Source organism: Bombina bombina, chromosome 11 (assembly GCF_027579735.1).
Source record: "Bombina bombina isolate aBomBom1 chromosome 11, aBomBom1.pri, whole genome shotgun sequence".
In the NCBI taxonomy this organism is placed as follows: Eukaryota; Metazoa; Chordata; class Amphibia; order Anura; family Bombinatoridae; genus Bombina; species Bombina bombina.
Window position 1 is genome coordinate 141,194,515 of NC_069509.1, and position 72,089 is coordinate 141,266,603.

Genomic DNA, 72,089 nt, shown 5'->3' on the forward strand with positions numbered 1-72,089 from the left:
CATTTAGACCAAATTCCTGCAGTCTACGCCAAACAATCTTTGCACTCAACTTCAGACTGCATTGCGCCATTTCATCTTGTATACACCCAGATGACTTTCTTCTGTCACGTAGACACAGTCTCTCAACTCTTCTATCATCACTGCCTTTACCAGTTTGGTTTTGTAGTGACTGAGTTTCCTTATAACACTTCAAAAATTTAGAAATGCCACCTTTGGTTAAGTTTCCACCAATATTTCTTCTAATTTCTTTATAAGTATAGCCTTGTTCACTTAATAGTACTATTTTGCATCGCTTTCTGGGTGACAAGTCAACTCTTTGTGCCATTTCTTTAATTTTATTACGTTTTACAAGCTCACTAAATGAAAGAACAGAAGAAAAAAACAACCAACTTGATAGCAATCACATAACACACTGTCAAAAATGTCCTCCTCTCAGCTCCAATACATGATATCAATAGCTGAATCCTACTGTGACCTTATTGACTCATTGCCAAAACACTATGACACCTGATTGGCTCTCTAAACACTCATGATACTTGGCTACATTCAAATGAAGGAAAGCTACTTCATATCAACATAAGCAAATGGTGCTTCCTTGTTCTGGTTATTTGGCTATAACTGTTCATATAATACAGATAATTGAACAAAATGATATATAATTTCATGGTATTACTAAAAAAAAAGTGGTGTTATGAGCCATCAAACCTCAAAAATACACTTTTTCCAAAATGTTTCCACAATTTTGGCCAAAATAAAAACAATTACAGCTAATCTAATAGCCCTATAAAAATAAAAAAACAAACAAATAAAAACACCCCCTAACCTACAATTAACTATAAATAGCCCTTAAAATGACCTTTTGTAGGGTATTGCCCTAAGTTAAACAGCTCTTTTACCTTGAAAAAAATACAAAGACCCCCCAACAGTAAAAACCCCCACCCAACCAACCCCCCAAAATAAAAAACCTTAGTCTAAAAAAACCTAAGCTTCCCATTGCCCCCAAATGGGCATTTGTATGAGCATTGCACTTAAAAGGGCATACAGCTCTTTTACAGTGCCTAAAGCCCTAATCTTAAAAAAAACACCCTAAAAAAAAACACCCTAAAAAACAAAACAAAACAACAACAAAAAACAAAAAAAACTAACACTAACCCCAGAATATCTACTCAGGGTCCCTGAAGTCCGGACATCCATCTCCATCCAGGCGGCGAGAAGTCTTTATCCAGGCGGCAACAATCTTCATCCATCGCGGGGGCGTCTTCTATTTTCATCCCGGGGGGTGGAGCAGAGCTATCCAGGACTGGTGATGACATCCTGCGCAGAGCGTCCTCTTCATTTGATCACACTGAATTTGAATGCAAGGTACCTATTTAAAAATGGCGTACCTTGCATTTCTATTGGCTGATTTGATTCTTCAAATTCAAGACAACCAATAGGATGAGAGCTTCTGAAATCCTATTGGCTGTTCAAATCATCCAATAGGATGAGAGCTTCTGAAATCTGCGTTACCGGCCACTCCATGCACGATGGCCACATTTTATATATTTATAAAGCCGTACAAATGAAGTAAAAAAAAAAAAAATTAATGAAAGTTAAAATCCTTCTAAAATGATGAATCATACATACTGCAATGCATTCTATTAAGTATAGCCCACTGCTTAGTGCTTTTTTGCTACAATAATGAATCTGATTGTTTTATTTCCCTTTAAACCATGGAACCACTTTTAAAAGTGACTAAGAAAAAAAACTAAATTTGAGGTATGAAAACATTGAAACAAATAAAAAATGAACCTTCAAAATCAGACTATCCAAATAGCATGCATACAATATGAAAAACTAATAATTATCCTAATCTTTGCATACTACTAATAATAATAATAATGATAATAATAATAAATTATCATAGTCATTTTTTTTAAACTTGCATTGTTTTGCAGTTTATTATCTAATCACCTCTGATGAGGTCAACAACAGACAAATATGGAACATGATTAGACTTGCAAAGTTTGCAGTGTGTATTTACAATTCTTATAATTGGAAAACCCACAATTATTAGAGTTAAAAACAGAGGAAAAATATATACTGCCATGCTTTGGGGATTTATTACACATAATACATTTTAAATAACAATCTTAAGATGTTTTATACCCCTTTAAAGATTTTGTCAGTATTATTTCCTGCCCAATCATGCATGCACATGTCACTATGAATGGGTATAAATAGAAAATGCATGACATCATAACCATGAGACAATGGGCTCAATGTGTATAGCAGCATATACTTCTTTTCTCTTACAGGGCAAGCTCACACATTTGAGTCTTTTTCCGCAAAAGAAAAAGCAGTGGTCACCAGATCACTGCTTCTTACCTTCTCCGCCATCTCTGTGTTGGTGGATATAAATCACCTCAAACCTATTAATTCAAGGGTGATTAAAGGGCCTTCTCCCTCGCAAATGGCCTGCAAGAAGGGGGCAGCATTACATTCTCAAGCAGATGTACGGTGTTGGCTGCCCATTCAACGCAAAGCCAGGCAGATAGGTTCCTAAGTCAGGAACCTTGTCTGTACCCAGATTAGTACATTGTGGTTAAACTGATTTTAACTCACACACTCCGCAAACATTTTCATATTCCTTTACTTCTAACTAGTTAAGGTATACTTTCAGAAGTGAAAAAAGAACAAATCCCTTTCTCGCAGTTTAGCAGTTAGCACTGTTTAATTCAATACTTAGCAACGCTTCATCAGTATATGAAATGCGGTGTATATGAAAAGATGTCCATTGTTCACTAAGGTTACAAGAGGCGTGATAACAGATACGCGCAAGTGATGTTGGGGTTTATCACAGCTGTTTGAGCATGTTGGAAGAAGCGCTCCTATTACAAGTTAAATGTAAATGTGAACACGTTAGCGCAATTACGATTTATGCTAGAAAGATTACAGCAACCTCAGAGCTCTAGCTAACTGTTTCACAAAACAAAAAAGTGTCACAAAACACATCAAAATTCATTACAAAGTACAGTTATACATCCTATGATCCTGCAAAATGCACAGCCCTGGGTGCTCAATAGCACTCTAGCTGAACAGCTGAACAACCTCCAGAGACCCAGACAGTTAACCCTAGACAAGTCTGGGGGCAAAGTCCATTGGGACTTGTTTTGTATGTGTCTAGGGAGATTACATAAAGGTGTGTGCACCCTTGTGTTGTTGCCAGTTTCTTTGATTGAGAGCATGCATTATTTGGCTGTGGATAGGTACCCAGGAGGGAAGAAACCTTGATGTGGTTCTTGGGCTTGAACCTTTTGGCCAGATGCGGTAACTAACTCTTCCATTTTTTGCTTTTAATCTTACCTGTTTACTTGCAAGTGCCCGGCTTTCTCTGTGTGTGGAGTTGATCAATTTGTTTTGTAACTTTCCCTATGGGCTTTGCACCCAGACTTGTCTGGGGTTAACTGCCTAGAACTCTGGAGGCTGTGCAGCTGGCTGGGAGTGCTATTGAGCACCCAGGGCAGTGCATTTTGCAGGTTCATAGGATGTGTACCTGGTCCAGTTTAAGAGTGCAGTACATTTCTGTGTTTTGTATGTGTATAGGGGGATTGCACAAGGCCTGTGCACATTTGTGTGGTTGCTAGTTTGTTTATTTGAAAACATGCATTGTTTGGCTGTGCATAGGAACCCAGGAGGGACGAGAATTTGATATGGATCCTGGGCTTGACCCTTTTGGCCCGATGCGGTAACTAACATTGCCTTTTTTTTTTACTTTTAATCTTAGCTGTGTTTGCAAGTGATTGCCAGACTTTATCTGTGTGTGGTATATATACTGTATATACAATATATATATACATATACACTCACCCACTGGCCACTTCATTAGGTACACCAGTTAAATTGCTTGGTAACACAAATTGCTAATCAGCCAATCACATGGCAGTAACTAAAGCATTTAGGCATCTATACGTGGTGAAGTCGAATTGCTGAAGTTCAAATCAAGCATCAGAATGGGGAAGAAAGGGGATTTAAATGACTTTGAAAGCAGCCTTGTTGTTGGTGCCAGACGGGATAGTCTGAGTATTTTAAAAACTGCTGATCAACTGAGATTTTCACTCACAATAATCTCTAGAGTTTACAGAGAATGGTATGAAAAAGAGAAAAAATTCAGAGAGCAGCAGTTGTGTGGATGAAAATGGGTTGTTGATGTCAGAGGTCAGAGGAGAATGACGAGACTGGTTCAAGATAATCTAAAGGCAACACTAACTCAAATAACCACTCATTACAACCAAGGTATGCAGAATACCATCTCTGAATGCACAACACATCAACATACAGCAGCAGAAGACTACACTGGGTGCCATTCAGCTAAGAACAGGAAACTGAGGCTACAATTCGCACAGGCTCACCAAAATTGGAAAAATGTTGCCTGGTCTTATGAGTCTCGATTTCAGCTGCAACATTCAGATGGTAAGCTCTGAATTTGGCATAAACAACATGAAAGCATGGATCCATCCTGCCTTGTATCAACAGTTCAGGGTGGTGGTGGTGTAATGGTGTGGGGGATATTTTATAGACACACTTTGGGCTGATTAGTACCAATTTAACATTGTTGAAAGCCCGTGGCCTACCTGAGTATTTTTGCTGACCATGTCTATCCCTTTATGACTACAGTGTACTCATCTTCTGATGGCTACTTCCAGCAGGATAATGCACCATGTCACAAAGCTCAAATCATCTCAAACTGGTTTCTTGAACATGACAATGAGTTCACTGTACTCCAATGGCCTCCACAGTCACCAGATCTAATAGAGCACCTCTGGGATGTGGTGGAATGGGAGATTAGCATCATGGATGTGCAGCCAACATATCTGCAGCAACTCCGTGATGCTATCATGTCAATATGGACCAAAATTTCTGAGGAATGTTTCCAACACCTTTTTGAATCTATGCCACAAAGAATTAAGGCAGTTCTGAAGGCAAAAGGGGTTTTATCCTGGTAATAGCAAGGTGTACCTAATAAAGTGGCCAGTGAGTATATATATATATATATATATATATATATATATATATATATATATATATATATATAGAGAGAGAGAGAGAGAGAGAGAGAGAGAGAAGTGCATTGACAGGAATGAACAACTGACTCAATACCATTGTTAGCCTGTTCTATGACGATTTACCACCTGGGTGCAGCTTTTTAGCCCAGTAATGCTTTTCACAGAGAAGAAATTCCCTATAGTATATCAGTCTGATCCCGCCTATTACGGTCAGTCCAGCCCCGAAATACCAGGCAATTCCTCTCTGAACACTAAGCATTGTTCATCATGCTTAGTGGAATATGGCTACACCTCACTGACGAGGCCCAATGAAGGCCGAAACGATCATCTGGGGTTGTTGTGTTCCTTGTTCAGAGAGGAATTGCCTGGTATTTCGGAGCTGGACTGACCGTAATAGGCGGGATCAGACTGATATACTACAGGAAAGTTCTTCTCTGTGAAAAGCATTGCTGGGCTAAAAGAAGCTGCACCCAGGTGGTAAATTGCCATAGAACAGGCTAACAATAGTATTGAGCCAGTTGTTCATTCCTGTAAGTGTGCTTCTCTCTGTGTGTATTTAGTCTCCCTATGGGAAAAAGGGGAAACCAGACGTGGACTCCTTGCTCAGTGTGCTTAGAGGAATTTGGCTATACCTCACTGACGAGGCCCAATGAAGGCCGAAACGATCATCTGGGGTTGCTGTGTTCCTTGTTCAGAGAGGATTGCCTGGTATGGCAAAAGGCGCCAAAGCAATTATATATATATATATATATATATATATATATATATATATATATATATATATATATATATATATATATGTTTGTGTGTGTGAGAGAGAGTTTCAATATGTGTTCATGTGTATTTATATGTGTATATATTTATTTACAGACATAATACAGATATAAACACATAAATACATATGTATACATATATAGAAACACACACACATATATCTATCTATCTATCTATCTATCTATCTATCTATCTATCTATCTATCTATCTATCTATCTATATATATATATATATATATATATATATATATATATATATATATATATATATATATAGATATATAAAATTGCTTTGGAGCCTTTTGCAGTCAAGTATATGAAAACATGTAAAAGCATATTTATGCAACATTCATATTCAATAAAGGGCCAGATTACGAGTGGAGCACATGCGATATAGGGTTTTCTGATAGATTTCGCACAGGTTAAATTGTCCTCTTATTGCTGAAAGTAAAGGCGAATGCATGAGCACAATCCTGATTTACGCAACAATGATTACCGTGACCTCAGAGCTCTAGTTAACTGTGTCATAAAACAAAAAAGTTTCAAAAACACTTAAAAAGTACATTACAAAAGACAGTTACACTCATAATAGCACTGTCTTATAAAAAATATTTGAAGAAAAAAATATTGCACACAAAAGTTATAAGGGCTCAAAGATGTAAGATTTAAGGTGTTAGAAAAAAATAAAGGCAGGCAAAGGGCTTTAACATAGACATACATACATTTACATATACATGTCTAAAGATGGATATATATGTAAATATATATATATATATATATATATATATATATATATATATATATATATATATATACACACACAGTATATATATATATATATATATATATATATATATATATATATATATATATACATATACAAACAAAGAGGTATCAGCGCACATCCATTTTCCAAAGCACAACATATTTTTTACTGCTGCAAAAAATTCCCTGCAAATACATCAAGAGCCAACTATTCTTTTTTAAATAATATTGGGAACTTAGTCACACAATATGGCCATATTCTGCTTAGCCAGTCACCACTTTCAAGGTGCCCTAATTTGACTGGTCCTACTCTACAGTCCTTTTTGCCACAGAGGGCTGAAACATTCCTGCTTTTACTCTTCATAATAGAATGAGACTCCCTGGCTTTTTATTCACAACTCTATAACACTGTTATGAGCACACCTGAACTTGGGTGGGGTGCTTAAACCAATGGGAGATGGTCAGTCTCCCTGGTAATTTTAAATACAAATACAACGGCTAGATTTGGAGTTTTGTCGGTAACGACCCGAAAAACTAACGCCGGCTTTTTTCTGGCCGCACCATAAAAATAACTCTGGTATTGAGAGTCCACATAAAGGCTGCGTTAGGCTCCAAAAAAGGAGCGTAGAGCATTTTTAACGCAGCTTCAACTCTCAATACCAGAGTTGCCTAACATTGCCGACACCTAACTTCAATTATTAACCCCTAATCTGCCGACCGGAGCTCACCGCTATTCTAATAAATGGATTAACCCCTAAAGCTAAGTCTAACCCTAACACTAACAACCCCCTAAATTAAATATAATTTTAATCTAACGAAATTAATTAACTCTTATTAAATAAATTATTCCTATTTAAAGCTAAATACTTACCTGTAAAATAAACCCTAATATAGCTACAATATAACAAATAATTACATTGTAGCTATTTTAGGATTAATATTTATTTTACAGGCAACTTTGTAATTATTTTAACCAGGTACAATAGCTATTAAATAGTTAAGAACTATTTAATAGTTACCTAGTTAAAATAATTACAAAATTACCTGTAAAATAAATCCTAACCTAAGTTACAATTAAACCTAACACTATACTATCATTAAATTAATTAAATAAAATACCTACAATTACCTACAATTAACCTAACACTACACTATCAATACATTAATTAAATACAATATCTACAAATAACTACAATGAAATAAACTAACTAAAGTACAAAAAATAAAAAAGAACTAAGTTACAAAAAATAAAAAATATCTACAAACATAAGAAAAATATTACAACAATTTTAAACTAATTACACCTACTCTAAGCCCCCTAATAAAACAACAAAGCCCCCCAAAATAAAAAATGCCCTACCCTATTCTAAATTGTTCCGATCAGCCAATAGAATGCAAGCTCAATCTGATTGGCTGATTGGATCAGCCAATCGGATTGAACTTGATTTTGATTGGCTGATTCCATCAGCCAATCAGAATATTCCTACCTTAATTCCGATTGGCTGATAGAATCCTATCAGCCAATGGGAATTCGAGGGATGCCATCTTGGATGACGTCCCTTAAAGGAACCGTCATTCTTCAGTTGGACGTCGCCGGAAGAAGATGGGTCCGCGGTGGAGGTCTTCAGGATGGAGCCGGTCGTCATTGGATGAAGATAGAAGATGCCGCTTGGATCAAGATGTTTGCCGGTCCGGATCGCCTCTTCTTCCCGGATAGGATGAAGAATTTGGAGCCTCTTCTGGACCTCTTCAGCCACCGGATGATGGATCGCCAACCCCCGCTTGGGTTGGATGAAGATTTTGGAGCCAGGATGGATCGGTGATACCTGGTGAGGTGAAGACAAGGTAGGATGATCTTCAGGGGCTTAGTGTTAGGTTTATTTAAGGGGAGTTTGGGTTAGATTAGGGGTATGTGGGTGGTGGGTTGTAATGTTGGGGGGGGGTATTGTATGTTTTTTTTTACAGGCAAAAGAGCTGAACTTCTTGGGGCATGCCCCGCAAAGGGCCCTGTTCAGGGCTGGTAAGGTAAAAGAGCTTTTAACTTTAGTATTTTAGAATAGGGTAGGGCATTTTTTATTTTGGGGGGCTTTGTTGTTTTATTAGGGGGCTTAAAGTAGGTGTAATTAGTTTAAAATTGTTGTAATATTTTTCTTATGTTTGTAAATATTTTTTTATTTTTTGTAACTTAGTTCTTTTTTATTTTTTGTACTTTAGTTAGTTTATTTCATTGTAGTTATTTGTAGGTATTGTATTTAATTAATTTATTGATAGTGTAGTGTTAGGTTTAATTGTAACTTAGGTTAGTATTTATTTTACAGGTAATTTTGTAATTATTTTAACTATTTTAGCTATTAAATAGTTCTTAACTATTTAATAGCTATTGTACCTGGTTAAAATAAATACAAAGTTACCTGTAAAATAAATATTAATCCTAAAATAGCTATAATATAATTATAATTTATATTGTAGCTATATTAGGATTTATTTTACAGGTAAGTATTTATCTTTAAATAGGAATAATTTATTTAATAAGAGTTAATTAATTTCGTTAGATGTAAATTATATTTAATTTAGGGGGGTGTTAGTGTTAGGGTTAGACTTAGCTTTAGGGGTTAATACATTTATTAGAGTAGCGGTGAGCTCCAGTCGGCAGATTAGGGGTTAATAATTGAAGTTAGGTGTGGGCGATGTTAGGGAGGGCAGATTAGGGGTTAATACTATTTATTATAGGGTTAGTGATGCGGATTAGGGGTTAATAACTTTATTATAGTAGCGCTCAGGTCCGCTCGGCAGATTAGGGGTTAATAAGTGTAGGCAGGTGGAGGCGACGTTGTGGGGGGCAGATTAGGGGTTAATAAATATAATATAGGGGTCGGCAGTGTTAGGGGCAGCAGATTAGGGGTACATAAGGATAACGTAGGTGGCGGCGCTTTGCGGTCGGCAGATTAGGGGTTAATAAGTGTAGGCAGATGGAGGCGACATTGAGGGGGGCAGATTAGGGGTTAATAAATATAATACAGGGGTCGGCGGTGTTAGAGGGAGCAGATTAGGGGTACATAAGGATAACATAGGTAGCGGTCGGCAGATTAGGGGTTAAAAAAAATTAATAGAGTGGTGGCGATGTGGGGGGACCTCGGTTTAGGGGTACATAGGTAGTTTATGGGTGTTAGTGTACTTTAGAGTACAGTAGTTAAGAGCTTTATAAACCGGCGTTAGCCCAGAAAGCTCTTAATCTGGTAATTTTAAATACAAATACAAAATTTGTTTTTTCAGCACACCTTACAAAAAGTTTAAATCCACATCTGGGAGTGCAGCCAATATGACCCAGTAGTCAGCACTCCCAGATGTGGATTTAAACTTTTTGTAAGGTGTGCTGAAAAAACAAATTTTGTATTTGTATTTAAAATTACCAGGGAGACTGACCATCTCCCATTGGTTTAAGCACCCCACCCAAGTTCAGGTGTGCTCATAACAGTGTTATAGAGTTGTGAAGAAAAAGCCAGGGAGTCTCATTCTATTATGAAGAGTAAAAGCAGGAATGTTTCAGCCCTCTGTGGCATAAAGGACTGTAGAGTAGGACCAGTCGAATTGGGGCACCTTGAAAGTGGTAACTGGCTAAGCAGAATATGGCCATATTGTGTGACTAAGTTCCCAATATTATTTAAAAAAGAATAGTTGTCTCTTGATGTATTTGCAGGCAATTTTTTGCAGCAGTAAAAAATATGTTGTGCTTTGGAAAATGGATGTGCGCTGATACCTCTTTGTTTGTGTAACTACTGGGTCATATTGGCAGCACTCCCAGATGTGGATTTAAACTTTTTGTAAGGTGTGCTAAAAAAAGAAATTTTGTATTTATATATATATATATATATATATATATATATATATATATATATATATATATATATATATATATATATATATATATATATATATATGTACATATGTATTTATATGTGTATATATGTATTTACAGACATATAAACACATGAATACACATGTACAGAAATATAGACATGCATTATATACAAAAGCATTGGAGCCGTTTGCAGTTAAGTAGATGAAAACCTGAAAAATAATATTTATGCAATATTCATATTTAATAACGTTTTATACTGAGTTTTTTTCTGTAAATATTTGACATTCCAATGTTTGGCACATAGCAGAATATGTTTTAAGTATTTTTATACAGCTATTCCTGTATCTGTATATATCTATAACTATTTAGTTAGCACACAAGCGGGAATGATAACTAATTATCAATCTACTCATATTCTGGCCCTAAGTGTGTAATGGGCAATAAGAAGTACTTAAAGTTTTAATACATCTAATCCATATGAAAAAAAAAAAAAACACTTTAATCCAGCCAGTGAAAAATCCATCACTTATCCATTAAGAAGCCATGTGATTGTGTAGGTATGTATGCTGTTACAATATTTCAAGTTATTTTATTTTGCTGAGCACAATGTTTGCTGTGCAGCATAATCTGCTCTATCCCATTCAGTCAGGTTCCTGAGACATGGATGACATCATAGTTTGGGATAGGCAAATGTGCTGAAAGTGTAATTTGTTTGGTAGAAGAAATAGTCCTGTGGACATTCATTTTGGACAATCGAATCTTGATAAGAATGAAAATCCAATAAAATTCTGTAATCAAATATTTTGGGTTTTCAAATGTTACTTAAGTTTTCAAATGTTCTTAATTAGATCTAATATCCATATTCAAAATTTCAAATGTAGCATTCGATTTAGTAAATACTATTCAGATATTCAAAATAGTTTATGTGGTAGAAAAATTAGTAAATTGATACATAATAGATACAGATTTATCAATTTGAATGTTTCTATTTCAAATATATCATAATTCAAATATTGCCTTTGAAGAGAACATTAGAAATACTATTACAAATATATAAATTCAAATTTGAATATTGCTGAATTCAAATTGAATTATTAAAAAAAATTGAATCAAATATTACATTTAAAGAAAACATTAGAATTACTATTACATTAAATAAATCCTTGAATGTTGTACAAACATTCAAAATTCAATAGGAACGGCAGAGCCGACTGCCGAGGAAGCTGGATGAGTTTCTCTGAAGCTCCAGGCTTTCAGATATAATTACTTGGTTTAATTTTCATATACAGAGCTCGAACTTCTTCATTATTACTTTGAAAAGCAAAACTCATCTATACTGTACTAAGAGATATTGACGATACCCAATTTTGAAAGCGCATCACTGCTATCCTCTTTTAAGCAATTCCTCGTGGGGACACCAGAAAGCACTCACTCCCAAACCGAACTGCCGACATGGAAGCTGTGGAAATCTGGGAACAACGGACCCAACAACTCCTGGAAAGGCACTATCGGAGTCTGAAAGAGGACCTAACATGGCTATTATCAGCCTTCACACCACAGCTGAACTCTATAGCCGAGAGCACTGACCCTATACAGCATGGCGGGAACTACGCTACACCCACAGGCAAGACTCAGGAAAACCCAGAGGTACCCTCCGACAGATACACATTGAACATGCAGTATTGCAAGTCGGAGCTAGCACCGGACTTCTGTTCCCTGCTGACTGCGGTGACACCGCGCTTAGCCACTTCGCACACTCATGACGACTCGTCATTTATGGCCTCACCTGTTAGCTATGATCCTCCAGCCCAGCTCCAAGCGGTCAACCCAGAATATGGGCACTACTCCTCAGAGATATTTATGCTGGACCCAGCTGAGTACCTGATTCCTGTGCGGAGCGGAGATCTGGAGTTGAAACAACCTCTAGTCGGAGAGACCCTGCTGTCCCAGGAACTGCGGGAACGCATCAAGAAGATCGGACTGACTGACACCTGCCTTCTCATCACAACCATCCGAACCTCCGCACCGTCAATTCCAGGAATATCTCCTCAGCAGACACTAAGACACAGCCTATTGCTCCCACAGAGAGCCAACATCGAGCGACAACTCTATTTAACCCCCATGATAACTGGAGCTACATCAAGTTACCCTGTGGCACTGCGATCTCTGGCCAGTATTTCCACCCATCGGAGGACACTGCTTCTCCGTATACAAAGAAAAGATCTCACATTTGTGCAGAACAGTTCAGGGATTGGCTAAGTCTGTACCTAAGGTATCGCTCTCCACTCAGGGTTAAGGCTAAGGTAACATTTTGGTAATGCCCTCCTACAGAACCTTTAGAACCGGCTCTTATCACTTAGTTTCCCTGAGACTCACCATTATATTGTTTCCTAGCTATTCGGAACTGAAAGGACATACATGTACTGTAAATCTGTCAGTGGAGCTAAGTTGTAGTTGAATGAGTTCATAATTAATCCCGCTGCCCAATGTTATGTATGGGCAGGTTGTTTCTAGTTTTATTACACCATTCCTGTTTTCTGCTTGGGAATATGGGACACCTTATATCCTATATGCATAGCGGACAACCTCTACCTTCCTGAAAGTATTGTAAGATGCAGGGTCATATATTACTTCTTAGGGGCTCATATCACTATATCTAATTTGGGGGTAAATTATTTTATTTTATTTTTGAGAATGCCTTTTACTGCCATAACTATCTGAGAATCAGCCTTTATCACTATCAATGAGCTCTCCACTATCATCTAATATATAGCATTGCTGTCTGCATTTAAGACGTGTGGAATAGTATCTATATTTAATTAGGGAGAGTTTTTGAGAAATGGTGGGTGTTATGCAATTGCAAAATGTCACTTAGTCTAATGAGTAACCCCTATCATATAAGCCTTCTAAAACTGCCAACTGTACCATGGTCCTAAGGCGACATGAGCACATCGATAGCCCTTCCCTTCCTAGCTATTGACCAGGTGTGTACATATGGTCCATTGCTCCTCAATTCTGTACTTGTCCAACTTGGAGTCATGCCATATAATACAAAGTAGGAACAAGTGTCCTCTATAAGTAGACGCCTAATTATACCATACACCCCAGTAGACCCAAGATACACAGGTTCTTGTATTCCTTATAATATGTAAGCTTTTAGTGTTCTGTGTAAATTTAGTTTCATGTTTCCCTATGGTAGTTGCTATGTATATGCTTTCAATCAGACGATATGACTAACACCCTCACCCTCTCTCTTTTATCTCATATGCTAGGTTCTAAAATCACGAGATATATAATTTATATTACTCAGCTATCTAGATTGATCTCGACCTAGGAAGACTTCTATGTAATATTTCTTGCAGTGGATATGTTATGTATATCAGTTTCTCCTCTTCTACATATAAGTGTATATGGAACCTCTCCTTCTTGCTTTATTCCCAACACACCTAATGAGCTAAAAGCCATCCCCTGTATTCACTTAAGTCTTAAAGTATTGCACACTCATACAAAGCTTGACATCTTTAGTTTAGAGGTGTGAACTTTACTACCCCGCGTTTACAAGAGGAAACGGAAGAAAGGGGGCTGAGATATCCTTTAGTGCTCCCTATGCCTGAGCTCAAAGGGTTAGTTAAATATGTTTTGCATTTAAAAATAGTAATGTGCCCATATCAGTTACACTAGATCTTATGGATGCCACTCTTTACACTTAAACCGTGAAGATAGCTACATGTTATATTCAGACAAAATACTAGTCCCCGTTGAGTCCCTCTCCTCCCTTTCCCGCCGGTACTTGTTGCCTGCGGGTCATACCCACTCTCCTTTTACCTACATCGCCTAGAGGTGGCACTTCCCCAGGAGAAGGGCTCATACGGTAGTCCCCTGCATTCTATATATACTGATCTTCTCCCCAGTACATAATCTTATTTGGAGCTATCCTTATTTATCACATCCTTTATAATAACCCCTATATGCATCAAAACTTACAGTAGCCTCCCCATTCAGATGTCGTTCATAATACCTCTTTATTTTATAAGCCGGAAGTCCAGGGTTCTTAGATAATTCCACCCCTAAATTGCTACATACTCTGTCAATTTACCGCCCCTTCCATCGCACAATCGCAGGATATACCTCTGTTTTCCCTCAGCATCTATCTAGTCCTCTATTATAGACAATACAAAGAATTAACTAATTCAACTCACAATTTAGAAACATAGTCCCCAAACAGACATTACCTATGCGTACGTGCATTCACTATGCTATTTAGAAGATACCATAAATCATATATATCACCATCATCAAATGTAACATTTCAGGTAACTTGTGTATACTATACAGTTATTTTAGAAGGCTCCGCCCCTCCCAATCATCCTCCCCCTTATACAGAGCGGCTTTTGCCCGCTGAATTTCCCTCCTACATACTTTGGCCCAATAGAGACCAGACAAAAAGCCAACTCCCTATGACATGCTCTTACTAGACTATAGAGTCTCTCTTCAAACCAGAGTAGGGATTATCAGCCACATTATATAAAAAAATGAGGTCTTCATGTCAGGTGTTTCAGTCACTCCTGTTTACCATAAACTGAGTTACACTTTGTGTCCATGATTCCTAAAGTTGTGTTATAACTCAGGGCAGTTGCTACTTTCTTTTCATGATTATAATAACCGCTTCAAGTGACACTGCCCTTGTTTGAATGTAGTGACAACAATTGTATTACAGGTACTCCAATGTGTCAACTTACATTTACTTTTTACATGAGAAATGTATAATTACTTTTACTGATTATGGTCCGTGCCTGGACACATTTTATGTTATGTGGTTATTATTCATTACCTCAATAAAAAAATTACTTCAAAATAAAAATTCAATACGAAAAAACGAATGTGTTAAAATTTGTTTCATTTTTCGAAAGTTGCAAAACATTCGCCCATCCCTAGTTTGGAGACGGAGCCACAACAAACTCTGTGCAACAAATACTTGAAACAATGTAAAGTTGAGACTTAACTTTTATTGTGAAATAAAGTAAGAACAATGCAATTGCAGTCACAACCAGCAGACCATTCCAAAAGAAGAAATGTGTTTCATGCCTAAATCAACAGCTTATTATCAGGAACCGAAAGCATAAGTTTCTTCTTTTGGAACAGTTTGTTGGCTGAGATCACATTAGCATTGTTTTTAATTTATTGTACAATATAACATTTAAAGTGAATGTAAATTTTGATGCTAAAGTGCCCGGTTTTTAAAAATTCGATTAAAAAAACAGGGGCACTTTAAGTCATCAAAATTTACATTTCACTCCTGTTGTGAAAAAATACTTACCTTTTAATCTTTACAGCTGCTCCAGATTCCTCCATCCATTGCAAAGCCTCTTCCTGGGTCTAAAATGAGGAATCCGGCTTCCTCAAATCCCAGCATTGAATCAGACACTGATTCCCCCGGGGGAGAAGCCGTGATTGGAGGATGACCTATCCATCATTTCTGACTTCAAAAATGGCTTGCGACGACTGGAGGAAGCTGGAGCTGCTGTCAAGTTTAAAAGGTAAGTATTTCTTCATAACACAAGTGAAATGTAAATTTTGATGAATTAAAGTGCCCCTGTTTTTAATGGAATTTTTAAAAACCTGGCACTTTAGCATCAAAATTTGCATTCACTTTAAGTATTTATTTAGCTCTAACAATTCCAACATTTTCATTTTCAAAATATTAATGGTATGAAAGTCATATCATTATTTAATATGAATTTGTAAAATTAATATTAGGAAGATCCAAAACAATTATGAAATAGTGTTTTGATCATCAAAAGCTTTAAAATCTGCAAATATTATTGGTATATAGCTACCCTCTTAACTTTATTTTATGATACAGAAAGAAACAGGATGTTTTGCCCAAGGTCAGAAAAAAAAGATGAATATCAAATCAAATAGCTTTTCCTGGAGCAGTGTCAGTGCGTTTTACTTCTATAGCTATTAATCTGTGAAGTTATAATGTTATTATTTGACTTGCTAAAATTTGATTGAAAAAATCCTACAAGGAGAAATGCAAGATCTGGCAGATGTTCCCGATATTAGAGATGTTATACAACTAAATAATTCAGCATCTTTTAACTTTAATTAAATTTAGCATAATATACCAGACAGGGTTCATCTTTATCGTACACTGTCCTTATTCAATCAGCAGTAAATGACAATACTTTACATTATGTTCATCTTAACTGATAAAGTGCTACTGCAAAACTATTCTGTTTAACAAGAAAACAAACAAAATACATAAACAAATAAAAAAATAAACACAAATGATAGGATAAATCAATCACCCTGGTATCCCCTTAGTCTTCTATCCAAAGTTTAGCATCTAATATATACAGTATATATATAGTCCAGAAATATGAATGCCTACACAGGCTAACTGTAAAAAACAAAGTTAAAATTATACTCAAACAACTGCATTATGGAGAACCATCAAGCAGATAGACCCTAAAAGGCAAACAGAATAATAGGGTTAGTCAACACATGGATAAACTGCAACAAGTCAAATCTGTGGCATCACTAGGGCGGTGCGGGGTGTGGGCCGCACCCAGGTGACACCCTCCAGGGGGTGACACCACCAGAAATTACTTTTTATTGAAATTCAAAGAAACTTTTTCTAACTTTGACCCCCAAAATCTGTTACACATCTACAACCACCAAAAAACAACCATGCTAAATAGTTTCTAAATTTTGTCCTGAGTTTAGAAATACCCAATGTTTACAAGTTCTTTGCTTTTTTTTGTAAGTTATAGGGCAATAAATACAAGTAGCAACCCAACAACCCAAAGTATTGATCTAGGCCCATTTTGGTATATTTCATGCCACTGTTTCACAGCGAAATGCGATCAAATAAAAAAAATCGTTAACTTTTTCACAATTTTAGGTTTCTCACTGAAATGATTTGCAGTCAGTGCAATCATGGAACAAATGGTTGCAAATGCTTTTCTGTAATCCCCTTTGTTCAGAAATAGCAGACATATATGACTCACCCTCCCCTCCCCCTCCCAGATCACTTAATAAAAATGTATTTCCCTCTATCTCCCACCCTCTCCCTCCCTCTACCACCATCTCCCATCATCTACCTCCCTCTCTCCGGACTCAATGGAGCATGCATTCACACACGTGTGTGTCCATGCCCTGCATACTCCCAATCACTTGCGCACATTCACACCAGACTTAATGAGCATGTTAATAATATAAAAACAGGCAACATGCTCACCAGAATTAATGAGCATGTTAATAATAATATAAAAACTGGTTTAAAAACATACAGTGTCCCTGAGCATTTTAGATAGTATCATGATTTAGATCCTAGAAGCTTGAGAATTAAAGTTATAGACTGGATACCCCCTAACATATACCCCAATAGACTATTGACTTTACGACATAGGGAGTCCTTCTAAATATATATCAAATAGATTCAATGCACCCTTTAGGACTAAATATAGAATTGGACTTACAAGCATTTATGTAAGGAATATTTTAGAATGCATTGTTTTTAGTATTCTCTTTTTTCAATATACTACATATGGCATATATTGCCTACATATATGTATTCCAACCTTAGAGAGTTTAGAATTTTAGAATCTTAGGAGGTACTGTATATATACACATATGCTGATGTATTTCAGCACACATTTTTAGTATACATTTTAATTGTATTTTTATCTATTCCTTATGAGCTCAAGTGCATTTTATTTCTATACAGCTTGTGATTTTATATAGAGTCGCTGTATACTTTGTATTTTATCATGTCATATTTTGTATTTTTTAAAATTTTGTATCTTTTACAAATGTTACATCCCACAGGTGTGTCCCCACACACCATTGGTAGTTGTAGCAAAGCATACTTTTCATTGGCTCTTCAAAAAGCCAGTTAGAATGAATTCACTCATGAAAAAGTCTGAGCGTTCTCAGATGAAACGCGTAGAGGTTCTTGTTCTATATGGCACATACTGTGATTGCCTGGATATATTCTTTGTGTCCAGCTCTGGACTTGGTTTTCATCTGGCTGAGATTGAGCAGACACGCGGGAGAGACTTCCATCCGTCACTTGGAACGTATGCCGTTTGTGAACCGCATTGTTTTTTAATTGCTTGTATTATTTTAAATCCTGTAAGTAGCTATTTGTCCTTGCACTCTTACGCCATATTAAATATAACTGCACTTAAGTCGGGCTGCGCCTGTTTGTCTTTTTTCTTTTAGCGCTCCAGGGACAGGATCCGGAAGTCTCTCCATCGATGGGCCACCCACCCACCTCCCAGCAGCAGCTCCCACCCACCAACGATCAGCACCATCGATGGCCGATGAAGAGAGGGCCACAGAGTGGCTCTCTCTGCATCAGATGCTTAAAAAAGGGAATTGCAGGATGCCTCAATGTCGAGGCATCACTGCAATACCCTGAGAGCTGCTGGAAGTGATCACAATCGCTTCCAGAACTCAATTAGACCGAGGACATACCAGGTACGTCCATTGTCACTAACTGACAATTTTTGCAGGATGTACCTGGTACTTCCTTGGTCGTTAATTGGTTAAACAAATGTAAATGTTCCTTTGGTATAGGTAAAAAAGTTCACCTGTAGCATAATATACTGTAATTACCTCTAGTACCCTGGAGAGCCGAGCTAATCCCGCAAGCCCTACAGAGCTAGAATGCTAAAGGTAAGTATTGTAACCTCTACAGGCAATTTAAAGAAAACAAATGAATACTGATGTATTTTGTCAGCATTTTCCTTAAATTTAGTTGGTGCATTAGTTCAGATATGTAGAATATGTGTTTATGAATAAATAGAACATATTCTGCTATGTGAAGAACATTGGATTGTGAAATATTAATATTTTCATGTCCGGTTAGTGCAATTGGGTTTGCATGATTAGGTTTTTATTTTCCACTTTCCTTTTTTTCATTGAATTCTATGGGGGAATTCGTTAACATGGTTGGGTTATTCTAACTTCGGCTTTTTTGTGCAAACCAGGTTAGCACCTGTGCAAAAATATTTTACTTTCAACTTGTAATACGCGCGCTACATGACGTGTGCAAAAATCTTACTTCTAGTAAATACCACTCCACTCATAATCTAGCCCACTGTCGTTAAAGTGGCTCTTCCAAAGGAACATTCTCTATAAAAATCTGGTCACAAAGGCATGATCTGGTTTAAAGGGATAGTAAACACCAAAAATGTTATTGTCTAAAAAAAGATAGGTAATCCCTTTATTTACCATTCCCCAGTTTTTCACAGCCAAAACTGTTATAGAAATATATTTTTTAGCGCTGTAATGACCTTGTATCTAAGCCTCTGCAGACTGCCTTCTTATCTCCAATCTTTTGACAGACTTGCATTTCAGGCTGACTCTTAAATAACTTTACATGCATGAGCACAGTGTTATCTATATGAAACACATGAACTAACACCCTCTAGCTATGAAAAACTGTCAAATGCATTCAGATTAGAGGTGGCCTTCAAAGGCTTAGAAATTAGCATATGAGCTTACCTAGTTTTAGCTTTCAACTAAGAATAACAAGAGAACAAACAAATTTGATGATAAAAGTAAATTAGAAAGTTCTTTAAAATTACTTGCCCTATCTCAATCATGAAAGTTTAATTTGGACTTTACTATCCCTTTAAACATCTTCTTTACAGATACAATATTGCAATTGAGCGGTTTCATGCTTTACAATTTCAGCACTGTTAAAATTCAGTATAAGAAGAAAATGTAAGTCTAGTCAGGTTCTTGTTTTCAGATGTAGATCATGCCAAATCTGAAATGGGGCTTTTACAGTCAATACATGTAAATATCGTAAAATACTTTTAACATATTCAAAATGACAATATAGTGATTGAGCAAACACCAATATGCCCATCATTTTTACTTACAATTGGTATTCAAATGATTTAGCAGTGGTGAAGAGGGAATTCCTTCTTAACTCACGATTACATAATCCTATTTTAATGGCTGGTTACGAAGATGCCAGTATTAATAGTGACAATAACCACCGTACAATTGTGACTTAGAAGCAAACATTAACATAAAGAGATTGTTCCATGTCATTTATAGCTAATAGGTCCCTGATCCCCTATGCTAATTGGTCCCTGATCCCCTATGCTGTACAGGATATTACGTACTCAACACATATATACATATATAAATTAACCTATACAAATATAAATGTGTGCTTTGGTCACTGCTAATGGACAATACAATAGCAATAATTAGAGCTTTAAACAATTAATACTACATATGCTAACACACCTGCAAAATGTCACCATTTCAGAGTGTCTTACACATGCTCAATATAATAAAATGTTTCCAAATAGTATTAGAATTTTTGCAAAGATGTCCAAAGGTTCTGGTTTTGTCATGTGCCTTAAGTGTTAAAGTTAAAAAGGCAAAACTGGTCTTGAAAAGGTGTTGAAAATCTCTTGAAAATGGATTGTGATAGCCAAGAATTATTTTGGCCCCATATAAAAAAAAAGGTTTTTAGCAGTGGGCCGTAAAATGTGATTGTGTGTGTGGGAAATAGCCAAAAACCAGTGAATAAGATCAGAAAAGGTCTCAACCAATGAATTGTTGTTGACTCCTATATTAGTTCATAATTGAGCATCTCTTAACTTGTTTTATAATACAGTGGGGTAGATTTATTAAGCAGCAGATGCTGCTTTCTACCCGCAAAGTTTAAGGTTTTTCTGAAACTTAAGTTAAAAGGACATAATACTCATATGCTAAATCACTTGAAACTGATGCAGTATAACTGTAAAAAGCTGACAGGAAAATATCACCTGGACATCTCTATGTAAAAAAGGAAGATATTTTACCTCACAATCTCCTCAGCTCAGCAGAGTAAGTGCTGTGTAAAAAGATATACTCAGCAGTTGCCCAGCTGCAGGTAAAAAAAAAAATATGAAGAAATGAACAGCAGCCAATCAGCATCAACAGTGCTGAGATCATGAACTCTTTTACTATGATCTCATGAGATTTGACTTAACTCTTATAAGATTTCATTGTAAACTTCCTTACACTGAATAGGGAAATAAGATGAGAGTGCACGTAAGCTCACTCCTTCCGCTGTCCCGGGACAGACATACTGATTTGCTGCTTAGAAGTCCTTTACAATGGGATGTGGCTACTGAGAACCTTTTGAGGTAAAATATCTTTCTTTTTTACATAGAGATGTTCAGGTGATATTTTCTAGTCAGCTTTTTACAGCTATACTGCATCCCTTTCAAGTGTTTAAACATTTGGGTATTATGGCCCTTTAAGAAGCAGCGGTCGTAAGACCGCTGCTCCTTAACTTGTCCACCACCTTTTAGGTGGCGGACTGCAATCATCCTGATCCGATACTATCTGGATGATTGACACCCTCTGCTAGTGACCGATGGGGCAGCATTGCACAAGCATTTCACTAGAAATGATTGTGCAATGTTAAATGCCGACAGCGAATCATGTCCGCCCAACATTTAATAAATTGACTCCAAGGTCTCTCTTTAATATAATAATATATATATATCTCTCTTTAATATAATAATATTTTTAAGATGATTTTTTTTTACTCTTACTTCTTTTGAAAAACAAAAAAATATATAATTATACATCACAAGTAATCAAAATGAAAGTATTAGAAACAAGGAAAATTGTGGTATCAGTGCCCAAAATGCAAAATGGATAAAATCGTAAATTTGTGAAACTATAATTATAATGCCAGTTCTTAAAATGAACAACAAATATATTGTGATTATGACACAGAAGTTATAGTTACATTTAATTACCCCTTCTTTTTTATGAGTATTTATCATATGCTCATACTTTTCTGATATTTTGTTCGCTAAATGTAATTTTTTTTATCTAAATCTATATTTTAATTGTTGTAATGTGGATTTTGCTATAATACGTCTCTTATTTTTTACAGTATATGGTGATTGGATTATAAATATGAATTGTTTTAATATGGAAATCATTTTTTACAAATCTGTAGGTTTATTTGAAATATAAAAAAACTAGTACATAATAAAAAAAATATATTTTGCTATCTTAAATCAAATTCCTAATAATGAAATTACACAGCTACACCCTCCTGCTCTTTCCCTGGGCCTCTTCCCCCATTTGCCGGGGAGGGGCATTTCCTGGGGGCAGCAAGGGGGTGAGGTTGCGCTGTGCCGCCAAGGCGGATGGGCTGATGACCTGCAGCCCAGCATTTAATAAAGGTTTGTTTCTCTTTATTCAGAATGCTACCTTCTCTTTCTATTTTTGCACTATATCATTGAGGGTGATTCTTAAGGTATAGCGCGTTAACTGTATTTTATATATCTGAAAGGAGATTCAGCTGGAGTACTGATTCTGCTTTTTTCTAAATGGAATTATGCTATTTCGGGGAAAAACATAATTTATGCTTATCTGATAAATTTCTTTCTTTCTGGATATGGTGAGTCCACAGAAGCATCAATTACTAGTGGGAATACCACTCCTGGCCAGCAGGAGGAGGCAAAGAGAACCACAGCAAAGCTGCTATATATGTCACTTCCCTTACCCATAACCCCCAGTCATTCAGCCGAAGGTAAATGGAAGAAGAAGATAACACAAAGGTATAAAGGTGCCTGAGGTTTTAGTAAAAATAACTGTCTTAAAATAAAGGGTGGGCTGTGGACTCATCATATCCGGAAATAAATACATTTATCAGGTAAGCATAAATTATGTTTTCTTTACTAAGAAATGGTGAGTCCACGGAATCATCAATTACTAGTTGGAACCAATACCCAAGCTAGAGGACACAGATGATTAGGGAGGGAAAAGACAGGTAACCTAAACAGAAGGCACCACTGCTTGAAGAACCTATATCCCAAAAGAAGCCTTAACCGCGACAATTTATCAAATTTGTAACATTTGCAGACTTGCAAATCTGTTCCACAGAAACTTCAGTTAGAAAGCCCAAAAAGAAGAGACAACCCTCGAATAATGAGCCATAACTCTCTCAGGAAACTGCAACACCACAGTTCTGAAAAACAAACAAGGTAAACTTCTCAACCAGAAAAAAGAGAAGTAGCAGAAGTTTTCTAATACAGAGAAAACAAACAAAAAACAGAAGCCTGCACAACATCCAAAATGTGCATACACGTACCTCAAAAAATAAGAATGAGGACACAGAGAGGAAACAACAATTCCCAAACAAAATTTCCACTTAGGATAAAAAAACACTTTATCCGAAAAGATAAAATGAATTACACTGCAAAGCCCAGAGTACCTGAACTCACCAAGCAGAGTACATAATAAAAAATGTATAAAATCTTATGGAATGCTAAGGCTCAAACTGAGCCTGTTGCAAAAACCTTTAAACTCCAAGAAGAGCAACAGACCTAAACAGGCCTGATACTAAACAGGTTCTAACAAAAGAATACACGTCTGGCACATCCGCCAGACACTAGTGAAAAACTATCCTCCAGACCGACCTAGAGAAGGGCAAAACCCCTAAGAATCCTAACCCTACTTTCAAGAGAAGTCCATGGATTCACACCAATCAGGAAAATAACCCATACCTTATGGTAAAAGAAACTTGCAAGTCTGAATCATGATCTCAATGACCTATTCAGAAAAACCCCACTTAGACATAACTAAGCATAAAGCTTCAGAGAAAAAGAAGTTGAATGAAAGAAAAGACCCTAAACTAGAAGGTCCTTCCACAGGAACAACCACCAAGATGGAAAAACACCTCTCCGCTAGGTCTGAAAAAAAGATCCTGCTACTATGCAGGAACTTATAACCATACTGATGCTCACTCCCATTTAATAGGAGCAAAGACTCGAAGAGGAGAGCCATCAGACTGAAATCCCAAGGAACCGCCAGGGTATTTAGCAGAGCAGCCTGCTAATCACTGACCCTAAACATAACCTGGAGACTTGGTGTACTGCTATCTCCAACTCCAGCACCCCCATGTGAAAGTTAACCTGGAGAACCCCTCCGAGAAAACCCACTCCCGGGATGAAAAAAACTAACAGCTCAGGAAGTCCACACCTAGTATACACTGAAATGTGAATAGTGGATAAACTAGAATGTGAGCGTCCTCCCACTGAACAATCCATGTCAATCATGGCAAAGGAACTTCAGGATCCTCCCAGGTAGTTAGTGTAAACCCCTGAGATGAAATAGTAACTATAACCTGAAAAACCGGAAAGGACAATGGAGGCCAAGTCGTCAGAGCATTTTAGATCGCTCTTCACTCCAAGATGGTGATGTAGAGAGTAAACTACTCCCAAGAACATAGTCACCAACCCAACAGGCTAGCGACCGTGACTATTTCTCAGAAAGGTCACAAAAATCAGATACAGAATCAAACTCTCAAGCTCCTGCTTGTAGACCACAGAGGTACATCATTAAATCAGCTGCAGCTGGATACAAACTCCCAACCCACTGTTAGCAAGGAGGCTAAGCTATCTAACTAGAGCTTGCGGAAGATGGCACCTCAAAAACCGATGCTCCTGAGAAACCCAAAAGACTCTGGAGAATGTGGGTAACAATCCAGCTACCTCTCCCAAACAAAGCGAGCGCTCTACCACAAATTCCCCTCTCTAAATCACAGGGAAGAATCTCATTTCGGCAGATCTAGCTGAATCCTGTAAGACAGAGCCACAAAAAGTGCCGAAAGAAGAAAGAAGAAAAAATCCTCTATGACCTGACCTCTAACAAAAATAACCTCAGAATGAAATAAACCAATCTGGTCCCAAAGACAATACCTCTGTACCAAGGGAACTTCACTACCAATCGAGGAATGAAAAAAGACAGCAATATCTCAGAATGCTTGTTGAACACATGGTGCCTGAACCATTATGACATCCAGGAATGGCACCACAACAACTCCCTGAAAACTGATTCCAGCCAAAACAGCCCCTCTGAGAACTATGGCAAGGCCAAAGGGAAGAACCACAAACTGAAAGTGTGTGACAGAAAGGCAAGCCTCAGGAACCTGCAATATATGCATCCTCCAGGACAATGGTAACTATGAATTGACCTTTCCCAATTAAAAAGGAAGAAAAGAACCACTGGTTTCCAATTGAAGATTGGTACCCTGAGACAACCTGTTGAGACACTTTAGGTCTACTATAGAACAAAAATTCTGACCTAATCATGAACCTCAAAGAGGAATGATAAAATCCTAGGCCCTGTTCTCTTACAGGAACAGAAACTATCCCTCACAGGGAAGAGAGGTCCCAAAGCACTCACCTTTGTCTGCCTGCAGATAAAACTAAAAGGTGGAACCTGCCTCAGACAGAGAAGGAAGGACTACTATGTAGAAACCCTGATGTACTATGTCCACAGACTAACTGGGACACCTCGTATCCAAGCTGAAGAGTGAATCAACCCCCCACTTGGACCAATCCTGGATTGGGGGCAAAACTCCTTTAATATCAGAACTACCCCTTACAGTTCAGGATCAAACAAGGTCTTATCCTTGTACGGATGTACCAGAAACTTGGACTCAGAGGAAAAATCCACTGTCCAAAACACCGCACAGGCTAGTACAGTGAAACCAGATATCTTGACTCCTGTCAGAAAATGCATGGAAGCATCAAAAATAAGGAATTGACTCTCTTAAGAGCCTTAATTCTGTACTGGATCTGCTCCAAAGGAGTCTCTACCAAAATGGAATTGTAAAAGGAATTGCACCCAAAAGATGCCACACTTGACATAGTGGCATACCAAACTTCCATTAATCCTGAAAAGAACAGCTATCCCCTCTAGGAATCGTATTTCTCATAGCCAGAGTAGAAATGCCCTACTACTTAAGGCACTGTGCGCCCTGATAATTAATGGAGGCAGCAACAGAAAACATCTTTATAATTACAGGAGATGCGGAAAAAAGGAAACTCTGACCTCTCCCATTCCTGTGAAAAATCTCCTAGCGCGGCCTGGAACAGGAACAACTTCCACAGAAGAATCTTAGTATCTATAAAGTTTACTAGATTCTTAGGGTTGACAAAGACATGCGTATCAGAGTCACCACAAATTAGTCAGAACCTCCTTACCATTCACGAAGGTGTTCAAGCTTAAATCTGAAGGAAACTCTTCAGCATTAAATGAAGGAATTATACTGTACGAATCTGATATATAATCATCAGAAGCTACTAGTTACTGCACTGCATCAGACTAATGAGGAAAACAATATTATATAGCAAAATTGAGCAGAAACCTACTCTCTGAATATATCAATATCCTCTTGCACTTTCCCTGAAGAAAAAAAAAGGCAGATAAAGCTTCAGATATTGCAAGAATACCTGAGCTGCAAAATCTGCAGGCAAATACACTCCTCCGGGAGATTGAGAGGAACCGCAGGGCACTGCATGTGACGTGATGAAGGCTTGGGACATTTAAGTTGTGGCATAGCCTGTCACTTTAAGAATTATATATTTATGAACAGAGCTCTGTTCTATACTGGCAAAGGAAAATTAAACCCAGATAATGAAAATAGAATTTCCTTAGGTGAAGGAAATCCAACATAAACAAATGCACATTGAAATTACAGAAACAGTAAATCCAAAATGAACGATGCACATATAGGACATGATGCAGGCAAGGATCTAAATAACGCGCTAATTCTAAGACAAGAAAATGCTTTTTATATTTTGGAAAAAAGACCGTAAAACAAGACACATGCTCTGATGTAATGTTCAATAAACTAACAGACAATAAATGACTTTGGGCACACATTTAAGAATGAAAATATCACAGTTTTAATAATAAAGTGACTTAACACTCTCTAGACTCCTTTGCTATAGGGCTTGCATCTGAGAAAGAAACTCTGAAAATACTATAAAATGGCGCCTCTCCGCTCTATATTGAGAAGAGAAGGCAGTGTCACGTGGACGGACCCAGAGGAAAATAAATGGCGCCGCTCCGCATTATACTGAAGAAAAAGGAGGAGACCTATATCAACAAGAATGGAGCGTGTTCTACGCTACATTCCAAAGTCGAAACCGGTACACAAAATAAAGAAATAAAAAATTTGTGTAGTCAATAACCCAGAGCAGACTATCTCGCTCTGCAAACTAGGCACCTGAATCACTATACAAAATCTTCCTACTCTGAGGACTTTATACAACATAGCAGTCCTAACATAAATAAGAAGCTAACAATACTAAACCCATAATAGAAGGTTTAACTCCTTCCTGCCCTGAAGGATAATAACCCCCAGTCTCCATAACACATGCATCAGTGCCCCGCTCTGCCGTAAAAACCCTTACCCCTGAGTCCCAAATTAAATAGCAGGGAGCCTTAACCCATTCAGTTCCAGCCTTCTAGCCCCAGAAGAACAAAAGGCACTTACCTGCATTCTAGCCGTCCGGCAGTCAGATGACTCACAAAGTTTGAGAGGATGCTGCTCCTCACAGAGACCTGTGTAAAAAGAAAGACAGAGTAAGTTTACTCAGGCTTTCTATACCAGGTCAGCAACATGTTAGAAAAACGCAGCAAAGCACACTTTACAAGTTCCTAACTGCTTTAAAGCCACCACAGCCCTGCTGAAGAGACTATCGTGGAGTACAGCTAGACCCAAATAGTGATGGAAGGCCAGAGCAATCTTGCCCAGACTTCAAAATAAAAAAATCTTGGTAGAAGAATCTTAATCAGGACACCTAATTACTTCACCTCCTCCATGCACTAGAGGCAAAGAGAATGACTGGGGGTTATGGGTAAGGGAAGTGACATATATAGCAGCTTTGCTGTGGTTCTCTTTGCCTCCTCCTGCTGGCCAAAAATAAAAAACGAAATTATCCAAAATAATAAAAATGACACCTTATCTAATAGCCCTATAAAAACAAAAAAGCCCCCCAATATAAAAAAACACCCCTAACAATAAACTATCAATATCCCTTAAAAAGGTCTTTTGCAGGGCATTGCCATAAGTTAAACAGCTCTTTTACCTAAAAAAAAAAATTAAAAAGTCCCCCCTAAAAGTAAAACCCCCTCTCAACCAACACCCCAAAATAAAAAACCTAAGCCTAAAAATATCCTAAATTACCCATTGCCCCTAAAGGGGCATTTGTATGGGCATTGCCATACAAGGGCATTCAGCTCTTTTACTGCGCTTCAAAGGGCATTCAGCTCTTTTACTACCCATCAAAACCCTAATCTAAAACACCCCAAATAATTTAAAAAACTAACACTAACCCCAGGAAATCTACTCACAGTTCCTGAAGTCCGGACATCTATCTTTATCCAGGCAGTGAGAAGTCTTCATTGAGGCAACAACATCTTGATCCATTGCAGGGGCATCACTTTCTTCCTCCAGGTGTCGCAGAGCTGTGGAGGCTCGGAGCTGTTGAGGTGCAGAGCATCTTTACCGGTGGTGCGGACATCCAGCATGGAGGATCCTCTTAATATGGTCACCGCCGTACACTGAAGCTTGAATGCAAGGTACCCTTTTAAATATGGGGTACCTTGCATTCCTATTGGTTGACCTTTTCAAATCAGCCAATAGGATGAGAGCTACTGGAATCCTATTGGCTGTTCAAATCAGCCAATAGGATTTCATTAGCTCTCATCCTATTGGCTGATTTGAGAATGTCATCCAATAGGAATGCAAGGTACCCCATATTTAAATGGTTACCTTGCATTCAAGCTTCAGTGTACATCGGTAACCATATGAAGAGGATCTACCATGCTGGATGTCTGCACCACCGGCAAAGATACTCCGCTCCTCCATAGCTCTGCGACACCAGATTGAAGAAAGAAGATGCCCCCGCAATGGATCGAGTTGTCGCCACCTTGAAGACTTCTCGCCGATTGGATGAAGATAGATATCCGGACTTCAGAAACCGTGAGTAGATTTTCTGGGGTTAGTGTTAGGTTTTTTTTTAATTTTTTGGGGTGGATTTTTTTTTAGATTAGGGCTTTGGGCAGTAAAATAACTGAATGCCCTTTTAAGGGCAATGCCCATACAAATGCCCCTTTATGGGCAATGGGTAGCTTAAGTTTTATTTAGACTTTTTTTATTTTGGAGGGTTGGTTGGGTGGGGGGTTTTACTGTTGGGGGACTTTATAATTTAAATTATTGAAGGTGAAAGAGCTGTTTAACTTAGGGCAACTCCCTACAAAATGCCCTTTTTAGGGCTATTGGTAGTTTATTGTTAGGTTAGGTTTTTTTTTATTTTGTGGGGGCTTTTTTATTTTTATAGGGCTATTAGTTTAGGTGTAAATTTTATTATTTTGGATAATTTTGTTTATTATTTTGTGTAATTATAGAGTTTTTTTTATTTTTTGTAATTTTAGTGTTTATTATTTTTTGTAGTTAGTTTTTTCTTTTATTAGTAGTGTTAGGTTTATTTAATATTGTAATGTTAGATTTTTTTTATCTTATTCGTAGTGTTAGGAGTATTTAACATTGTAATGTTAGGTTTTTTTATTTTTCGGTTATTTTATTTATTAAAAATAGTAATGTTAGTTTAAACTTAGTTTTTTTTTTATTTCACAGGTAAGTTTTTATTTATTTAAAGATTGTTATATTGTAAGTTTAATTTAAAGTTAGGGTGTGTTAGGTTTAGGGGTTAATATTTTAATTTAGTGTGTTGCGATGTGGGGGGCCAGCGGTTTACGGGTTAATTTGTTTAGTTTAGTATTTGTAATGTGGGGGCCGGTGTTTTAGGGGTTAATAGATTTAGTTTATTGGTACCGATGTGGGGGGCCGGCGCTTTAGGGGTTAATAATTTTATTTAGTGCCACGATGTTGGGGCGGCGGTTTAGGGGTTAATAGCTTTAATTAGTGTTGCGATGTCGGGGGCGGTGGTTTAGGGGTAAATAGCTTTATTTAGTGTCGGCGATGTCGAGGGCAGTGGATCAGGGTTGTCTAGACTAGGGGATTATGTAAGGGTGTTTAACATTACTTTTATTTTCCCCATAGACATCAATTGGGTTGCGTTACGGCGATCTCCATTCCTCAATAGCAGGTGTTAGTTTTTTTTCTAAAACTTTCTCCCCATTGATGTCTATGGGGGATGCATGCACAATCACGTAAGCTCTGCCCTTGGCTTTTGTGTGGTATTGAGCTTATCGCACCATAACGCACAGCACAAGGAGGTTTTTGTGTAACTTTGAATGGAATTGCTATGGAAAGTGTGATAACGTTAATTTTTGCGTTCTTTATGCACCTGGTTTAGCGCAACACTATTAATCTAGGTGACAGGATTGTAATTGGTTATTATTGAGCAATACTATTTTTACATATTTTTTTTATCTGAAGATTAGATTTATCTGAAACAGTATTAACCACACACAATAAACTCCTTAGAAATGCTTCTAAAAATTAACTTGATGCTGATTTTATTTTATATTCCTTACAAGGGGCATTATATTAAAACAACAAAACATTCAAACATCAATTCATATGAGAGAGCAATATTTTTTTTTTAAAAAATTTAATTACTTTTCTTATCTTAAAATAGGAAGTAAAACATTTTTAAATTAAAACAGAAGTTAAAGGGATATGTTAAACCTAAATGCTGAATCACATGAAAGGGATGCAGTATATCTGTAAAAATCTGCGCCCATGCGATAAGGGGTATATTGCGAATGTTTGCGCTCATTGGGCTTGCCGCTCGTATTACAAGTTGAAAGTAAACGCGATTGCGTGAACACAATCGCAATTTACACTAGAATAATTACTTAAGAGCTCTGGTTAACATTTTAGCAAAAACAAAACACATAAAAAATACATTATAAAGTACTGTTACACTCATAATAACACTTTCTATTCAAAAACAATATTGCTCACAAAAGTTATAAAAGCTTAAAGATTGAGATCTAAGTTGTTAGAGAAAAAAAAGGCAGGCAAAGGGCTTTAACATATACATAAATACATATACATATCTAAATATGCATATGCATTATGTGTGTATATATATATATATATATATATATATATATATATATATATATATATATATATATATATATATATATATATATATATATATATATATAAGCAAAAGAAGAGTGCACTTACCAGGACTTTTCAATGATTTATTTCCTAAGATGTAAGATATACTGTATATATATATATATATATATATATATATATATATCTGTACATATGTATTTACATGTTTATATATGTATTTACAGACATATATACACATATAAACAAATAGCTACATACAGTCATGGCCAAAAATATTGGCACCCCGGCATTTCTGTCAGATAATGCACCCCTTCACCCAGAACATTGTTGTATTCTCATGTTTATTTCTTTTGTTTTTATTGGTATGACACAACAAATGGAGAAAAAAAAGCCAAATCTGACACGTTCCATGCAAAACTCCAAAAATGGACTGGCAAAAATAATTGTCAACTTCTCAAAATTGTAAGAAATAATTGCATTCCAAGTTGGTGATGCTCCTGTAATTTGTAATTAAACTCACCTGTATCAATTAACAGGTGCTGACAATATAGAAATCACACCAGCAACCATTTGAAATGCTTAAAAATGTACTCAATCTTTCTGTTGTGTGTCTTTGTGTGCCACACTGAGCATGGAAAAGAGAAAGAGCAGCAAAGAATTGTCTGAGGATTTGAGAACAGAATTTGTGGAAAAGCATGGACAATCTAAATGTTACAAGTCCATCACCAGAGATCTTAATGTTCCTGTGTCCACTGTGCGCAACATTTTTAATAAGTTTACAGCCCATGGCACTGTAGCTTATCTCCCTGGACGTGGACGAAAGAGAAAAATAGATCAAAGATTGCAACAAAGGATTGTTTGAGTGGTGGATAAAGACCCTCAATCAGCTTCCAGACAAATTCAAGCTGACCTTCAGGCACAGGGTACAAATGTGCCAGCTCACATTATACGTCACCATCTGAATGAAAAGGGACAATATGGTAGGAGACCCAGGAGGACCCCACTGCTGACACAGAAACATAAAAAAAGCCAGATTGGAGTTTACCAAAACGTACTTGAGGAAGCCAAAATCCTTTTGGGAGAATGTGCTGTGGACAGACAAAACAAAATTACAGCTTTTTTATAAAACCCATCATAAAATTGTTTTTAGGAAATTTCAGGAAATTAGGCTTTTAAAGAAAATAATACAGTCCCTACAGTCAAACATGGTGGGGGTTCACTGATGTTTTGGGGTTGCTTTGCTGCTTCAGGCACTGGATGTCTTGACTGTGTGCATGGCATTATGAAATCTGAAGACTACCAAAGAATTCTGTGGTGCAATGTAGGGCTCAGTGTCAGAAAGTTGGGTCTCTATCAGAGGTCATGGGTCTTACAGCAGGACAATGACCCAAAGCACACATCAAAAACACCCAGAAATTGTTTAAGACAAAGCGCTGGAGAGTACTGAACTGGCCAGCAATGAGTCCAAATCTCAATCCCATTGAGCATCTGTTAAGAGATCTCAAAACAGCAGTTGGGAAAAGGAACCCTTCCAATCTGAGAGACCTGGAGTAGTTGGCGAAAGAAGAGTGGTCCAAAATTTTAGTAGAGAGATGTAAGAAACTCAATGATGGTTACAGGAAGTGATTGATTTCAGTTATTTTTTTCCAAGAGGTATGCTACTAAATATTAAAATGAGGGTGCCAATAATTTTGTCCAGTCCATTTTTGAATTTTTGCATGTAATGTGTCAGATTTGGAGCTTTTTTTCTCCACTTTTTGTGTCATACCAATACAAACACAATAAATAAACATGTGAATGCCTAAACATTTGTAATTGCAAAAATTTTCTGGGCAAAGTGGTGCATTATCTGACAAATGCAAGGGTGCCAATATTTTTGGCCATGATTGTATGGATACATATATAGACAATGCAATATTCTTATTTAATAAAGGCTTTAACAGTTTGCAATGTAAATATTTCCCATTCCAATGTTCTGCACATAGCAGAATATGTGTTATGTATATAAAGGGGTGCTTCCCAAATTGTAGTATAGAAGAAGGCTGAAGATATATAGACTGTATATATAAATATATATGTATATATCTATACCTATATATAATCATTTTTATATAAATAGGTATAGATATATATTATACCAAAAAAATCAGATATATGTAGAAACATTTATTTATGAATAAATAGAACATATTCTGTTATGAGAAGAACATTGGAATGTGAAATATTCATATTTTCATGTTGGGGTAGTGCAAATGTGAATTTGTGATTGTGTTTGTGTTAGTGGGGTGTTTTTTCCCCCTTTTTTCTCCACTGACTTCTATGGGGCAATACTTAAATGAGATCTCATCAGATAACTGCAAAAGTTAAAAAAGCAAAAATCGTACTTCGGGAGCAATACATGGTCAAGCTGGAGCAGACACTCATTTATTTCCCTTGTCTTTTTAAGGAAGTTTACTATGAAATGTTTCAAGATTGTGGTGATATCCCATAATATCATAGTAAAGGAAAGTATGAACTCAGCAATAATGATGCTGTTTGGCTTTGGACAAATTTATGCCAATTTGGGGATTCATCAGAATTATTTCACTCTGCGAGCCTTGAGGTGGATGAGAGGTTAAGTAGCAGCAGTCTTAAAGGGACATGAAACCCAAAACATATCTTTCATGATTACAACAGTACATACAATTAAAAAAAAAAAATCTAATTTACTTCTATTATCAAAATTGCTTTGTTCTTATTTTATTCTTTGTGGAAGAGTATACACAGTCGGCATTTAACATTACACAAGCAGTTCTGGTGAACTGCTTGTGCAATGCTACCCCTTGCAGATTCATGGCCAATTGACTGCTAGCAGGGGATGTCAATGAACCCGATCGTATTCGATTGGGCTGATTTCTGTCCGCCGCCTCAAAGCCTGAAGGCTCACGCAGAAACAGGGGCATTAGGGGCCATTCGGCCCTTAATAATATGGCCCCTTAGTGTCATTGATTTAATTAATTTTGTTTGCTGACAGAAAAAGGGTAAGGGAACTGAAAAAATGGGATGAAGCTGAGATAGATTGGCTAATCAGCTCATTCATTTACAGGGATGTTCAGGAGGTTTGATTGCTATTTATGAGTTCAACGTCTCCTGTCCAATCCAGGAGGTAGGAGACTAGGGATGCTGAAACATATTTGATTTTTTAATTCTTAGTCTAATCAACCAATAGAAAAAGCATTCATTCTATTGGTTGATTAGACTAAGAATTCAAAAACCAGCCAATAGTAATGCAAGGGAAACCCTATATAAGGAGGAACCTTGCATTCAATCTTCAGTGTGCTAGGACTCCATAAATTAGGTTCGGATGGAAGACAGAAGATGGAAGAAGATAGAAGATGGGAGATGGAAGAAGAGAGAAGAGGGCTGCCACCATGAAGAAAGAAGAGGAGCACTGCTGGAGTCAAGTTAGTGAGTAAAAGCATTGGGCTTTGGCGTTGGGATTTTTTTGGGGATGGGCTTTTCTATTTTTAGGGTTCAGGTTTTATTCCTTTTTAGTTTTTTTTTAGTTAGTTCCTAAAAGAGCGGAAACACTTTAGGGCAATAACCTACCAAATCCCCTTGTCAGGGCAATCTAGTTTATTAGATTAGGGTTTTATTTTTTGGGGCAGCAAAAGAGCTGTGGGCTCTGCCCTACCAAATGCCTTCCTAATGGCAATGCCTTACCAAATGCCCATTTCAGGGCAATCTTTTTTAGGATAGGGTTATTTTTTAGTTTAGTTTTTTCATAGATTAGGCTTTTCTTTTGGGGGTGGGGATGTTACTTTTATTGTAGAATGGGTTTGTAGCATTCATTTGAAAAAGAACTATGTCACTTTAGGGAAATGCCCTACAAAATGCCCTTCTAGTTCTATTGTTATAGTAACTTTTAGCGTTTAGTGTTTTTTATTTTGGGGTGTTTCTTTAAAGGGGGGCCTTAGTTTTAGTATAGGCATACCTGTGATTTTTTATTTTTGTTAGTGTTGTTTTGGTTTTTTTTTCTGAAATGTTAGGCTTTGTTATTTTTTGTAAATGTAGTGTTTTTTTGTAACTTAGGGGTTTTTAGCTTATTGGTGGAGGTGTTAGGTGTTATGTAGTGTAGGGGTAGTTTGCGTTGGTGGGTTGTGGCGATATAGGGGTTTATAGGTTAGGGGGTATTTGCAGTATAGGGGTTAAGTAGTGTAGTGGTTACTGCAGTAGGCTATTAGAGGTATAGGGGGATATCTATCAAGCCCTCAACTGTGTTGCATTCGCCGGCACCAATACGCTCGCCTAACATTGCCTCTCCTTATTTATGAAAAAAGCCAGCAAAAAGACGCCCACCAAGTACGGGGTGATGAGCATCGGACTGTTGTTAACTAACAGTTATCGATCTCACGTCTATTCGGCTTTTTCCCAATTTTCTTCATACCCTGTCAATAAACACTGCCACTATACTAAAATGTTTAACCCCTACCCCACCACTCCCCGACATAGCCGCAACCTAAATAAAGTTATTAACCCCTATCCAGCTGCTCCCCGACCCCGCCACAACCTAAATACATTTATTAACCCCTATCCCGCCGCTCCCTGCAGCAACCTAAATAAAGTTATTAACCCCTATCCTGCCGCTCCCCAACCCCGCCGCAACCTAAATAAATGTATTAACCCCTATACCTCTGGCCTCCCACATCACTACCACTAACTAAACCTATTAACCCCTAAACCATCAGCCCCCCACATCGCCAAAAATAAATTAAGCTATTAACCCCTAAACCTAACAACCCACTAACTTTAAATTAAAATTACAACATCCTAACTTTAAATAAATTTAAACTTACCTATAGAATTAAAATAAACTATATTAAACTATTAATTAACCTACCCTAACTATTAAACAATACACAATTACAATTAAATTAAACTACCAATTAAATAAACTAAATTACATATTAAAGAAACCTAGCCCAACTCAAATTATTTAAATATACTACTAAACATTACAATTACGAAAAATAAAAAACCACATTATCAAAAATAGAAAAGAATTACACCTAATCTAATAGCCCTTTCAAAAATAAGCCCCCCCAAAATAAAAAAAAACCTAACCTACAATAAACTACAAATGGCCCTTAAAAGGGCCTTTTGTGGGGCCTTTCCCCAAAGAAACCAGCTCTTTTACCTGTAAATTACAAACACCCCCCAACAGTAAAACCAACTTCTTGCTGCCTGGATGATGACTTCTCTGGCTGGATGGATCCTTCAAGCGGGACTTCAAGAACTGTAAGTGGATCATCGGGGGATAGTGTTTTTTTAAGGGTTTTTTGGGTGGGTTCTATTTTTAGATTAGAGTCTGGGCATGTAAAAGAGCTAAATGCCCTTTTAAGGGCAATGCCCATACAAATGCTCTTTTCAGGGCAATGGGGATCTTAGGTTATTTTAGATTTTTTTTTAGTTTTTTATTTGGGGGGTTGGCTGGATGGTGGGTTTTACTGTTGGGGGGTGTTTGTATTTTTTTTTTTATATCTTTATTTTATACCAGCATGAATATATACAATGACAACAAAAGAAAATCAATTTTTAGAACCATTATACAAAGTATTGAAACCTTATATCGATCCTAAACATCTCAAAACAAAAACCAGACATTTAATTAAACCAACTAAATCAGTGTCTTCTTATTGCTCTAAATAATAGGAAAACAAAACAACAAAAGCATCCATATGTGTTCCCTTAGTCTAATGCTAAAACTAGTCATGCTGGTAATTTTCTGAATTCTATAACACCCACTAAAACAATATGAAAATAAAGAGAACAACAAAACAAAGAAGAAAGAGAAAAAAAAAAAAAAAAAAAAAGGAGAAAAGAACAAATAATCTCAGATGTTATCCTTTCATCATAATTTCCTAAACCTTTATATCTCCGGCTACCTAATAGCTGCTGTCATGTTTCTAAATGGATACATTATCTGTTCCTGTTGTATTTTACCCAGGGATCTTATCAATGGACCCCACTTTTTAAGAAACAATTTTACATCATTTTCTTTGAAAGCTTGTGTTGCGTGTTGTTCTAAGATCAACTGTTTCATAAGGAAATTCTTCCATTCCGGGAAACTAGGTTTTTTTTTATTTTTCCAGTTTTTAAATATGATATTTCTAACCATTAACACCACTATGTTAACTAGATTAATATCTTGAATCCAAACCTCTTTCTCAACCAAAAAAATAATTTGCTCTAAGTTGAAATGAATCTGTCTATCAAGAATATTAGAGAGCCAAAATTCGATCTTTCGCCAAAATTGTTTGATGATAGGGCACTCCCATAACATGTGAATAAGATCCACTGCTAGCATTTTACATTTGGGACATTTATCAAACTCTTTATTTCCCCAATCTGAACCTTTTTTGGGAGTATAATAAACTTTATATAGTAACTTTATATGCGCCTCCCTCCACGTCTCTGATAAAGTTATTTTAGCCACACTTTGTATTGATTTTTTTAAATAGTCTGGATCTATCTGAAAGTGGGAACTCTACTTTCCAGCTATATACTCTAAGTTAACAAGACCTTCTTGTATTGATAACATTTTATACCACGGTGATATTGAATAGACTCCATGCGTAACCATTCCTATCCAAGATTGGATTTTCTCCCAATTCCAATCGTATCTGTTATTTCTAACAATTTATCTGTATAATGTTTCACTTGTAAATAAGCATAGAAATTTTTGTTAAGTAAGCCAAACTCTTCTTTTAACATCTCAAAGGATTTCACAAATTTACTCTCTAGGTTTAAAATTTGATGTATATATTTGAGACCTTTTCTTTCCCAAATTTTAAATATTGCAGAATTTTTGGCTTCAGGAAAAGCCGGATTATTCTGAATTTCCAAATATTTAGATATCTTAAATTGAACCTTAAGCTTTTCACATATTTTTTTGCCATGCCCATATAGGATATTATATAGTTTTTAACCTCTTCAATTCTATTGGTAATTCTGGTCCTGCTATGTGCAGAAAATTTATCATTTTAAATGGAGGGAAAAAATATAATTCTATTTCGGGTATTGTATAATATGCAGCTTTTGTGATCCACTCTATCACTATCCTACTCAAAACTACCCAGTTATAATATTCTAGATTCGGGAGTGCCAAACCCCCGCTTTCCTTCTGTAAAGATAATTTTTTTCATTGAAATTCTAGATTTCTTTCCATTCCAAATAAACTTTTGAATGTCTGATTGTAATTTTTTTAAGTCTTTTTTAACAATTGGTATTGGAATACTTTGCATAGTATAAAGTATTTTAGGGAAGGTTATCATTTTGTATAAATTTATTCTACCCACAATAGAGAGAGGTAGCTTAGACCAAAATTTAAGCTCTTCACTAATTTTTTTAAACAGAGGAGTAAAATTCATGCTATACCACCTGTCTTCCGAGAGAGAAATATGTATTCCTAAGTATCTTATACCTTCAGGTGAATTTTTAAAATATTCCTTAATTTTAGTATTAATTTGCCCTTTGATCATCATTAATTCTGACTTACTTGAATTTATTTTGTAGCCAGAAAACGTACTGAAATTATTTATTATTTCCATTATTATAGGAATATTTTTTTCTAAATTACTTACAAACAAAAGCAAATCGTCTGCATATAGGGCGATCTTGCATTCATGCTGCTCTATTTTGATTCCCTCTATCTTCTCTCTTAAAACACATGCTAAAGGTTCTATGACAATGTCAAATAACAAGGGTGACAAAGGGCATCCCTGTCTAGTACCTCTCTTTAGGATGATATCACCCAAAATTTGACCATTAACTAATAACGCTGTGTGAGGAAAATTATATAACTTTTCAATCAGCTTAATTATCCTTTCATGAAAGCCGAACTGCCTTAAAGAAGTGTATAGATGGTTCCAATCTATAGAGTCAAACGCTTTATGAGCATCTAATGCGATAATAGCGGCATCACAGATCCTATCTCGCATCTTCATATTACTTTGCTTTTTAAAGTGATCTAAAACAAGAAAAACTTTTCTATTATTGGATGCAGAATTTCTACCTTTCAAAAAACCTGTTTGGTCTTTATGTATTACATGTTTAAGTACTGTTTGGAATCCCTCCGCTATTATACCAGTTAACAACTTATAATCTACATTTAGGAGAGATATAGGTCTATATGAATCCATTTGTATTTTTTTTTACAGGTAAAAGAGCTGATTTCTTTGGGGTAATGGCCCACAAAAGGCCCTTTTAAGGGCCATTGGTAGTTTATTGTAGGATAGGGGGGTTATTTTGGGGGAGCTTTTTTATTTTGATAGGGCTATTAGATTAGGTTATTTTTTTTTTTTTATAATGTGTTTTTTTATTTTTTCGTAATTTAGTGTTTTGTTTTGTTTTGTAACTTAGTGGGTTTTTTGTGTGGTAATTTAGTAATTTTAATAATGTTTAATAGTATATTTAAATAATTTGAGTAGGGTTAGGTTTCTTTAATATGTAATTTAGTGTATTTAATTGGTAGTTTAATTTATTGTAGGATAATAGGGTAGGTAAATTAATAGTTTAATATAGTTTATTTTAATTCTACAGGTAAGTTTAAATTTATTTGAAGATAGTGATGTTGTAATTTTAATTTAAAGTTAGCGGGTTGTTAGGTTTAAGGGTTAATAGCTTAATTTATTTTTTGGTGATGTGGGGGCTGACGCTTTAGGGGTTAATAGGTTTAGTTAGTGGTAGTGATGTGGGAGGCCAGAGGTTTAGGGGTTAATACGTTTATTTAATGGCGGTGGTGTCAGGGAGCGGCGGAATAAGGGTTAATACATTTTATTTAGGTTGCGGCGATGTCGGGGGCGGCAGATTAGGGGTGTTTAGACTCAGGGTTTATGTTAGGTGTAAACATTACTGGTTTTCAACCATAGAAATCAATGAGATATCTGGCAGCATCAAACATAAGCTGTCGCTGCTTTAAGACTCCCATTGATTTTTATGGCACCCGCGGCCTCCAGGGTGGCGGATTGAAAACCAGGTACGCTGCATCGGAATAGCCACGAGCGTACCTGTTAAAAGTTTGATAACTGGGAAAAAGTGTCAGATATAGCCGAATGTGTATTCGGAACATCTGTAATGACATTAGCATTGATCTACGTCGGATTGAGATCGGCGGATCGTATGTTACAACACAAATTTCAATATTTGTGCCGGTCTGTAGGCTTTAATAACTAGGTCGGATCAAGCTCGCAACAATTACGCTGCGGAATTCCGGCGTATTTTTGCTTGACAGCTTGATAGATAGGCCCCATTGAGTTTAAGTAGTGTAGGAGTTATTGCTGTGAGCTATTGGCAGTATAGGGGTTAAGTAGTGTAGGGGGTGTTTGTGGTGGTCTATTGGGGGTTTAGGGGTTAATAGGTTAGGACGTTTATTGTGGTGGGCTATTGGTGGTTTAGGGGTTAAGAAGTATAGGGTTAGTTTGTGGTGGAGGGTTATGTCTGTTTAGGGGTACATAGTTATAGTTATTAAGCTCAGTGTGATATATTTAAAACTGATCCTTTACTTTACTTTGTCAATGTCCGTGACAATGCTGCTTGGAACTTTTTATCAGCATCACCATCCAATGGGATGTATAGTAAAACAAGCCTCTGTGATGCTGCCTTTAAACAGTAATGTTAGCACTTTAAAATATTTCTTAACATTGCATTGTAACCCTTTTGAATATATCACCGCCTCACAGCATTTTTGATCATCAGGGCCAGAGCATGCAATGTTAAAATACTTTTCAATGTACTTCTATTGAAAATTAAACTTAAGTAGGTTTATGATCAGTAATGCACTACAGGGAGTTAAATGGTTATTGGTGGCAACACACATATGCCTCTTATTATTGGCTTACTCACTGGGTTCAGCTAGTGCATTGCTGTTCTGAAACTGACTTAAATTGTGTAGTTAAATGATTTTCAAAGGTTAAACACAGTTATATACAAGCAATAATACAATCTTCACACAAATTATAGTATTTTTTTACACTTTTATCTCCCTTTAACTAGATTATGGCTTATATCTGTCACATTCGGAATGTCTAAATTTATTTAAGAAAAAAACAGATAAAAAGAGTATTTTTTGTCTTGTCTTCAGGGAGATAGCTGGAAATATGAAGCTGTTAATGTATGTAGTCTGATAGATGAACATTGTCCCTGCAGTACTGAAAGTGATAAGTAAAAATGATCTAATTAGCAGATTGTAGAAAGAAGCAAATCTGAGTATCAAGTTGCTACCAATCCTTGCAGTATTAAGGAACCAGAGGTGTCCCAACACTTCTTAAACTAGCTAAACTAATACTGCTCAAAACACAGATCTGATTAAAAACCAGGGACTGATGTTCAAAGAATTTGTGTATTTAATTAGCATCTTTCAAACCACTTTTATACTCCCTCTTAGCTGGCAAAAAGCAGAGCAAGAGAGAGAGAAAAAAACCATGTACACGCAGCCAATTATTTTCTGTGTATCAATTTGAGTTGATTTATTGCTTTTACAGATTTTATAAAATCAATATGTGAAATGTTAAAGAAACACTGTACACTAGATTTATCTTTGCATAAATGTTTTGTAGATGATCTATTTATATAGCTCATCTGGGTGTGTTTTTGTAAAATGTATAGTTTTGCTTATTTTTAAATAACATTGTGCTGATTTTCGGACTCCTAAACAAACCCCAAAGTTTTAGATGCATACTGATGTATACAGACTTCAGACCACTTCTGTTTGTATAATGGGTCTTTTCATATGCAGGGGAAGGGGGAGGTTCTGCTATCAGCCCCTTTCAGTTGGTGCCCCAGGCTTATCTCATTAACAGTGTTAAATTGGGAGCTTCTAAGTAAGTTTTAAACAGTTTTATACTTGATTTTTTTTATCAGTATCTGTGCATATTATTCTTTTTAGTAGTGTCAATTACATGCAGTTAAATGAAAATTGGTGTATACTGTCCCTTTAAAGGGACATTATACAGTAATGCAGAAGTTATATGTTATAACTCTTTAGGGCATTTAATTTTAATCAACTTTTTTTGCTTTTGTTTGTCTAATTTGTTGCATTCTCTTCCTATCTTTGTTGAATAAAAATACCTAGGTAGGCTCAGGAGCTGCAAAGCACTACTAGGAGCTGGCTGCTGATTGGTGGCTGCAAATATATACATTTTGCCATTGTCTTATCTGAGGTGTTTAGATAGCTTCCATTAATAGGGTGACCATTTCAACGCATTAAAAAGGGACACATATGAAAAATACATATGCCAGGGCTGTTTTCTGGGCTGTTTAAAGAAATGTTTTGTATACGAACCCTGACATATGTATTTTTTCATATATGTCCTTTTTAAAAAGGCAATATGGTCACCCTCGCCATTAATGCATTGCTGCTCCTTCAACAAAAGGATACCAAAAACAACAGTAAAATACAAGTCAAATTGATAGTAGAAGAAAATTGGAAAGATGTTTAAAATTATATGCTCTCTCTAAATCATGAAAGAAAAGTTTGGGGTTTGATGTCCCTTTCAGAACCAATGGTGTTAAAGAGACAGTCAACAGCAGAATTTGTGTTGTTTAAAAAAGATAGATAATTCCATTATTACCCTTTCCCCAGTTTTGCATAACCAACACTGTAATATTAATACACTTGTTACCTCTGTGATTACCTTGTATCTAAGCCTCTGCTGACTTTCCCCTTATTTTCAGCTCTTTTGACAGACATGCATTTTAGCCAAACAGTGCTCACTCCAGGGTAATTTCACGTGCATGAGCTCAATGTTATGTATATGAAACACATGAACTAATGCCCTCTAGTGGTCAAAATGCTTTCAGATTAGAGGCAGTTTTCAAGGTCTAAGAAATTAGCATATGAACCTCCTAGGTTTAGCTTTCAACTAAGAATAGCAAGAGAACAAAGCAAATTGGTGATAAAAGTAAATTGGAAAGTTGTTCAAAATTACATGCCCTATTTTTTTGCTTTACTTAAGAATGCAGGTCCTTAAAGGGACAGTCAACACCAAAAATTGTATTGTTTAAAAAGATAGATAATTCCTTTATTTACCATTCCCCAATTTAGCATAACTAACACTGTTATATAAATATACATTTTAACTCTGTAATTACCTTGTATCTAAGCCTCTGCAGGCTGCCTCCTTATCTGAGATATTTTGACAGACTTGGGTTTCAGGCAGTTAGTGCTGGCTCTTAAATAACTCCACGAGAGTGAGCACAATGTTATCTATATGGCACACATGAACAAACAGTACATGTTATTAGCTATTTACAACTAGACAGTGAGATAAGAGGTGGACTTAGAAATGAGCTTATGAGCCTAACTAGGTTTAGCCTTTAAAGTGAAGGTAAAGTTAAACCTTGTGTATTAAATAAATAAATATCTCACGGCAAAATAATACTACTTTCATTCATCATTTTTCCTATATCGCTATATTTCATTCGATATATTATATTATTGGCATTGATCCGGCTCCAAGAAAAACAACCCGTTATAACTTTTTTTTTTTAAACAACGATCACGTTGTTTAAAGAGCCAATTGATTCTTTGGCCGTTAGGCGGCCGTCAATTGACGTCAGCATTGTTTTGTGAAGTATGCGCATGCGTAGCCTTTAGTATTTCTTAGCGGCGAGGCAAGCGCGTACAAGATTCGGGCTGCGGGTGCATGTAAATATTCGGGCTGCGGGTGCAAATACTATGTTGGTTTATTGACGCATGTGCTATAGATGGCAAAGACCGCGAGTAACGCATGCGCAATTTGGAGATTGTAGTATGGGTGCGCATGCGCGGTGAGAAGATGCTCGATGTGCACAAGCTTGATGACACGTATAGAGCGGGTGGGACCGCTCTATACGTCACTGTCTCAGAATTCAGGAAATTAGAGATGGATGACACGTATAGAGCGGGTGGGACCGCTCTATATGTCACTGTCTCAGAATTCAGGAAATTAGAGATGGATAGATAAATTTACCTTCACTTTAACAAAAATACCAAGAGAAAAAAACAAATGTGAAGATAAATGCAAATTGGAAAGTTGTTTAAACTTAAGTTGCTCTATCTGAATCATGAAAGTTTGATTTGGACTTTACTGTCCCTTTAAACAGACAATAAACACCTTGTAATTACAAAACATTTCTGTTGTGCTGCTATTAAAATAAAATATCAGTCAAGTCTTTGTTTTTAAAACAAATTAACATCCTTTTTACTACAATTATTTATCAATATCCAAACTCAAGCCATCATTTGCCTTATTTGAAAGGGGTTTAGTCCTCAGGCAGCAAGGTTAGAATAAAACACATACACCTAGATTACGAGTTTTGAGCGCTATAGGGAAAGTAAAGAACGCCACAAAAAATTGCGTTATTTATATACCCCCCTATAGCGCTGCCATTACAAGTTTAAAAAAAAAACAGTCTGTGTGGGCGATATGGCTGCGTTGAGCTCCTTACCACACACACAAGCAGCAGTATTTTGACGTGCTTGTGCACACTTTCAACATAGACGTCAATGGGGAGAGCCGGCAAAAAAAAAGTTTAACACCTGCGATCGCAGAAACAAAAGCTCCATAGCGCAGCACCATTGATGTATATGGGAAAAAATAAACTACAGTTCAAACCTAACACCCTAATATAAACCCTGAGTCTAAACACCCCTAATCTGCTGCCCCCAACATCGCCGAAGCCTGCCTACAGTTATCAACCCCTTATCTGCCTCTCCCGATATCGCCACCACCAAAATCAAATTATTAACCCTTAATCTGCCACTCCCAATATATCGTCGCCACTATACTATAGTTATTAACCCCTATTCCGCCACACCCCAACATCGCCGCAACTATATTAAAGTTATTAAACCCTATTCCGCCGCTCCCGATATCGCTGTCACCTAAATAAAGCTATTAACCCCTAAACCTCTGACCTCCCACATCACTACCACTAAATAAACCTATTAACCCCTAAACTGCCAGCCCCCCACATTGCAACAACCTAAATTAAACTAGTAACCCTAACCCTAACGTAACCCTAACCCTAACACCCCTTAACTTTAACATAATTAAACTAGATTTAAATTAAACTTACAATTATTAACTAAATAAACCTATTAACCCCTAAACCACCAGCCCCCCACATTGCAACAACCTAAATTAACTATTAACCTCTAACCCTAAACCTATCCCTAACCCTAACACCCCCTAACTTTAAAATAATTAAAATAGATCTAAATTAAATTTACAATTATTAACTAAATAATATCTATGTAAAACTAAATACTTACCTGTGAAATAAAACCTGAGCTAGCTAGAATATAACAAATAGTTATATTGTAGCTAGCTTAGGTTTTTTTTTTATTTGACAGGTAAGTTTGTATTTATTTTAACTAGGTAGACTAGTTAGAAAATAGTTATCTATTTACTAACTACCTAGTTAAAATAAATACAAACTTACCTGTCAAATAAAACCTAACCTGCCTTACACTAAAACCTAACATTACAAAAAATAAAAACACCTACCATTACAAAACAAAACAAACAAAATTATCCAAAAAAATAGAGATTATTCCTATTCTAATACCTTTAAAAAATAACACCCCCAAAAAAATAAAGCTTAATCTAGAATAAACTACCAAGGGACCTTAAAAGGGCCTTTTGGGGTCCCTTAAAAGGGCCTTTTGTAGGGCATTGCCCTGACATATACAGCTCTTTTGCTCCAAAAAAATACAAACACCGCCTAACACTATACAACCCCCCACCGCCCAAACTACCAAGGGCCCTTAAAAGGGCCTTTTGTAGGGCATTGCCCTAAGTTAAACAGCTCTTCTGCTACAAAAAATAAAACACCCCCTAAAAATATACATTAAACAAAATAAAAGACGAAATAATCCAAAATAAAAAAGAATTACACCTAATCTAACAGCCCTATCAAAATAAAAAAGCCCACCCAACAAAATAAATCCTAGTCTACAATATACTACCAATGGCCCTTAAAAAGGCCTTTTGTGGGGCATTGCCCCAAAGATATCAGCTCTTTTACCTGTAAAAAAACACAAAGGTACCCCCAACAGTAAAACACACCACCCAACCAACCCCCCAAAATAAAAAACCTAATTCTATAAAAACCTAAGATAGCCATTGCCCTGAAAAGGGCATTTGTATGGGCATTGTCCTTAAAATGGCATTTAGCTCTTTTTACTGGCCAGACCCTAAACTAAAAAATAAAACCTACCCAATAAACCCTTAAAAAAGCCTAACACTAACCCCCTGATGATCCACTTACAGTTTTTGAAGTCCCGCTTGAATGATCTTCATCCTGGAGTTGAAGTCCTAATCCAGGCGGTGAGAAGTCTTCATCCAGACGGCCTCTTCAATCTTCATCCCGGTGGCAACGTCCTGATCCAAGCGGCGAGAAGTGTTAATCCAGGCGTCGTCTTCAATCTTTATCCAGGTGGCATCTACTATCTTAAACTCAGAGGTGCAGAGCGGGTCCATCATCTTCATACGGTCACCGCCGTACACTGAATCTTCAATGCAAGGGACGCGATCCAAGATGGTGTCCCTTGCATTCCTATTGTCTGTTCAAATAAGCCAATAGAATTTAAGCAGCTCTAATTCTATTTAGAGCTGCTTAAATCATTCAAGCGGGACTTCAAAAACTGAAAGTTGATCGTCAGGGGGTTAGTGTTAGGCTTTTATAAGGTTTTTTTGGGTGGGTTTTTGTTTAGTTTAGGGTCTGGGCAGTAAGCAATGCCCATACAAATTTCCTTTTCAGGGCAATAAGTAGCTTAGGTTTTTTTTATAATTAGTTTTTTTTATTTTGGGGGGGTTGGTTGGGTGGTGGGTTTTACTGTTGGGGGGGTGTTTGTGTTTTTTTTACAAGTAAAATAGCTAATATCTTTGGGGCAATGCCCCACAAAGGCCCTTTTAAGGGGAATTGATAGTTTATTGTAGGCTAGGGTTTTTTTTAATTTTGGGTGGGCTTTTTTATTTTGATAGGGCTATTAGATTAGGTTAATTCTTTTTTATTTTGTATAATTTCGTTTTTTATTTTCTGTAATTTAGTGTTTGTTATTTTTTGTAACTTAGTATTTTTTATTTTTTTGTAATTAGATACCTTGTAATTTTTAGAGTAGTGTTAGGATTTTTTTAATGTGTAGTTTAGTTTAATTTAATTGGTAGTTAGTTTCATTTTAGTTTAATAATTATATTAGTTTAATTGGTAATTTAAACTTATTTTTTTTTAATTTGACAGGTAAGTTTTAATTTAATTTAAGATAGGGAAATTGTAATTTTAATATAAAGTTAGGGGGTTGTTAGGTTTAGGGGTAAATAGTTTAACTTAGTTTATTTCAATGTGGGGGGCTTTTGGTTTAGGGGTTAATAGTTTAGTATATTTCATTGTGGGGGGCTTGCGGTTTAGGGGTTAATAGGTTTAGTATAGTGGCGGTGGTGTAGGGCTTAATAACTTTAGTATAGGGAGGGCGATGTGGGAGGATGGCAGATTAGGAGTTAATAATATTTAAATAGTGTTTTTTATGCGGGAGGTCGACTGCTTAGGGGTTAATAAGTTTATTATAGTGGTGATGATGTCGGAAAGCGGTGAAATAGGGGTTAATATTTTTTTTAAAGTGGCGGAGATATCGGGAGTGGCAGATTAGGCGTTAATAAATTTATTATAGTGTTTGTGATGCGGGAGGGCCTCGGTTTAGGGGTTAATAGGTAGTTTATGGGTGTTAGTATAACGCAAAACTCGTAATATAGGTGATTGTTTTGCAGTTGTTATCAGATAAAGCCAATTAGGGACAGATATGTTACAGAGCTAGCCTTAAGAAGTCAGCAGGGTTCAGTTTAAGTTCTGGTAATTTTAAATCGCTCAATTTTTAATGCTTAATTATGTGAAAACAGGGCACAATAAATAATAAAAGTATATTTTAAAGTTGTTTCATTATGTATAACTAAACATTTTGGGTCAGATTACAAGTGGCACACTATTTATCACTTTCACTTCTGTGCAAACACCACTGGAAGTAAGCTTTTAATGCAGGCGGGTTAGTGCGGGTATTACAATTTGAAAGTAAAATGTTTGCATACAAGCAAAAAACAGAGGCATGATAATTTCAGGACTACGGATATTGTGACCGTGTTAACTTCTTGTCCTCACAGACTTTAATGGAGTGCATTGTTAAAAAAAAACTCATTGGTTGATCACTAACCCAACACCGGTTTTTATATTCCAATATTCACCTAGAAGAAAATGTTCTTTATATTTTTAAATATCTATTTCTATATATGTTTCTAAATATAAGAACAAATATATATATATACAATATATATATATACATACTGTATATACACACACACATTTATACATATACTGTATATATTAATTACAGCTCTTTCCATTCAAATAATTTTTCATTTACAGCACACCTTTGAACCCTTAAAAGCATTTTTAATAAAAATGATATAACTCATTTTTATCATATAGTGTATATATAAAGGTATTTAGTAGCTCTAACCTGATGAGCATAAATTTTGTTTGCGCTAAAGTCAACATGTTTAGTGCAAGTTAGCACGGACATGATATTGCTTATCACGACTCGCGCCACTTGTAATCTGTCACTTTAGATACAAATTTGAAGGTGTTTACTGTCCCTTTCACCTCTCTGACTTTCAGGGACAGTAATGCTAAAGTTACAGATTTGACAAATTAGGGCATGTTCCTTTAACCCCTTATCGACCGCGACGTACCTTGTACATTGCTGGTCATTAAGGGTTTGTCTTGTTCTAATAGCACAAGTCTTGCCGCGAACAGCAAGACCACGCTATTAAACCCTCACTCTTTCCTGCCAGATTGTTAAAATAGTGCGGTCTCACCGCTATTAAAAAAACATCCTCCCCAAGGAAAATCTATTAAGGGGTTAATTGTTACAACCTATTTTACATTATACAAAACACCATAGAAAAATGTATACTACCCCTATTTTGTAGATTTAGCAAAACTCTTTTGAAACAATAAGGGTTATTGTTCTCCATATGACAGTTGAAAACCTAGAAAATAAGGGCATACATTTATTTGTGTTCTCCTCAATGTGAACTGCAATAAGGCTCTTAAAGAAAAATGGATATGGTGTATCAAATTTATTTCTGCTGCAAGAGTGGTAATTTCAGCATTTTGTGCATTATGGTGTTTGCATATATCATATAAAATGAGTATATACTACACAGTGCAAACAGTGATGAATATTTCATAAGGATACTTGCAGGAAAATAATCTATACTGTATATTACTGCTGTTCTGGGTACATTTTAAATGAAAGTCTCAAGGCTACATATTGTAGAGCAAATAAAATCTTTTGTGAACAATATGATAGTTGAAATTATACTCCAATTACATTATATGTAGAAATCTGATTATAGCTAATTTAAAAACATTAAAAATTAAAGGATGCCATCAGTCTAATTTTTGCTAAACTCAAAGCAGTTAAAGGGATATGAAATCCAAATGTTTTCTTTTGTGATTAAAGGGATACTAAACCCAATTTTTTTCTTTAATGGTTCAGATAGAGCATGCAATTTTAAGCAACTTTTTAATTGACTCCTATTATCATTTTTTCTTCGTTCTCTTGCTATCTTTATTTTAAAAGCAGGAATGTAAAGCTTAAGAGACGGACCATTTTTGGTTCAGAACCTGGGTTACGCTTGCTAATTGGTGGCTAAATGTAGCCACCAATCAGCAAACGCTATCCAGGGTGCTGAATCTAAAATGGACCAGCTCCTAAGCTTTACATTCCTGCTTTTAAAATAAAGATAGCAAGAGAATAAAGAAAAATTAATAACAGGAGTAAATTAAAAATCTGCTTAAACTTCCGTGCTCTTTACGAATCATGAGAAAAAAATTGGGTTTAGTATCCCTTTAAGACAGAGAATACAATTTTTAAAAAGTATCCAATTTACATCTATTATTAATTAATTTGATTAATTCACATAATATTTTTTGTTGAAGAGTTACCTAGTAGGGCTGTGCATTTGGCAGTTTAGTTAGATAAAGATGTCCACTTGCCGAATGTATCTCTTTTCATAGCTGGATTTCTTCTTGAGAAAGGGCAACACACTAAGATCTGGGGTTGCACAACTTTTTTTTGGGGGGTGCCCTACAGAATGATCACTTAGACAAGGGAGATGGGGAGGGTAAGGGGGGACACTACACTACACAAGCAATATTTTTAATAGAAAAAGTTATCATTTAAAACACAATTTATGCAAACTGGGTACTGGCAGACAGCTGCCACTACCTAAGATGGCGGATGTCGTTATAATGTATAATAATAATAATTTGCGATTTTCTCCCTGTGAGACTCAAAGCACTTTACAAATATACCAACATAAAGACATAAAAGTTAGGAGTTTCTGAAGGTCAGATAAGCGGACTGAATGCCTGATGGAAGAGGTGGGTCTTTAGCTTTTTTTTAAAGTCTGTAAGGACGGTGTCACTCTGATTGCGCATGGTAAAGAGTTCCAGAAAATAGGGGCAGTGTGGCCAAATGCTCTGGAGCCTGAGTTTGTCCTTATTCTTGGCACTGAGAGGAGGGATGTGCAGGCCAATTTTAAAATATGTTCGCCATTTAATTGGAAGCCAATGCAGGGAGTGGAGAATAGGTGTTATGTGGTAGGAGCGCGTTTAATTGGTAAGTAGTCTGGCTGATGCGTTTTGTACCGTCTGAAGGTGATGGAGTTCTTTTTTTTTGGGAGGCCCAAGTAAAGTGCATTGCAGTAATCTAGTCAAGAGGATACAAATGCATGGATTAATGTTGGCATATCATCCAGTGGAACTAAAGTGTTGTATTCTGGCTATGTTTTTCAGATTAAAGTAGGCAGATTTTATTACGGAGGAAATCTGCTGTTTAAAAGATAGTCCATCGTCAATCAGCACTCTGAGGTTTTGTACCTTTTGATGAACTAACGAGTTCAGAGCCTCCAAGCTCCAGGCCAGTTTGGTGATCGTGGGATATTTTTCATGCTGGGATCCCCTCATCAAGAGTAACTCTGTTTTGTCCGGGTTCACTTTGAGACAGCTAGCATTCCTCCATTCTATGAGGTCTGTTAAGCAACTGTTTATGCGGCATGCTGGGTCTGTAGTATCTGGAGCAAAGGAGAAGTAGAGTTGTGCGTCATCAGCGTAAGAATGATACCTTAGGCCATGTTGGTTAATGATGTCCCTCAGTGGTAGTAAGTAAATTCCGAATAGCATGGGAGACAGGATGCATCCTTGTGGAACTCTGGAGGCTAGTTCTGTCGGTGCTGATGAGCTTGATTCTGATATTACTCTCTGTGATCTACCAGCGAGGAAAGATCTAAACCAGTTAAGGACTGTGCCTCCCAGACCACAGATGTGCTGCAAGTACTCTATTAGAATCCTATGGTCAATGGTGTCAAATGCAGCTGAGAAATCCAGGAGTATTAGGATGGAGTAATCACCTTTGTCTCTTGCCATGAGGAGATCATTTAGCACTCGGACTAGCACTGTTTCAGTGCTGTGGTGGCATCTGAAGCATGACTGGAAAGGATTGAATATGTTCAGGCGTTATAGATGGGCTTCCAGTTGAGTTGCCACTACACTTTCAATTATTTTCCCCAGAAATAGGAGGTTGGATACTGGTCTGTAATTCGTCATGCAGTCTGGGTCTAATAAAGGTTTCTTTAGGAATGGGTTTTACCACAACTTCTTTTAGAGGATCTGGGAAGCCTCCTGTTTTTAGTGAACACTGCACTATTTTTGTGAAGGCTGGATTGAGTGTTTCAACTCCTTTTTATATCCACATTTGTAAAAGTGGACCATAAACTGGGGCAATCTGGCATTCCATTGTAGTGGTTCTGATGTGTAACTGTTTGGCCTGCTGTGATAGCGGCTCAGATTGAGAAAATATTGTCCCTGAAGAAAGTCGCAAATGCATCACATTTATCCTGAGAAAAGTTGGTGGGGCTAAGCATGCATGCTGGTTTGCAGAGCCTCCGTTAGGAGGTGGAAGGGTTAGACAGCTGTTTGGGAGAGATCAGGGAGGCGAGAGTAAGGGTATCCTACACTGCAGGAAAAAGAACATCTGTCACATCAGTCGTGTATTGCGATCATGCCATAGGCTTGATCGTACCGGGTTAGCTGGCTATGTTTCTCAATCACATTTTGTAACCTATGGTAACAAACTTGACTTCCTATTTAAGAGACTTCTGGGATTTTGGTAGAAACATTGACAGAACTAACAGAGGTAGCACCTGACAACCTACTAGTGTGTATGGATGTTAACAGTCTTTATTCTGTAATTCCTCAAGAAGAAGGTATACAGGTGATCTTGACATATCTAAGGAAATATCCGTATGTGGGACCACCAGCTGAATTTTTACAACTACTACTGACATGTTGTTTCAGAAATAACTATTTCAGATTTGAATTTTTTTCTACCTGCAACTTACTGGGACGGCCATGGGTTCCAACATGGCACCCTCATTTGCCAACCTGTATATGGAATATGTGGAGGAGAACATACTACAGGTATATACGCATCCAAACATCACCTACTACCGTCGATACATTAATGACATCTTATTAATATGGAAAAACGATGAAATGTAATTGAATGAGTGGGTGACAACCTTCATTAACTCAGACTGTCCAACCAAGGTAAAGATCTCATTCAGTAAAACCACTATCGACTTTCTGGATCTACGGATCTTTAAGGAGGATGGCCGACTGGGCATGACTCTGTTTCACAAGGAAACTGACAGAAATTCAATACTACATGCTAGTAGTAGCCATCCAAGATCACTGGTGAATATGATACCGAGATCATAGATGCTGAGGGTAGTGAGGAATAATTCATCTGACGAACAAAAAATGGTACAGATACAAAGAATGGAAGAAACATTTGCTGTGAGAGAATATAGGAATGAGGACATTATAGCAGCTAAAATGGAAGCCACACAAGTGACACAAAAGGACCTCATGACGACAACCAGAGTACAAGATGACACAAAGAGGACGAATTTGACTACCACCTACACACTAGAACTAAGAAATATGGGTGGGATATTGAACCAAGAATGGCACATTGTACAGAGTGATCCAGCACTGCCTTACGAGGAGTTTTCACAACCAAGGGTAGACTTTAGACGTGGGAAGAGCTTATGTGACCTACTGGTACTGACAGACCCGCAACAGTGCTGTACGAAACAGACATGGCTAAAATCCACCAAGAAATAATCATACAGATGCCTCAGTTGTGTCACCTGCCACTCCATGGTTCAAGGGACCAGTTTCAAACACCCACATACCAACAAAAGATACCCTATAAAGCATTACTTAACATGCACAACCCCGTTTGTGGTGTACATGTTGAGCTGTATTTGTGGGCTGTTCTATGTGGGTTAGACCTTGGATGACATAAAGAAGAGGATGGTGAACCATCGGAGTGCCATCCGCACGGCCATAGAAAAAGGAGACAGTGACCAATCGGACATTTTGCCCATAAAGGACACACGGTGAAAGACCTTAGATTCCAGTTGATTGATCACGTTCCACCACTGCGTCATGGTGGCAATATAAACAAATGATTACTACAAACCGAAGCTCGCTGGATCCATAAACTGGACATTGTACAAGAAAGGGGACTGAACACAAGTATCGACTGGCATTGCTTTCTTTAACAAAATTGTTTTCTTTAATTAAAATGTCCAGAGATGAGGATATAGTCATTAAGCCTGTTACACAAATAGGATGTATTCCACTGTCATATATTGCCTGTATAGTATTGTCCAATTATATAGATTCCAGTGTCGCTAGCAATATCGTAGAAGCACATTATACTGAGGATGTATACCTATGAGGTCCCTTATATCGGTGAACTCTATGTGTTTATGTATTTCTGTATATTTCGGTCATTGATCTCTTGCCAGCTATGTCATATATGATGAAGTTGCAGGTGACTAATGATGTTTATGCATTTTGCATGGAGGGTAAACAATGAATGGTTATGAAGTAATCTCTCTCACCCTCATTTTTATATATGGGCATTTTATTTCTTGATATTTTTTGTGGTGCTGAAATAGCAATATGACTTTGCACTATTTTCTCATCCATTGCTATAGCCTTATTTGCCATGTTAACATATATACGTGTTAACTCTATGATTTACAGGTGATGTTCAAAAATGTAGTGTTGCAATTTATTTGTGGAGCTGAAATAGCAATGAGTTTGCATTATTAATCTCATTCATTGCTACAGCTTTATCTGCCATGTTAACATGCATAAGTTCTAACTCTTTAATGTGCATATGATATTCAATAACTGTGATGTTGAAATGTATTTGTGGTTCTGAAATAGCAATACGAGCTTTCAGTGCTTAAGTTATATCTGCCATGTTAACATATATACGTTTTAACAGATCTGTGAGTCTAACGAGTTACTCTTCACCTCTAGGCAAGCACCATATTGTGCATATGTTATGCATCTAGCCTAACTCTCATTACCATATATTAACCATTACGGTATGAATATATTCGCTTCTGTTATGAACCTTTAAACACTCGACCACCCACAAGGCTTGACAGTAATGTACTGACACATAGGCAGTTGTAAGTAGTAACCGCTAGTCCTTTCTGAATTTTTTTCTGACAATTTTGGTTGACACTGTAACACACGCCCCGTATGGGCGGGATGAATCTAACCCTGTACGAAAAAGGCTGTGGAATCTGTTGGCGCTCTACAAATAACCAATAATAATAATTAAAAAAAGGCTACGGCATGATCGCAATACACGACTGATGTGACAGGTGTTCTATACATCAGCAATAGATTAAGTTGCGATAACGGTAGCCAACATGGTCAGATAGACTTTGGCTACTGTGTTTTTATACATATGAATTCTGTTGTTTTTTCCATCTATCAGGATTTGAGGTTGTAGACCGCATATCTCGTATTTAACATGTCCTAGTGTAAATCTTAAATCTATAGCTATTTTCTTTGTAAACATACACACACATGTTTAGTGTTGGGGATGTAAATATATGCTATTATACTGTTTACGTTTGTGAAAGTTACAATCGTTAGTGCTTTTTTGTTTACTTATTTTTTGTTTCATTTAATGTGGGTTACTCTATATCACTAGGTGTAACACCATGGTAACCTGTTTGGCGTTTTTTTGGTTTGGTGGGGGAGGGATCGAGTATGCCTTAAAAGATTGTTTGTTCTTTTCACTCATGTTGGTCTGATAAAGGGGTGAACAACCCAAAATGTCAATTTAAATAAATTTGTGTTATACACTTGATAAGACCAGAGAGTGCTTTGTTTTTCAGCTTTATCAACAATCCTTAGCACCCTGGCATATGAAGTTTGTTAGTGGATAAATGTTTATGAATAAATAAAATATAGTCTTCTATCTGAAGAACAATGGAATGTAAAATATTCATATTTTCATATCAGGTTAGAGCACTTGGGGGAATAGGTTATTGAGAGTGCAATATCCTAAATTCAGCTTTTTTTACGCACATCAGGTTAGTGCACAACTCATAATATGAGCACAACTCGACTTGCACAAAATGCTTACTTCTAGCGCAGTTAAAGGGACAGTCTAGTCAAAATTAAACTTTCATTATTCAGATAGGACTTGTAATTTTAATCAACTTTCCTATTTACTTTTATCATCAAATTTGCTTTTTATTATTTTATTATTATTATACTTTATTTATTAAGCGCCAACATATTCCGCAGCGCTGTCCATGGATACAATTCATTTAAATAAAACAATACAAGACTTGTAAGATACAGGACAACATTTACAAAAACATACAGGAGGGATTGAGGGCCCTATTCCCATGGGAACTTACAATTTAGAAGGGTAGGAGGTTGAGAAACAGGAGGTGAGGACTGCAAGATTGAGAAAGATGTTAATACAGAGTTAGATGAGGGAAATGTTAGGTAAATGAAATTAATTTATTATTTAGTTGGGTGGTAGGCTTCCCTGAACAGAAAAGTCTTCAGGGAACATTTAAAGGAAGAAAGATTAGGGCAAAGCCTGACAGCATGAGGGAGAGTGTTCCAGAGGGTAGGTGCTGCACGACAGAAGTCCTGCAGTCTAGCATGAGAGGAGGTGACAGTTGCGGATGCAAGGAGCAGGTCATTGTTGGATCTTAGTGGACGGGCTGGAGTATACTTGTGTGTTAGAGAGGATAGGTAGAGGGGAGAGGCATTGGTGAGAGTTTTGTATGTAAGGGTGAGAATTTTGAATTTGATTCTGCTGTGAATGGGGAGCCAATGAAGGGACTCACAGAGAGGTGCAGCAGATACAGAACGACGGGAAAGGTGGATCAGACTGGCAGAGGCATTTAGGATGGATTGAAGGGGGGAGAGGCAGGAAAGAGGAAGGCCAGCGAGTAGGTTATTGCAGTAGTCAAGTCGGGAGATAGCAAGGGAGTGGATTATTTGCTTTGTGGTGTCAGCGCTTTAAGAAAAGGGCGAATTTTGGAAATATTGCGTAGATAATTGCGGCAGGATGTAGAAAGCGATTGGATATGGGGGACGAAGGATAGGTTTGAGTCAAGTGTGACTCAGAGGCAGCGGACTTGGGGCAATGGGGAAATGGTGATGCTGTCAACAGGGATAGAGAAGTCAGAAGTCGGCGTAGAGCTTGAGGGGGGGATAAGAAGGAGCTCAGTCTTGGACATGTTAATCTTTAGGTGGTGAGAGGCCATCCAGGAAGAAATACCAGATAACCATTTGCTGACATGAGAGAGGACAGAGGGAGAGAGAGCAAGGGTGGAGAGGTAGATCTGGGTGTCATCAGCATAGAGGTGATATTTGAAGCCATAACTGTTGATAAGTTTACCCAGCGAAGAAGTATAGATGGAGAAGAGTAGAGGACCCAGAACAGATCCTTGAGGTACTCCAACAGACAGAGGCATAGGAGAGGAGGAATCGCCGGCAAATGACACAGAAAAAGACCTGTGAGAAAGATAGGAGTGAATCCAGGAAAGAGCAGTGTCACAGAGGCCAAAAGAGCTATAGGAGGAGGGGGTAGTCAACTGTGTCAAAGGCAGCTGAGAGGTCAAGTAAGATGAGTATAGAGTAGTGGCCAATATTTTTAGCAGAGAGAAGATCGTTTGTGATCTTGGTAAGGGCAGTCTCAGTTGAGTGTTTTGGGCGGAATCCGGATTGCAGTGGGTCAAGCAAGGAGTTGGCGGACAGGAAGTGGGTTAGGCGATTGTAAAATAGTTTTTAAAGGAGTTTTGATGTTAGTGGAAGCAGTGATATGGGACGGTAGCTTTCAGGAGAATTAGGGTCGAGGGAGGGTTTTTTGAGTATGGGAGTGACTTTTGCGTGTTTGAAAGAAGATGGGATTGAGCCAGTAGAAAAAGATAGGTTGAAGATGTGGGTAAGAGCAGGAGTGAAGGTGGAAGATAGGGAGGGTATTAGATGGGAAGGGATAGGGTCGAGTGGGTAGGTAGTGAGGCGTGAGGAAGATAGTAAGGAAGAAACTTAATTCTCAGTGGCTGGATGGAAGATACAGAGGGAGGCAGAGGGAGTAATTTGGCCTGTTGTTGGAATATTGCAGGTTGGTGTTGGGATGTTGCTTTGGATAGTACGTGTTTTGTTTAAAAAGTAGTCTGCCAGGTCTTGAGAACTAAAGACAGGTGGGGGTGGTGGAGCAGGTGGGTAGAGGAGAGAGTTAAAGGTGGAGAAGAGTCGTTTAGGGTTTGAGGAAAGAGTAGATATGAGAGAAGAGAAGTAAGTTTGCTTGGCTAAGTGAAGGGCGGAAGTGTATGAACGAAGAATAAACTTATAGTGTATGAAATCGGGTTCAGAGTGAGTTTTCCTCCAGACACGCTCAGCAGTACAGAAGCATTTTTGCAAATAGCGTGTTTGCTGAGCATGTCAGGGCTGTAACTGACGGCATGGTGTTTTGCGCAGCTGGGGAGGGGCAAGTGTGTCTAATGCAGAGGAGAGAGTTATGTTATAGTGGGCTGTAGCAAGATCAGGGCAGGTTATAGTGGAGTTGTGAGGGAGGAGATTTTAAATAATTTTTGAAAATTGGAGCGGATCCACAGCATGTGTATTTCTACAGGTGTGGGGGCGGGATGGAGAAGTGGGTTTAGCTGTTGCATTAATATTATAGGTTACCAGGTGATGGTCTGAAATGGGAAAAGGGCGACAGGTGGTGTCAGATATAGAGCAGAGGTAGGAAAATACCAGGTCGATGGAGTTTCCATCATGGTGAGTCTGGAATAGGGTGGATTGTGAGAGACCGAAGGAGGATGTGAGTGAAAGAAGTATAGAGGCAGCAGGGGCAGATGGGTTGTCAATGGGAATGTTGAAGTCCCCAAGAATTAGGGTTGGTATATTTGAAGAGAGAAAGTGAGGAAGCCAGGCAGCGAAGTTGTCAAAGAATTAGGAGGTTGGTCCAGGAGGGCTATAGATGACTGCCACTTTGAGGGAGAGGGGGGAGAACAGGCAAATGCAGTGGACTTCAAAGGAGGAGAAGGAAAGAGATGGGATTGGAGGTAGGTATTGATAAGTGCAGGAGGGGGAGAGCAAGATGCCAACACCGCCGCCACGTTTGTCACCTGGCCTAGGGGTATGGCTAAAGTGAAGACCACCGTGTGTGAGAGCAGCAATGGAAACAGTGTCAGAAGGAGATAGCCAGGTTTCTGTAATTGCTAAAAGGGTGAAAGTATTTGATATAAACAGGTCATGAATGGCTGTAAGTTTGTTGCAGACAGAGCGAGAGTTCCATAGTGCGCAGGTGAAAGGAGTGTATGCGTGTGGGATGCATTGGATGGAAATGAGGTTATGTGTGTTGCTTTTATTAAAGTTTCTATATGGAGTGCGTGATTTGGTAATAATGGGAATGAGGGTGGGCACAGGATTTGGAGAGATGTCGCCTGATGCTAATAGCATCAAGATGGAAAGTAAGAGTAGGTGAGAATGAGATTTATAGCAGTGGAGGCATTTCTGTGAGGTGGTGCAGTTTAGTGACATAGATGTTAACCCCTTAATGACCGAGGACATGCAGGGCACGTCCTCTAAAGGATGTCAGTTAACGACCAAGGACGTACCCTGCACGTCCTCAGTCTGGAAAGCAGCTGGAAGCGATCCTGCTCGCTTCCAGCTGCTTTCCGGTTATTGCAGTGATGCCTCGACATCGAGGCATCCTGCAATAACACTTTCTGGCCATCCGATGCAGAGAGAGCCACTCTGTGGCCCTCTCTGCACCGGACATCGATGGCCGGTATCGTTGGTGGGTGGGAGCCGACTTGGGAGGCGGGTGGGCGGCCATCGGTGAGCTCTGTAAGGTGGAGGGGGGCGGGATCGGGGGCGGAGCCTTCGGGGGCGCGCACGGACGCGCGCACGGGCGCACGCGCGTGCACGGGGGGTGGCGGGCGGGCGCGTGCACGGGGCGGGAGCGGGTGGGAACCGCTACACTACAGAAAAAAAGTTGCAAGTAAATTGTAAAAAAATTTAAAATAAACTTATTTTTTGGAAAGCATCTAAGGGATCTGGAAGGGGTGGGGGGTTGGTATTGGGGGGGAAGCTACACTACAGAAAAGGGAAATTTTTTTAATAAAAGCAGCATATTTTTCACTAAAATGGGTACTGGCAGACAGCTGCCAGTACCCAAGATGGCGCACATTAAGTCAGAGGGGGAGGGTTGGAGAGCTGTTTGGTGGGGGATCAGTGAGTTTGGGTGCTGAGGGGGATCCTACACATAAGCATATGTAAATATGCTAAAAAAATTGCACAAAAAAGCCAAAATTTTCCTTTTATTTTAGTACTGGCAGAGTTTCTGCCAGTACTTAAGATGGCGGAGACATTTGTGGGGTAGGGGAGGGAAGAGAGATGTTTGGGAGGGATCAGGGGGTCTGATGTTTCAGGTGGGAGGCTGATCTCTACACTAAAGCTAAAATTAACCCTGCAAGCTCCCTACAAGCTACCTAATTAACCCCTTCACTGCTAGCCATAATACACGTGTGATGCGCAGCGCCATTTAGCAGCATTCTAATTACCATAAAGCAACGCCAAATTCATATATGTCTGCTATTTCTGAACAAAGGGGATCCCAGAGAAGCATTTACAACCATTTGTGCCATAATTGCACAAGCTGTTTGTAAATGATTTCAGTGAGAAACCTAAAATTGTGAAAAATGTTTTTAATTTGATAGCATTTGGCGGTGAAATGGTGGCATGAAATATACCAAAATGGGCCTAGATCAATACTTGGGGTTGTCTACTACACTTCACTAAAGCTAAAAATACCCCAAAAAGCTCCTTACATGCTCCCTAATTAACCCCTTCACTGCTGGGCATAATACACGTGTGGTGCGCAGTGGCATTTAGCGGCCTTCTAATTACCAAAAAGCAATGCCAAAGCCATATATGTCTGCTATTTCTGAACAAAGGGGACCCCAGAGAAGAATTTACAACCATTTATGCCATAATTGCACAAGCAGTTTGTAAATAATTTCAGTGAGAAACTGAAAGTTTGTGAAAAAAATTGTGAAAAAGTGAACGATTTTTTGTATTTGATCGCATTTGGCGGTGAAATGGTGGCATGAAACATACCAAAATGGGCCTAGATCAATACTTTGGGATGTCTTCTAAAAAAAAATATATACATGTCAATGGATATTCAGGGATTCCTGAAAGATATCAGTGTCCCAATGTAACTAGCGCTAATTTAAAAAAAAAATGGTTTGAAAATAGCAAAGTGCTACTTGTATTTATGGCCCTATAAGTTACAAAAAAAGCAAAGAAGATGTAAACATTGGGTATTTCTAAACTCAGGACAAAATTTAGAAACTATTTAGCATGGGTGTTTTTTGGTGGTTGTAGATATGTAACAGATTTTGGGGTTCAAAGTTAGAAAAAGTGTGTTTTTTTCCATTTTTCCTCATATTTTATAAATTATTTTATAGTAAATGATAAGATATGATAAAAATAATGGTATTTTTAGAAAGTCCATTTAATGGCGAGAAAAACGGTATATAATATGTGTGGGTACAGTAAATGAGTAAGAGGAAAATTTCAGCTAAACACAAACACCGCAGAAATGTAAAAATAGCCTTGGTCCCAAACGGACAGAAAATGGAAAAGTGCTCTGGTCACTAAGGGGTTAAAATAGAAAGTAGTTCATGAGAGCTAAGGTATGGTGAAGAAAGGAGAGAGGGGCCTATATAAACTGCATGGGGAGAAGGGTAAGGTATGAGCATTTGAGCCTGCTTGTGGAATAGACATGAGACTGATAAAAAAAAAAAGCAGTCCTGAAAACAAAGCATAATGTTAAGTGCAAAAGATTTTTTGAATTGAAATATTTTGCTTGCCTCAAATCTTCTTCAAATCTTGTTCAAATCTTGTCTAATTCTCAGCGCTGTCACTTAAAGATGGTCATTTAGACAGATGGGAGCTTAGAGAGATGGAATACTCTGCAAACGTTCAGGCCCAGCAAACGCTCTCCCCTAACTGGTCCTAAATTTATAAGGCTACAGCAGACAGCTGAGCTTAATTGTTTGGAGACAGGGAGATAAGTTACACTCAGGTGAGAAGACTAAGAATTGCTACAAGATCAGAGGAGTAGATTCAAGAAAGAAAATTGGGTGGGGATTAATTAATTCATTAAGCAAAGTTTGATAAGGAGATGCACATGCTGGGGACAGGAAAGAGCAGATTAATGGAGTAGACAGTTGGTTCTATAGAGTTAAAAAATTAGTGTTTAAATCCAGCAAAGACACAGGGTTTTAAAGGGACATACCAGGAGTTAAGAAACAGAGGGGTAGTTATCAAGCCGTCTACTTTACCTGCCTTTCGGTTCAATACACAGGCCTAAGCTCGCCTACCATTGCCGCCGCGGACCTTCAAAATTTCCCCTAAGTTATCAAAAAAGCTGTCAAAAAGCAGCGCACCAAGTACGGGCGATGAGCAGCGGACTGTGATAGTTATCACTCATCCGATCTCGCTGCTCTTCGGCTTTTTTACAGCTTTATTGCTAGCCTGTCATTAAACACCCACACTAACTACACTGTTCTACCCCCTATACCGGCACCCCCGGAGCCCCCCGCAACTCAATAAAGTTATTAACCCCTAAACCGCCGCTCCTAGACCCCGCCGCAACTCTTATAAATGTATTTACCCCTAAACCGCCGCTCCCGGACCCCGCCGCCACCTACATTATACCTAGTAACCCCTATCCTGCCCCCCCTATACCGCCCCCCTCTGTAATAAAGTTATTAACCCCTATCCTGCTGATCCCGGACCTCGCCATAACTAAATAAATAGTTTAACCCCTAAACCGCCGCTCCCGGACCCCGCCGCAACCTATATTAAATTTATTAACCCCTAATCTGCCCCCCTACAACGTCGCCACCTATAATAAATTTATTAACCCCTATCCTGCCCCCCAGTACACCGCTGCCACTGCAATAAAATTATTAACCCCTAAACCTAAGTCTAACACTAACCCTAACACCCCCCTAACTTAAATATTAATTAAATAAATCTAAATACTATTTCTCTTATTAACTAAATTAATCCTATTTAAAACTAAATACTTACCTTTAAAATAAACCCGAATATAGCTACAATATAAATAATAATTATATTGTAGTTATCTTAGGATTCATTTTTATTTTACAGGCAACTTTCAATTTATTTTAACTAGGCACAATAGCTATTAAATAGTTATTAACTATTTAATAGCTACCTAGCTAAAATAAAGAGAAATTTACCTGTAAAATAAATACTAACCTAAGTTACAATTACACCTAACACTACACTATACTTTAATAAATTATTCCTATTTAAAACTAAATACTTACCTGTAAAAACCCTAAGATAGCTACAATATAATTAATAATTACATTGTAGCTATTTTAGGATTTATATTTATTTTACAGGTAACTTTGTATTTATTTTAGCTAGTTAGAATAGTTATTAAATAGTTATTAACTATTTAATAACTACCTAGCTAAAAGAAATACAAAATTACCTGTAAAATAAATCCTAACCTAAGTTACAATTAAACCTAACACTACACTATCATTAAAGTAATTAAATGAATTACCTACAAATAACTACAATTAAATACAATTAAATAAACTAACTAAAGTACAAAAAATAAAAAAAGCTAAGTTACAAAAAATAAAAAAAATAAGTTACAAACATTTAAAAAATATTACAATTTTAAGCTACTTACACCTAATCTAAGCCCCCTAATAAAATAACAAAGCCCCCCAAAATTAAAAAATTCGCTACCCTATTCTAAAATAAAAAGTTCAAAGCTCTTTTACCTTACCAGCCCTTAAAAGGGCCTTTTGCAGGGAATGCCCCAAAGAATTCTGCTCTTTTGCCTGTAAAAGAAAAATATAACCCCCCCAACATTAAAACCCACCACCCACATACCCCTAATCTAACCCAACCCCCCTTAAAAAAACCTAACACTACCCCCATGAAGATCATCCTACCTTGAGTCGTCCAAGGGGTGCTGAAGAAATCTTCCATCCGATGAAGTCATCATCCAGGCGGCGCTGAAGAAGTCTTCCATCCAGGCAATGTCATCTTCCAAGCGGCGTCTTCAATCTTCAGCCATCCGGAGCGGAGCGGAGCCATCTTCAGACGAGCCGACGCGGAGCCATCCTCTTCTTCCCGACGACTACCGACAAATGGATATTCTTTTAAGGGACGTCATCCAAGATGGCGTCCCTTCAATTCCGATTGGCTGATAGGATTCTATCCGCCAATCGGAATTAAGGTAGGAAAAATCTGATTGGCTGATTGAATCAGCCACTCAGATTGAAGTTCAATCCGATTGGCTGATCCAATCAGCCAATCAGATTGAGCTCGAATTCTATTTGCTGATCGGAACAGCCAATAGAATGCGAGCTCAATCAGAAGAAGAGGATGGCTCTGCGTTGGCTCGTCTGCAGATGGCTCCGCTCCGCTCCGGATGAATGAAGATTGAAGACGCCGTTTGGATGATGACATCGCCCGGATGGAAGACTTCTTCAGCGCTGCCTGGATGATGACTTCATCGGATGGAAGATTTCTTCAGCGCCCCTTGGATGATGACTTCTGCCGCTCTGGATCTCCTCTTCAGTTCCATCGATGGTCGGCTGGCTGAAGATGACTCAAGGTAGGATGATCTTCAGGGGGGTAGTGTTAGGTTTTTTTAAGGGGGGTTTGGGTTAGATTAGGGGTATGTGGGTGGTGGGTTTTAATATTGGGGGGGTTGTATTTTTCTTTTACAGGCAAAAGAGCAGAATTCTTTGGGGCATGCCTCGCAAAAGGCCCTTTTAAGGGCTGGTAAGGTAAAAGAGCTTTGAACTTTTTAATTTAGAATAGGGTAGGAATTTTTTTTATTTTGGGGGGCTTTGTTGTTTTATTAGGGGGCTTAGATTAGGTGTAAGTAGCTTAAAATTGTTGTAATATTTTTTAAATGTTTGTAACTTATTTTTTTATTTTTTGTAACTTAGCTTTTTTTATTTTTTGTACTTTAGTTAGTTTATTTAATTGTATTTAATTGTAGTTATTTGTAGGTAATTTATTTAATTAATTTAATGATAGTGTAGTGTTAGGTTTAATTGTAACTTAGGTTAGGATTCATTTTACAGGTAATTTTGTATTTCCTTTAACTAGGTAGTTATTAAATATTTAATAACTATTTAATATCTATTCTAACTAGCTAAAATAAATACAAAGTTACCTGTAAAATAAATATAAATCCTAAAATAGCTACAATGTAATTATTAATTATATTGTAGCTATCTTAGGGTTTATTTTACAGGTAAGTATTTAGTTTTAAATAGGAATAATTTATTAAAGTATAGTGTAGTGTTAGGTGTAATTGTAACTTAGGTTAGTTTTTATTTTACAGGTTAATTTCTCTTTATTTTAGCTAGGTAGCTATTAAATAGTTAATAACTATTTGATAGCTATTGTACCTAGTTAAAATAAATTGAAAGTTACCTGTAAAATAAAAATAAATCCTAAGATAGCTACAATATAATTATTATTTATATTGTAGCTATATTAGGGTTTATTTTAAAGGTAATTATTTAGTTTTAAATAGGATTAATTTATTTAATAAGAGAAATATTATTTAGATTTATTTAATTAATATTTAAGTTAGGGGGTGTTAGGGTTAGGGTTAGACTTAGGTTTAGGGGTTAATAATATTATTACAGTGGCGGCGGTGTAGGGGGGCAGGATAGGGGTTAATAAATGTATTATAGGTGGCGACGGTGTAGGGGGGCAGATTAGGGGTTAATAAGTTTAATATAGGTTGCGGCGGGGTCTGGGAGTGGCGGTTTAAGGGTTAAACTATTTATTTAGTTGCGGCAAGGTCCAGGATCGGCAGGATAGGGGTTAATAACTTTATTATAGGTGGCGATGGTATAGGGGGGGCAGGATTGGGGTTAATAGGTATCATGTAGGTGGCGGCGGGGTCTGGGAGCGGCGGTTTAGGGGTTAATACATATATTATAGTTGCGGCAGGGACCGGGAGCGGCGGTTTAGGGATTAACATATTAATTATAGCTTGCGGTGGGCTCCGGGAGCGGCGGTTTAGGGGTTAATCAGTTTATTAGAGTGGCGGTGGGCTCCGGGAGCGGCGGTTTAGGGGGTAATAACTTTATTTAGTTGCGGCGGTGTATGGGGAACAGTTTAGGGGTGTTTAGACTCGGGGTACATGTTAGGGTGTTAGGTGTAGACAGCTCCCATAGAAATCAATGGGATGTCTGGCAGCAGCGAACATGAACTTTCGCTATGGTCAGACTCCTATTGATTCCTATGGGATCCGCCGCCTCCAAGGTACGCTGGGCCGGAAATGTGCAGAGCGTACCTGCTAGTTTTTTTATAACTAGCAAAAGTAGTCAGATTGTGCCGCACTTGTGTGCGGAACATCTGGAGTGACGTAAGAATCGATGTGTGTTGGACTGAGTCCGGCGGATCGAAGCTTACGTCACAAAATTCTACTTTTGCCGGTATCTAGGGCTTGATAACTAAGGCGAATCAGCCTCGCCACAAATACGCTGCGGAATTCCAGCATATTTGAGGTTGACGGCTTGATAACTACCCCCCACAGTGTTTAAATCCAGCAAAGACACAGGGTTTTAAAGGGACATACCAGGAGTTAAAAAACAGTGTTTAAATCCAGCAAAGACACAGGGTTTTAAAGGGACATACCAGGAGTTAAAAAACAGTGTTTAAATCCAGCTTTGTTCTCTTGGTATTCTTAGTTGAAACTAAACCTAGGTAGACTTATATGCTAATTTCTAAGCCCTTTAAGGCTGCCTCTTATCACATGTTTTTTGAATTCCTTTTCACAACAGGAGATTGAAAATTTATGTGGGCCATATAGATAACACTGTGTCCACGCCCACGGAGTTATTTAAGATTTAGCACAACACAATACCAAATGCAAGTCAATAGATAATAAATACAAAGTCATGTGATCAAGGGGCTGTCAGAAGATACTTAGATACAAGGTAATCACAGAGGTAAAAAGTATATTAATACAACTATTTGGTTGTGCAAAACTGTGGAATGGGTAATAAAGGGATTATCTATCTTTTAAAACAATAACAATTCTATTGTAGACTGTCCCTTTAATGCTTGAGCGGGAGCATTGAACAGCATTCCACTTCTAATCTGGCCCCATATGGGATCCATGTACTAAGCAGCATAGGCTGCTTTGGAGTTCATTCCAGCCTGCGTACCACAAGTTGCAAAGCAGAGATCTTATGACCACGGCTGTGTAATCTGTCAGCTACTTCTGAGATGGCAAAAATAAATCACCCTGCTGAACTCGCTTATTCACAGTGACTGATATTGCTCTTGCCTGATTGGTCAAGCAAGAGCAAGGGGTGGTGCTGCAAAATCAAATGCTTATGCAGTGGCGTTGCCAGGGAGGCAGGAGGGCAGAAGTCCCCCAGCATAATGGCTGGCACCCCATGTTCCTCCCAAATGTAACCTTCCCCCTGCTTTTCCACACCACCAGGCTTCTATGCTCCACAGGTAGGGTCCTTTAAAATACAGAACACATATAAGTTACACATGCTGCATGGTGTGCAGGAAGGAATATGAATATTGCTGTCCAGAAACACAATACATGTTCCTCCCTGCACACCCTCCAGCATGTGTAACTTATAAGTGTCCAGGAAAACATGGCTGAGGTGGCAACCCTATCCACAGGCCATACATACCAATATCTAAGACTACAATTCCCATAATTCTCTGCTACAAAATGCATGACTTCATTATTTTCCAGCTTTTTTTATCTCTGTATGAAAAATGTGATAAAGATTCAACTAATTATTTGCATTGTTAAGAGTTAGGGAACAGCGCTTTTTTCAATACATAATAACTAAAAAAATAATCAATATATTGTACTTTAAATTTTAAGCTTTTACCTTCCACAAAACTAACACATTTCAAAGAACATAATTGACACATCCCAAAGTAAAAACACCAGAAATAAAAAGAGTTTAATATTGAGCAATCTGGCGATATTCAGCTCTAACTGCATGTAAAATGTACTTATTTAATTTGGGTGCACTGGTAAACTACTTTATGATTTTCTCTGTGCTGTTGCACAGTGTGACTCCTGATGGATGTAATGATATCACTTGACACTGGCTCTTGAAGGTTAACTGACCAGCACTGACCTGGTTTCACATCCATTTTGTATTTTTGTTATCTCTAAAAGCAGACTCAAGTATTTTGCTCAGACAACTTGTCTTTCCCATATTCACTGAAAATAACTCTCTCAGTACTGCGTATTCTCTCAGTACTCCCTCAATACAAGGATGATATTCTGTAATCCTTCTGACTGTAGAAATACATGATTTCCTTTCAGTCTGGAGAAGGGAAACCTTCTCTTCACGTAACCCCCCCCCCCCCCAATTGTATTTTCAGATTTCTCTCTCTCTAACTTTCTGAAATTATAGCTTCACTCTCAGTACTTTTGTTTTCTTTTATGATTCAGATAAATCAAGCAAGTTTAAACAACTTTTTTTGTCCTATTATGGGATAGATTAAGAGTTGAGTGCACAATAATGCTTCTGGGAAAGCAATATTTGCGCTCAACTGAATAATACCAGAGCACGCAACCTCATGTTCACATTGCAGGGAAGATTTGCGCTCATGATTTGCAGAAAATATAAATATATGTATGTGAATATATACAAATATATTTATGTGTTTATATATTTATATACACATTAACACATACATATATACTGTATGTATTTAAGCATATAAAAATATATTTACAGGGAAGACACGGTTCCCATAGACCACTATGTAATGGCACTTTTCAGTGCCCTTTAACACACCACTCCCACTAACTTTAGCCCCAAAAATCTGCCAAGTGCAGTTATATATTTTTTAAAGAAACATGCCACCATTTTTTTTTCTTTTTAAAAGAAACTACACATATTTTTGGGGGGGCCAGATGGGAAAATTAAAAAAATTAACCAGAGGTCTGAAGTCTGGTAAAAAAAACGCTAATTGCTACCGCGAACTCGCAGTATCAATAACCAGCCACTTGATAAATTAGCACTCCACTTGTAATTTGGCCCTATATTTGCTTCATTCTCTTAGCATCTTTAATTGAAGGAGCAACTACTGTGATCTATCTGAACAAATCAGATGAGACAATAAATAGAGGCATATATGTGCAGCACCAAATCACCAGATTGCTCCCAGTAATGCATTGCTGCTCATGAGCCTATCTAGGCATGCATTTCAACAAGAGAATTAAAGGGACATTAAACCCAAATTTTTTCTATCATGATTTAGAAAGAGCATACAATTTTTAACAACTTTCTAATTTACTTATATTATCTAATTTGCTTCATTCTCTTGATATCCTTTGCTGAAAAGTATATCTAGATAGGATCAGAAGCTGCTGATTGGTGGATGCACATAAATGCCTTGTGTGATTGGCTCACCCATGTGCATTGCTATTTTTAAACAAAGGATATCTTAAGAATGAAGCATATTAGATAATAGAAGCAAATTGGAATGTTGTTTAAAATTGTATTCTCTACCTGAATCATTAAAGAAAAAAATTGGGTTTAATGTCCCTTTAATCAAATTGGATATTAGAAGTAAATTGGAAAGTTGTTTAAAACTGTATGCTCTATCTGAATCATGAAAGTTTAAATTTATTATCTCTGTAACTCCACCCTAAGATTGTAACCATTAATCTCAGTTTAGGTTTCAGCAACCATTTTGGATAAGGGTAAAGTCATTTATTGAATAAACTTTCCAAATATGTCTTCCATGTTTTTTAGTTTTTATTAAATTTCTGCTTTGAATCAATAATGTAATTTTCTCTAGATCTGGAATTTTCCCATTCCAGAAGCACACAGGAGTAGTTGTACTTGAATCTCTCATTCTGAAGTCCACACTCATTTTACCCGACGGAGTGCGTGGGTGAGCTGTGTGTAGTGACGGTTCTGAAGCCGGCTTTTTTGCAGAGTTACCGCTGCCTCAGCTATACCACCTCCATTTGATTTAAACATCATTGGTAGGAGACCCTTTAACCGGAGTCCTAAATATCATCTGTGTTGGGGGAATATATAAGTGACAACACGCTGCCAATATCCCACACATTTAAAGGGGCATCTACGGTTATAAGGATCATAAGGGACTTTTATACTGTATGTGGATTGTTGTTTGAGGACAACTTTTAACCAACGCTGTATCATACCTCATTTGTTTGAGGGCACATCTTGTGAGTATATATCTTTCTACCCCTTTTTTTTATAATAAACTGGTTTTGATTTATCTGCACTAGATCGCATGTGCACTTTGTTGCTCTCCACTTTTTCTGTTTTTACAGATTGTCTTATGATAACTCTCATTCTGAAGTATTTCACCATTCAGAAAAAAAAGATTATTGGTCGCTTATTTGTTTTTTTATATCACTTTTCTCCACAACAGTTAGGAAATACAGATATACTGGGAAACAAAAAGTGTTTGCTGTGCTCTATTATATAAGTAATGGCTGAAGTTGGCAAAATATTAAGGGCTCCATGTACGAAGCAGCGAGAGTTGCTCGAGAGCACTTGCTGGGCAGGTTCGCATATGTGAGCCTGCTGCCCACAATGTAAGAATCAGCGGTCATTAGACCACTGCTTCTTACCCCCTACACCACCTCTGAGGTGGCGAGGGAAAATCACAGAGAGATGCTCGCTCTCAGTGATTGACAGCCATTCCAGTCCCATGATTGGTCACGTGAATGAAGGGGCAGGCATTACACACTGCTATGAGTGTGTAATGATACATATGGGCCAGCGGACAAACAGATCTGCTACCCGTATGTAGTGAAGGCAGGTGGACAGAATCGCAAGTTGAGAAGCTGTCCACCCGCCTCTTAGTACATGGGGCCCTAAATCTACACCTTTAATTATCTTTTAAATAATATTTATGCAGATAAAAAAATGTATAATAACTAAGGCCAAGTTTACATGTTAGGTGCTAATAAATTTTACACATATATTTTTGGGGGCCAGTTGGGCACACACACACATAGAGTACAAATATTTAAAGTGAATGTCAACTTTCATGATAAAGTGCCATTTTTTAAAAAAACTATTAAAAACAGGGCACTTTCATTCATGAAAGTTTACATTGCACAGGATTTTACAAATACTTACCTTCTTCTCCTGAAACACCGGATCGCCGATGGCCTGCCTGCTTCTTCCTACTGTACTAACACAGCAATGACGAAACCGGCTTCCTCCAATCACGGAGTGGCCTCACTAGATGAACGCTCCTTGGGCGGAAACTTTAATTGGAGAGAGTATTTGTAAAATCTGGTGCAATGTAAACTTTCATGAATGAAAGTGCCCCTGTTTTTAATAGTTTTTTTTTTTTAAAAATGGGCACTTTATCATGAAAGATGACATTCACTTTAATAAGGTCTGTGTGGCTGATGTTCCCAAACAGACAGTTAAGTGTCTTAAGACACTCGAGACAATTTTTGTTTAATGTTAAGCAACTTTTGCAAAAAAATCAGAAACTCAAAATGTGCACTTGTATTGCAAGTGAGGTGCAATGCGATCGTGACCTTAGCATTGCAGGGAAGCATTGTGCTCATGAGAGCTAGCTTCCGTAGGCTCCAATGGGAGCCACGTTCTCATGCTGTGAGGCAAAGCATGAGAGCTAGTGCAGCAAAGGGGGCAAGTTGCGCAGCAATGGGCAGCAGATTCTAAATATATATAAGAATATATACATATATATTTATGTGTTTATATGTGTAAATTCACATATTGAATTAAAAGTCTGCTTTTCATCTAAAATCCAATTTATTGAAAAAAGTTAAAAATCACCCACGGGCTCACGTCAGTGTAGTGGGTAGAAACACACAAGCAATTTGAGTGTCACACACATATACTTGTAGTATTTACTTTTGGCTGGATATTGTTTGGTACATCTGATTTTACTACGCCCATCAACTATATATTACTATATATTACTCCCGATCCCACATTTTGCAATTTTTATATACACATATTAACACATAAATGTACTTTGGAGTGTCATTTTTTTCTAACACACCACACCCGCCAACTTTCAGCTCTCATCTTGAAGTTATTTTATTAAAAAAATAAAAATGCAGGGGCATGTCCAGGCAGAGATCATGGCGAGTCGCACATTTTAGAAGCTCCGTACTTAAGAATCATAATCTTTC